This window comes from Nuphar pumila, chromosome 1, assembly GCF_984573655.1.
Source record: "Nuphar pumila chromosome 1, dmNupPumi1.hap1.1, whole genome shotgun sequence".
Lineage (NCBI taxonomy): Eukaryota > Viridiplantae > Streptophyta > Magnoliopsida > Nymphaeales > Nymphaeaceae > Nuphar > Nuphar pumila.
This window is the reverse complement of record NC_143249.1, coordinates 19,446,521-19,518,609: the sequence shown is the minus strand read 5'-3', so window position 1 is coordinate 19,518,609 and position 72,089 is coordinate 19,446,521. Positions and strand designations below refer to the sequence as shown.

At 38.3% G+C, this 72,089-nt stretch overlaps 4 protein-coding genes and 1 pseudogene across 6 annotated transcripts; 4 read left to right on the top strand and 1 right to left on the bottom strand.

The window, feature by feature from the left end:
* Positions 1–11,611: 11,611 nt before the first annotated feature.
* Positions 11,612–13,493, top strand: LOC149848239 (uncharacterized). Its single transcript, XM_090010790.1, has 3 exons — positions 11,612–11,725; positions 11,962–12,050; positions 13,185–13,493. The coding sequence occupies exons 1-3, from the start codon at positions 11,705–11,707 to the stop codon at positions 13,339–13,341; spliced, it is 267 nt and encodes an 88-aa protein (XP_089866916.1). The 5' UTR covers positions 11,612–11,704; the 3' UTR covers positions 13,342–13,493.
* Positions 13,494–22,835: 9,342 nt separating this feature from the next.
* Positions 22,836–31,496, bottom strand: LOC149848238 (deoxyribodipyrimidine photo-lyase-like; annotated as a pseudogene). The gene is made up of 9 exons (XR_016431436.1): positions 31,426–31,496; positions 28,684–28,830; positions 28,345–28,598; positions 27,499–27,668; positions 27,363–27,399; positions 27,000–27,058; positions 25,137–25,218; positions 24,890–24,961; positions 22,836–23,598 (listed from the first exon to the last, which is right to left on the bottom strand). The product of XR_016431436.1 is annotated as a deoxyribodipyrimidine photo-lyase-like (transcript).
* Positions 31,497–31,574: 78 nt separating this feature from the next.
* On the top strand, positions 31,575–45,008 carry LOC149848237 (PLC-like phosphodiesterases superfamily protein). 2 transcript variants are annotated; one of them, XM_089986166.1, is made up of 9 exons: positions 31,575–31,835; positions 34,368–34,837; positions 34,988–35,110; positions 39,105–39,242; positions 39,795–39,893; positions 41,798–42,101; positions 43,912–44,135; positions 44,276–44,362; positions 44,748–45,008. In XM_089986166.1, exons 2-9 carry the CDS (start codon positions 34,592–34,594, stop codon positions 44,901–44,903), a joined length of 1,377 nt encoding a protein of 458 aa, XP_089842292.1. In that variant the 5' UTR covers positions 31,575–31,835; positions 34,368–34,591; the 3' UTR covers positions 44,904–45,008. The 2 variants fall into 2 exon arrangements, with proteins under 2 accessions (XP_089842292.1, XP_089842241.1); XM_089986115.1 differs by lacking the exon at positions 31,575–31,835 and having other exon boundaries at positions 34,223–34,837.
* A 17,478-nt stretch (positions 45,009–62,486) lies between these two features.
* LOC149848236 (cytochrome P450 85A-like) lies at positions 62,487–64,369 on the top strand. The gene is made up of 4 exons (XM_090003769.1): positions 62,487–62,677; positions 63,418–63,739; positions 63,837–63,986; positions 64,091–64,369. The coding sequence occupies exons 1-4, from the start codon at positions 62,487–62,489 to the stop codon at positions 64,367–64,369; spliced, it is 942 nt and encodes a 313-aa protein (XP_089859895.1).
* On the top strand, positions 63,837–66,439 carry LOC149848235 (cytochrome P450 85A1-like). Its single transcript, XM_089986040.1, has 6 exons — positions 63,837–63,986; positions 64,091–64,969; positions 65,056–65,134; positions 65,289–65,395; positions 65,483–65,613; positions 66,126–66,439. Exons 2-6 carry the CDS (start codon positions 64,952–64,954, stop codon positions 66,211–66,213), a joined length of 423 nt encoding a protein of 140 aa, XP_089842166.1. The 5' UTR covers positions 63,837–63,986; positions 64,091–64,951; the 3' UTR covers positions 66,214–66,439.
* Positions 66,440–72,089: the final 5,650 nt, after the last annotated feature.

The following is a 72,089-nucleotide window of genomic DNA, read 5'->3' as shown; positions in this document are numbered from 1 at the left end:
CGACCCATTGACACCCAAAGTAAGATGTGCCAAAAAAAAAGAATAAGAAATTATAGTTTTTCAATGGGGGTTTTTTATTCAGGAGGATAGCAAACATTACCCCTTAATTAAAAGAGGTAACAACTTAACCAACTTGCAAGTTTGAAAACAAGTGGTGTTAATTTGCTGCCAATGACAAATTTGTGAAGCCACACCTTGCCAAAATCACCTAAACCATTCCACTAATTCCAATATCTCCCCTCTTGGTCCACACGGATCCGGTTTGGTCAAACTTCCGATCAGAATCCAATACTTTATTTTTGGATATGAATCATTAATATAAGATCCAGAAAGGTGTTCAGATCATACTTGAATTTACAAATTTGGATTATTTTCAGATTCAGGTCAGTGTCTTATATCAGATCCATGGTGCTTGCCTAGGCTGAGCTGTGATTCCCGAGAGAGAGAGAGAGAGAGAGAGAGAGAGAGAGAGAGAGAGGTTTGACCTGATTCGGATGGGCATAAGATTGACCCTGCTCAAACCATATCAGTTATTTTTAAATTAATAACAATTTTTATAAGATCGAAAACAATGAATTAAATAAAAAAAATTTAAAATCCAAAATTTTCACATCGGAGAATGTTCAAGATGAGAAAAAACTTTAGGCTTTAGATAGAGGGTAATCCAACGGTTACCAACTTGGCATGCATCCAACTAATTTAGTTAGGGATGTAAACAGCTAGGATTCAGGTCGAATATCTGACCAAATCTGAATCCATTTAGTCAGATTCAATAGCCAAAGTTGGATCTGATTAATAATCAGATCTAACCAGATCTAGACTCATTATTGAATTTTGCACTCGGAGTTCAACTCTGAATAAAATCTGAATCCAGCTAAGATCTGAATGCGAGACATGTATATGTCGGATTTTAAGGTAGTTGGATTCAGATTCGGTTATAGTTGATGCTCATTCAACTCCAAATCTTATTCTGGATCCGATTGTGGTAGATACCGTTAGGAGGTTGGACTCGGTAATGCTTAGATCCTACCCGGGTTTGACCTGTTTACATCCCTATCTTTAGTTTCTATACCACTAATTATGCAACTAATTAGGTAATTCAAACATGTAGGGGGACTTGGGCTCAACCCATGACATAATGGGTCAGGTTTGGCCCAGTAGCTAATGAGTTAAAGCCAACAACCTTGATCCAAACCTGGTTCATGGTGTGCCCGGTTGGCTTGGCCCATTGGGCCACTCGACCCATTGTCCACCTCTAGATATAAGTGATAAACTGTTGTTGAGTCTGCGCTACCTTATCACCATTGAGGACAAGTTGACATTTGCACAGCAAAGGTGCATTTGAATCCCTCGGATCTGATTGGTTTGGGACTATCCGTCTGAGATTCATTTTTGGTACACTAGATGCCTACTTAGATACCCCAAAGGGATTTGGCATAGTGGGATGGGACCTAGGCCGCTTCGAAGGTGGTCTAGGTTCAAATCTTATGGGCTTCACCTCTTGCACAAGCTGAAGCGTGGTGATTCCCCTGGGGCAAAGGCAGGGGTGGAGCCAGGAATCTGAACTAGGGTGGGCACAAACTCTATCACTAAGAAACTAGATGAACAACTTGCCATTTGGCATGGCTCGACTCAGAAATTGAGCTCATCGAGCCAAGCCATCATTTAGGTAAATTAGCCGAGCTAAAACATGGCAAGCTCGATTGGCTTGACTTGTACAGGTCATTTTACATAATATATATTTATATATTATATACATAAAATGCATTTATATATGTTTTGTACATGGATTAAACATATATTTATATGTATTATACATATATTTTATATATTATCAAGCTTTAAAACACACTTAAAAAATAAAAATTTTAAAATATATGCGTATAACCAGCCAAGCTCGAACAAGGGTGCCCCCTCCCTCACCCAAATGCCTTGATAGGCTCGCAAAGAGTAGGGGTATAGCCTTAACGAGCCAAGCTCATCTTGTTTACCAGCCCTAGCAAACCCTTCCATTGAGAGGATTGTTGGGTTGAGAGAGAGTCATCAGGTGGAAGAGGGGGCCACATAAAAGATCAGGGTGGGCACTGCCACCTGATCCTCCTTTCATTGGGTCAGGGTGGCCACTGCCCACCCTTAACCTGAACCCCTTATTGGGGAGACCCTGACCTCAATGTGGCAAGGGATATGCCCACAAAGTTTTATACTGTCAGGACAACAACCGTAAGTAAAGCTAGTGCAACTAGGTTTCTAATCTTGGAGGTGGTTTCTCGGTGTAAATATTAAAAAAGGGATGCTTATTTAGATTAATATTATTCTCTATGTTAACAATCCAATTTGGCTGCTGATCATGTTTGGGTCCACTCTAATCCAACTTGGATCGAGATCTGTCCCCGGTAACAATGGCCATGTTCTAACCCACTTACCTAGAGTCCCGGATCTGCATTTGGCCCGATGTGAAGCCTAACCAAGATTCAACCCATTCTTGGGGTTAAAAGTAGGGGGGTGTCAATGGGCCGGCTTTGACCCAGACCCAACCCATACCAAACTCTGTAGGGTTAGGGTTTGGTGATAAACAAGGAGGTCCAATTAGAATTGGAGTCCAACTCAAAGGGTCCAATTAATATATGGAGCCCGGTGTGGTTTGTGAAATTTCATACCAGACGCCTGACCCGAGTTCTGTCTAAGATTCTCAAATTTTTAATGTAAAAAAATAAAAATAAAATATTATTTTATCGGGTAGGATATGGGTCTGGTTTATGTAATCTTTATAAGATCCGGGTATGGTTTCTCTTATAGTGGATCCAATTGGACCCAAGCCCAAACCTGATACCAGCATTTCAAATAAGATATGGGTTTGATATCACCTGGGTCTTGTATCATCCTTAAATCATTGCCTAGTGGTCCGCTGGGGCTTGTTTGATGGTTTGTTTAGGATTAGACGACATGAAAAAAAAAGAAATCATTGTTGTATTCCTTTTGTAATAATTGTACCAAGTTGAACATTTGTTTGGACCGTACTCGGATCCTATGTTCCAAATGTCCGTTGTTTGGTGATGATGTGCAGACAACTGGAATAGACACCAGGATAGCAGATCAGGTCATGCTGAACACGAGCGTTTTTTCTCTTGCCGACATCATGGCCGTCTGTTTGCATTTTGGATGAATGCCACGTAGTTTTATTGACTTTTGAACTTTTTAAAATGCAAACCGGAAGACCACGATGTCAGCATGAGCAAAAACTCTCATGTTCAGCATGACCTGATCTGATCTGCTTCCAGCGGTTCAAGGCATTGTGGAGGGCTTCGATGACTGTCCTCATGACAAACACCACCAATTTTAGGCAGATGGTCCAAGAATTCACCGGCATCCCCGATGACTGCAAAGCCCTAAGATGCATAAGACCCTAAATCCTACTAATCAACACTAGAAAAATCAGGCGAAAAATATCTTCAATTTCCAAGGTGAATCTGACCTAAAGCATAATCATCATTTATAATGCCTAAAATAAAATAAACAAAACAAAATACCAGATTAAATGGGTTGTATAAGAATCTGATAAAATCTGACAGTGCGATACAAAAATCAACAATTTAAAAAGTTAAAAACCCTACCCAATGCCTAAAACTGTAGCTTTGAATAAACAAGAAATAGACCAAATGAAAGCTCAAGCAACTAAAAAGAAAAAAAAAAAAGGAAAACTGTACATTAATCAAGAATAAAAAAGAAAGCAATTCAAGGCTGAGAAATGGATCAGTACAGGGAGGAAAGCTAACCTTTCCTTTCAGAAAATCCCATTCTTGGAGGCAACAATCCGACCCTTTTTTCACCACCATCTTCTATTAACGGTGGTGGAGCTTTGAATGCAGGAGAAGGAGGAGGAAGATGATGGCCTCGCCTCCCCCCCTCCGCCAGCCATCGGGATCTCACCGGTCTCGCCTCTCCCTTCACTGGCCATCGCTGCACAGGGGAGAGAGAGAGAGAGACGCATCAATGGGCGCAACGTGACTGTCAAAGCATGTTTGATGGCTCATCCCATGCATCACACGAGACGAAAAAGACGTTTAGAACATCTTTTTTTAACAAACATTGGATGTGGTGGACGGCGTTCTGCGCATCCGCTGCATCCACCTCCTCTCCTGTTACAAAATGAACAGGAACAAAGGGAACCAAAAAAAAATTGTGTATCGATAGGCGCACCAAAAATAGTACCCTCTCCTCGTTTGCGCTGAAACGGGCGCCCCCTCTGTGAGCCCCGTTCTTCTCCTCCGGAGTCCTGCAGGAGGTCTCAGATGCGTTTTCCCTCTCTCGACTCTCTGCGAGACCTAGATTTCTCGGACCCTCCATCCACTCCTCTCGATCGTCCGGTTTCTCCGTAGCAGCTCCAGAGCTCATAAGCTCTCTTCTTTTTTCTTTTCTGTTTAATATGCAATTTTGGATGATTTATTTTTATTTTTTGTTCTTCATTTTTGTCAGAATTCCACGATCCGTTTGTTTGTCGTGTCAATTTTCACAATTTTTTAGTTCGATCTCGACCCATGCCCTAAATCTTCGTGACCTGGTCTGATCTTAATTTGCTTTCGCTCCATCATGAAACCCAAATCCCAATTTCTTCCTGTTTCGTTTTATGGTCGGACCCTAAATATGATTTTTGTATGATGTTTCGATGGGTAACGATCGTCGTGATTAAAGATTCCTTTTTCCCTTTTATTTCAAATTTATTTGTGAGAGTATGCCTCTTCTTTGTAAGTCTTTTTGATATCTGAATCACTATTTTTGTGGTTCATTTTTTTTCCTTTTTCTTAAGCTTGGAATGAACTAACTTGTTAGTATCCTTCTTGGATGCTAAAGGTTTTGTTGATTTTTTTGTGTTACAAGAAAAACGTTAATTAGCAACGGAAGTTTGCGATGGATTAGTTAGAGAAAACTATCTGTCGTTAAAATTTGAATTATTTATGAAATTGAAAAATTCTGTCTCAAGATCCGTCACAACTTAGCGACGGATCAGCGACAGAAATTTTTTGTTGCTACTCCGTCGCTAAGTAGCGACAGAATTGTTCTGTCGCTAATTTCTCTCGTAAAACCCTAATACAAGCCCCTTTCTGTTTCATCCCTCGTTCTTCGCCCGTCGCCTGTCGATCTCTCCCTTCGACTTAGTCCTTCTCTCACCTCTGCTCCCCTCTCTCTCTCTCGTTATTTTTTCGTCTGGCAACCCTCTTCCTACCTCACCCCTTCGGGGTTTCCTGACCCCCCCCCCCCTTGAGCTTTCAAGTAGTCGCAGGAGGGGACCCAGGTTATGACCTCCTATCTCGTTCCCTCTTCTGTTCTCTCTCTCGTTCCTCCCCTTCTGCGATTTTCAGCGAGCCGATGACCCCAGCCTGCTTTCCCCGCATCGACTCTGCCCACGACGATCGTCAGCGCCTCCCGCAGGTAACCCTCCCCCTTTCCCCTTTGCTATTTTCTCTTGAAATCAGGGTCGCCGAAGGTTCGACAGAGAGCCACCAACCTCTGTCGGCGCCTCCCCCTTCCCCCTATGGTTGCCGGAAGGCCAGCAGAGGCCTGACAGCCTCTGTCAGGCCCTCCCCACCCCTCTATAGTCGGCGAAGGCTGGCAGAGGCCTCGATCGCCTCTGCCAAGCCCTCCCCTTGCCATTGATCTCTTAGGCAGGACAGAGGGCTCTGTCCCTGTCCTCTTGTTTTCTTCAGCAGGATAGGGAGCTTCGACCCTGTCCTTTTGAATGCCGACAGGTGGCTTCGCACCCTGTCCTCTTGAATGCCGACAGGTGGCTTCGCACCCTGTCCTCTTGACTTCTCCAGCAGTGGGGCTCCGCCCCCTGTCCTCGTTATGATCGGCAGAGGGAGAAGCCTCCTGCTCTTTTGTTTTCCTTGGTAGGGGGTGGATCCGCCCCCCTATCCTCGATAATTTTGATAGGGGGCGAAGCCCCTTGCCCCTTGTCTGTTTTCCCGGCTGGGGGCATAACCCTCTGCTCTGCTACCCCCCTGCCTCATCATTGATTCCCGACAGGGGGCTCTACCCAGGGGGTCCCACCCCCTGCCTTCTGTGAATATTCCAGCATGGGGTTTCACTCCCAGCCTTGACCTTAATGTCTCGCTTTCAGCAGAGGGTTGTGTCTCCCTGTCCAGGCTCATTTCCGACATGGAGCATCATCACCCTTGTCATCGGGTAATAAACTTCATTTTAACACAGTGTCTCCTACAAATTCCGCAACAGATCCTGCTTGTACCCCATGACCCGAGTCATGCATCGCCTACACACGTAAGCTCTCGCAGCGACGCAACCTCTCGAGGTAGGGTCCAATCGCATGAGGACTTTGGATGAATTAAATAAAAAAATATAGATAAATTACTTGTTTCCGCATTTGCTTTATGGTAACTTTTGCATGCAGAGTTCCTTAATTATCATTATTTTGCTTCGTGCGGTTCTTCTGGTTGTAGTCGTAATTTATGGACTCAATTAGACCTGATATCGTGTACAAAGTATGAAATTCATCTGGATGTGTTATTTACAACTAAATATACCCGAATTTGTTACTCGAGAAAAAATGCAAAGACAAAAGCAATGTAAATCGGGTAAATACCCGTTGTGAGTAAGTGATGCAAGCGCATCAGAGATTATTTAATTTCTTGGATGCAACACTTTTTTATTCACACACTCACTTAGTTGTTGATATCTAGGTCTGCTTTGATGGAGTTTGGAGATCATGCTGAGCATGATTTTAATTTATGAAATTAGAAGTGTTCTTAATTTTGGAGTTCGGATTTCATGCTAGTCATGGGAGCAGTTAACAAAATATTAGAGTGTGTTTGCTGCAGGTACATATTTGATATTATTTTGATATGAATGATTTGAATATATTGCAATGTTTGATGTGATTGTATCCATGCTGCAGGTATATGGTTCGATAATATAATTATTTGTTAAGGCAGATGATTTGATTTGGAGTTGCGAAGAGAACTTTCCCGTCTCACTGATTCAGAATTACAAAAAGAACGTGAAAATAAGTTTGTGGCATGGTTGAAAGAGTTGGTAAAGACGATGACATGTATTCTTTCCATGTAAACAACAATATGTTACTTAATTGGCCGTATTTACAGTCATTGTTTATGCTTGTAGGTTCGTTATGGTGATGTTAATGACCAAGGAATATGTGATTTACAAAATGGTCCGATCAAAGTTGTGTAATGTTACAATGGATACATCGTAAATATATCCAAAGAAGAGAGAGAAAAAAACATATATTTGGGGCAAAAATATATATATATTCAGGGTAAATATCCAAATTGAGATCCATATTTGAGGCAAAAATCCATATTTGGGGCAACAATTCAATTCAAGATCCCTATTTGGGGCAAAAATCCTATTTGAGATCCATATTTGGGGCAAAAAACTCATTCGAGATCCATATTTGTGGCAAAAATTCAATTTCAAATCCATATTCAAGGCAAAAATTTATAATTTAGATATAATTTCGCAATTGGATCCATATTCGGGCAAAAAACCATAATAAACTTGCTAAAATATGTAAAATGGTGGACGAATCGGCTCATACGATTCAAAATGAAGTAATTCGACCCATTATCCATGATTGTCCAAGTTCTCTATACATCGTCGTCAAACAACAGACATTTGAAACATAACATTTGAGTAAGATTGAAACAAATGGTGGACTTGAAACAGTCGTTAGAACCAATGTTTTGTTCCATTATTTTTGTTCATATCGTCCAACCCTTGACAAGCCATCAAATATACCCTCAATGTTTTTTTCTTTTAATTGTTCTCCCATCTCCGAGGGAGGGTGGACCATAAATAACAATATATAATGGACGTGATGGACGGCGTTCTGCAGGTTGGACACATCCAATGTTTGCTGCAACCTGCAGTCTTTTTGACCTTTTTCATCCCATTTAGTGGTGCCCTAAGTCTCGCCCGCTCCACTTTCTGGTGCTCCCTGATGGGTTGGATCCTGTTCTGAGCCCCACACATCTTTGATTGGACATGAGCTTGCTCGGACCCGGTTGGTTATGGTGGGTTGGTCCAACAAGCGGGTCAGTTCAATTGTGACAGGGGAACTCAGCCGGACTGGAACAGGAGTCGGTTAGAGTCTGTGACCCAATATCTACTACATTTTTAATTTATTTACTAATTATTTACCTTGGCAAGCCAGAGAGCGACCCTCGTGTGGGATGACAGCAGTGTGACAAATATCACAAGATTTAGGAAAAAATCACGAGAAATTACCTGAATGTTTAATTTATACGATAAATTTTCTCAATATTTTCAAAACATATCATATTTTAAACATGATATTTACGTTTGTAATGACTACTTATCATGAAAAAATTGTATTTTATTTTTTAAATATTTTTTTTTTGTATTTTTCATAAAATATATATTTTTGGATTTTAAAATTGTTGATTATTGTTGATATTTTGCTGAAAATATGAGTTTTATAACATTTTTTTATTTCTTGTGAGTCTTTGGCTGCTGATATTTTGACCTTTTAAACATTTGTCACTCTCTCACTCCTCTTTACAATTAACCGGAGCTAGTGTTTCATATTCTTTTTTATTTTTTTAAATATTTGGTAAATCAAATCTTATAATTGGCATTTATATGGTTCGTTCTATAGTGGGAATCGGCATTCGGATCGGCTGGATTTCAACATGAGAGAAGATTGTTTGTGTTATCTAAAAATCGATGACATAAACACATTTTAATAATTTAAAAAACATAGTTTCTCCTTAAAAAATACAATTTAAAGTCAGATTCTTAGTAAGTTAACCATGTTGAACACGAGCATCAAATTGAGTAAAAAAAAACTTGTACCTATGAGTTTTTAGGTTGATCGCACATTTAAGTCTTAAACAGACCCAATGTTTGGTCGAGCTTTGACTTGATTCACATGCAACCTATCGAAACTAGGGTTGTCAACCGGTCCGGTTTGGTTTGGACCCAGGTGGAACCAGACCCAGGTCTGATTTTAGATGATGGTATACTGGGTCTGGACCTGGGTTCAATCAGACCCACCTTAAGAGAAACATACTTGGATCGTATAAAGATTACATGAACCAGACCCGAACCATGCTCGGTAAAATAATATATATACTGTCAAAACAGTGACTGAAGTGCAGCAAGCCAAGCCAGTGGTTATAAAAGAAAGAAAAAGAAAGTTATGTATTTCTGCTAAGGAATAATGTCCATCACACACAAAAACACATTAGATAAAGTAGTTCATCAGGATTGGTCTACGTCCACGATTGAAGGTTTTCTCTGTCTATTGCTCTCTACTTTTTAACCAAGAGGTTACATGGTTTTGGTGACCTTTCTTATCCTTATCATCATTAACAGTTCTATCTGTAACCAACTTTACATTTTTACCAACTGTAGGAGTTTTCTTCAAACTAATCTTTTCCTTTTTTGAAGTGTCATCCGAGTGTGGAATAGGGATGGCAGTGGGGACAAGGTCTCCACCCCCGCCCCGCCTCAAGATTTTATCCTCCACCCCGCCTCCATCCCTGGCGGGGATGGATTTTATCCTCCACCCCCGCCTTCATCCCCGTTTCATGTCCTCCATCCCTGGTTCAAACGGGGATGAGGCAGGGCGGGGCGGGGATATTGCGGGGAAAAGTGGTTGGGGGTGGGGTTGGGGCGGGGATCATAGCGGGGATGGGGAAAAGTGCACGTCCATCCCCGCCTCCACTCCCGGACGGGGATGGTTTTTAACCTTCGTCCCCGCCTCCATCCCCGTTTCATACCCTTCATCCCCGGTCCAAACGGGGCGAGGCAGGGCGGGCCCCCGCTTTCCTCCGGTCCACTGCCATCCCTAGTGTGGAACTTTATCGTGAATCTTCACTTCGAACGTGTTCTCTATTTGGTTGACCTGAGTAATTATCGCCACTTTGAGCGTGATCCTCATTTGGTACATGATCTTTATTTGGGCGACCTGATTGGGTCTGATGATATGGATCTGGTTGAATCTAATCCAGACCTGATCTGTCCCAAACACCTTCCTCAAGCTCAATGGCATGGGCAGGGATCCAGATCCGGTCTGTCCTTGACAATTTCAATTTAAATGCCTTAAGCAGACCCACCTAGCAAGGTCTGCATGTATGAGCCATAAACAAGACACACTTATCTTGAGGTTTGTTTCAGGAGAATGGCCGTGACATGGCAGTGGACCGAGGAGAAATGGGCCCCCCACCCCGCCTCATCGCGTTTGGACCGGGGATGGAGAACATGAAACGAGAATGAAAGCAGGGATGAAAGTTAAAATCAAAACCCGTGCGGGGATGGACTTATGCTTCTGTCTCGCCCTATTTGAACAGGAGATGGAGGACATGAAACAGGGATAGAGGTTAAAATCAAAACCCGTGCAGGAATGAAAGCAGGGATGGAGAGGAGAATTTTGAGACAGGGTGAGGGGGTTGGAGACCTTCTTCCCACCTCCACCTTGGTCCACTGCCATCCCTAGTGACATGGAGAGACGGAATCAACTTGGGTCACCTTCCACGTGACATCATAACTTGGAATAATACGAGTACCTTCGCGACACGAACATCTAATCCCATCCTTATCCATTGTGGGAGTCAGCCAATGCCATATTGGTTACCATTCTACCATATTTATGGGATATGACCGACACGCAAACCAACCACGAGGCACGTCAAATAATATTTTGAATAATATATTATTAAATATAATAAATTACTTTTGTGTTCTGGTTTTCAAAAAATTGTTTTCATACTCGTGTCGTGTCAATTTACGTCCGTATCCTTGTGAGTTGTAACTTGGTTTTACAGCCGTTTGTGTTTACTCGGGGCGATAAATTAGAAAGGTCGGCCTTAATGCAAATTTGATCCAGGCAAAAATATGGCACAATGGGTAAACAAAGCCGGCCCTACATTTTTAATTACTGTCTCTGGCCATTTTTAGGACTGTCAACGGGTCCGTTTTGGTTCGGACCCAGGTGAAACCAGACTTGAACTTAGATTTTTGTGTACAGGTCCAAACTTGAGTCTAATCGAGTTAACTATAAGAAAAATCATACCCGGTCCCGATAAAAACTATATGAACCCAACCTCGATCATACCCTATAAAATCATATTCTTTATCGTTTTTACATTACAAAAATATGGGTCTTAATTGAAACTAGAATTGGGTCCGAATCTGGTATAAAATTTCACAAACTATACTTGCGTCCATGTATTATAATCAGACCCTCTAGTCTGGACCCAAGTTTTAATCGGGTCTTCTTATTTATCATCGTACTCAGCCCCTATAGAGTTGGATTCGGGTAGGGGTCTCGGTAAACCTGCCCCTTTGACAACCCTGACCATTTTACAGTTTTATTACACCGTGCCAAGATATATATATATATATATATATATATATATATATATATATATATATATATATATATATATATATATATATATATATTCATATATAGAGTCAAACTAATTACTAATTTGTATATCAAAAACCATGGGAACAGAGCACCCGGTTTCTCTTCAGTTGACTGCTTAGCCCACCGGATTGACGCACATGAAGGTATACCTCTATAGCAAGTCACTTATAGAGAAAAGCTGGATAATTCTATTCCTACCTACACCTATAAATACATATACATGCACACCAGTGCTCCAACGGAAAAGCAGTTTACAATTGCTCAAGAAAATCAATCACCATGCGTTGGATCAGGCCTGAGGTATGGACTCTCTCTCTCTCTCTCTCTCTCTCTCTCATGCCAAGTGTGGGAAATGAGCCCAAGGTCACTTGGTTAAGATCCCATAAGCCTTTAAAAATAGGCCATGATACTTAGGCCAATGTGAGGGTTGAGCCCAAGGACCCAAATGGTTCATCATCATCATCCCCCCTTGGTCCTTAGCATATATGTGATGAGCGAGGTTGGTCATCTAAAAAGGAATGTTTGGGTTTCTGCAGGTGTACCCACTGGTGGGTGCCATGACCTTCGTCGTCAGTATCTGCGTGTTTTCGCTTACACGTAATGTCTTCATGAACCCCGATGTCAGGTTTGTCTCTCTCTCTCTCTCTCTCTCTCTCTCTCTCCTTTTCTCTTTATTCGGGTATAGTTTGTAAAATTTTATACCAGACCCAGGCCCAACTTGAGTTCTGACACAATTTTTCAATGTAAAAATGATTATAAAAATATTATTTTATCAGGTATGGTCCGGGTCTTGTTCAGGTAGTTCTTATCGGGCCCGGGTATGATTTCTCTTATAGTAGACTCGATTGACCTAGGCCCGGACTTGATACAATACCCGAAAATCAGGCCCAAGTCTGATTCTACCTGGCTCTGAACCAAACTTGACCCGTTGACATCCCAAGTATATATATCTTTAGTAGTGGGCAGAAGCATGGCTAAACACCTGCGCTACCAATTTTGTAGCCTACCGGGCTTTTGAAGGTGTTTTTCATATTATCCTTAAATCTGATCGTAAAGATGTCTTCTAAATGCTTGATTTGATTAGAATCGGCTCTTGGATCGTTTGATTCCGACGGGTGGATTTTTATAAGTTTTAAAAATCAATGGTGTAGGATTTTTATAAATTTTGAAAGATTAAAAAGTCATGTTTTTTGTTGAAAAAATGGTCCAAGTATCTTTTCCTAACAAATGGACCTTGACCAACAAATGTGCCGGGCCATATTTGTGAAAAACAGTCTCAAAACACTCATTTGCTTGGCGTCATTGTGAATAATTTGCATGGCTCGCCAAATTCATGAAGCATCACTGTAGGGATGCCCATGGATTGGGTATGCAAATCCAATTAATCAGATTCAGTAAATAAAATAGTATCCAACCAATGATCATATTGGATTTTGGTATACAGTTTTGTATCCTAATCTGAATTCAATGAATTATTTAACCCGATCAACTAATCAGATCCAAATTTGCTTTAATTACCTTTTCAATTCAACTCTGAATCCAAATCTGAATCTGATCAGATGCATTTCAACTGGATTCAGTAATGCCTAGATCCTAACAAAGTCCGACCCATGTACATCTACCTATTGTCACTAGCATAACAAAAGTCTCAGCACTCTTTATCATTCACAAAGGGAGAAAAAACTTATTTTCTTGATGAAATAGCATTTGATAATAAGATGGACTGCAGCAAATCACCATTATCATATGTTCTTTGCAGAATCAACAAGGAACACCGAGCCACTGCGGTTCTTGAGAACTATGAGGAAGGCGAGAGGTATGCCGAGCACGGCCTGCGTAAATTTCTCCGGACGAGGCCGCCCGAGGTTATGCCTGCTATAAACAGCTTCTTCTCTGATTCTGCCAAATCAAATTAGCTAATGTAAGCATACATGTGCATGTGTATGTACGTGTTTATGCATGCACACACGCATATTATGTTCTCTGATTCAAGTAATGTTTGGATTCAATGGATTTGATGCATGTATTGTGAAACAGTTCTACCAACTTCAAGTTTTGTTTCAATCCATTTTTTTTTTTATGAATTATTAGCCATAAAATTTGAGACCCAGCAGATGGATAATGATAAAAATTTCCGGGTTCTATTTCTTCTTCAAGTACACCAAGGTCCCGAACACAACAACACCAGCAATGTCTATTGTAAGAACCCAGAAAATGATTGCTTATAATCGTTTACGAAGCTAAAGGAATTGGCCAGAAACAGAGTTTCGGCGGCATTCAATGTCACAGAAACAGCAGATGGATGTAGCTCTCCTATGCATTACTTTTTCATGAGTTCTCTAGCATCAGAACTGTGACCTGCATCCTCAACTCATCGGTGCAATTTACAGTATCTCATGCATTCAAACTCCTGGTTAAGAACAGATCTTGGCATTATATAATCACAATCTGAAGGCATGCCAAGGGTGACTCAAGACAAACAAACTCACACCAGGTTGGTGTGTCTAGCCTGTATGGCTAATGTGCAGAGCCTAATCTTATTTGAGATCATAAGTTCAAACCTACTTAAGATTCAGTTCAAGCGGGGCGATTTGACATGGACCCATATGTCTGGTTGGGAAATGAGTTCCATGGTTAATGGACAATTGCCAATTTATCTGAAACCATTAGCTCAAACCAACTTAAGACTCCATGTCATTCGACCCAGCTCTGTTGCTTGGGCATTGAGCCACCCTGTTTCCAGGCGAAACCCAATGATATCCTGTTGGTTCTCACCAAGCATTCTTAAGACAGCACAGGTTGAAATTGCCAACAAGGCTCGAGTCACTTGAGTGGTGATTAATGCTAATCACAATTAACCAATTCAGTGGTTCCCTTAATGACCTGACTCCTGCATATTCCAACTCATGTAGCTAATTTTGAACAAAAATCATGATAAGAAAGGAATACCAGTCGCTAAAAGTAACACCTCATCTCCACAAGGTTGATCATCTAAATACTCAGTCACATCATACACCCAACATTGAGAGATGGATGATGTCAAAATGTCACCAAATGGGAAACAAATTGCATGGCCACAAATCTATTTTTCAATAATATATTCTGACAGTTAAAATTCATGGCCATTTACGCTTTAAAAAATAGCATCCAAGCCATCATCAATAAAAAGAACAGGAAAAACCAAAATTGAATACATCAACAGTGAAAAGAACAAGAGAGGGCAATAAAGGGAATAAAAGGACACGACATCCTCAAAGAACAAGATAACAACGAGGCAAGTAAAGAACAAAAAAACAGAAAAGTTCACCAGCGTGGTGATGAATCAGCAAGGACTCCAAAAAAGGATTGATACCAGTACTCCTTGCGAACCAAAACTGTCTTGAAGACTAGATTTAAAATTTTCAACAACTTGCACAAGTATATAATCCGATATTCTCATTCAGGGTGATTCAAGTTACAAAGTTGTGTGCAGTTTCATTGCTGAAAACAGCTAGGCTGGGTTCAAAAACTTGGCCCATAGGTAGCCAAATGTAGTCAGCCCCTAGTCACCAAGGTTGAGGTGGATCTATCTCAAAAATATATGATCATCATCCAAGTTCCAGTCAACAACGTTGAAAAGAAGATTTTACCCTGGAAATGGTGGGGATCAAGGTAAAGTTACGAGCAAAGAGAACAAACTCACAAACAATCACACGCAATTTGTGGTTCGGTCTACTGATCTGACCTACGTCTCTCTCAAGGCTTTCACTCCTTAGAGAGGGATCCATTTCATCATGTTTAAATAAAGGCTCAAGGCAGACTTTTTTTTGCCTATTTTTCAAGACCTTTACATTAATATTCGGACTCTTAATAGAGTCAGATTCATGGGATCGACCTCTGCTTGGGTTTCCATCTTTGTCATCATCTTTACATTTGGTGGTTATACAGTTGCCATTCTTGTTGATGAAGTTACATTTGGTAGATTGGCTAGATTGACTCTTTCCATGACAACGATCTCCATTAGGCTCACAGTTTCTATCTTTATCTTTAACAGCCTCCCGCAAGTTCAACGGGGCTAAGGTCACGTTGGGCTTGTTGCAGAGAAGTTGAACCCATCAGCAGATAATGGTTTAGTGAAGATGTCCACAACTTGATTTTTCCAGAAAATATACTTGACTTAGTTTACCTTTAGCAATTCTTTCATGTAGAAAGTGAATATCTATTTTATTTGCTTATGCTATGAAACATTGGATGGGCTGCAAGACATGACACACCAATGTGTTATCACACCACAGTGTGGGAGGACATGAGGGTCTAACTCCTAATTCTTGAAGAAGGTTTTGGATCCACATCATTTTTGTTGTGGCATTAGTTAAGGCCCTATATTCAGACCCAGTGCTTGATCTTGAGACTATGGCTTGCTTTTTGGAGCTTCATGAAACAAGTCTTTTTTCCACAATAACAAAATAGCCTCATGTAGAGTTTTGATCATTTGGACAACCTGCCAATCTGCATCGAAATAGGCAAAAATGATCATATCTTTTATTGCAGATAACTATGTCATAACCAAGGGTTCCTTTTAGGTAGCGAAGGATTCACTTTACTTCACCCTTAATGAGTATATGTAGGAGCATTCATAAATTGACACACTTTGTTTACTGCACACGAGATGTCAAATCGCATCATAGTGGAATACTATAGAGCTTCGACAATGCTCCTGTATAGAGAATGATCTTTAAAGATTGATCCAGCTTCTGCAAAGAGTGAGGGAAATGTGAACATGGGTGTTGAGACTGGTCTGACTCCCTGCAAAGATACTCGTTAAATCAAGTTTAAAATATACTTTTGTTGAGATAGAATCAATTGTGTTTTTTGACCGAGTGATTTCAATGCCCAAGAAATAATGAATTGGCCCTAGGTCCTTTAAAGCAAATTTTGTCCCCAGTTTTGAAAAAGTCTCTCTATATAATAAAATGAGCTTCTCGTAAAAATTATGTCATCGACATAACCAAGCATAAACACGGTTATTCCTTCATATTTGTATATGAATAGTGACACATTTGTTTTGGCACCAATGAATCCCAGAGAGGCCGGATATGAACTTAGTCTAGAGAACCAACCCCGTAGGGCTTGTTTTAGACCATAGAGTGCCCTTTGTAGCTTGCAAACATAATTTGGATATTTTGAATTTTGAATTTTGAATTTTGAAATCCTTGAGGCTGATCCATATGGACTTCTTCAGTGAGAAATCTATGAAGGAATGCATTTTGAATATCCAACTATTTGATGACCCAGCTATAACTGATAGACATAGTCAATATGATCCGAATTGTTATAGGTTTTACCACGAGACTAAAAGTCTCAAAATAATCCAATCCTTCCAGTTGACTATACCCCTTTGCTACTAAACGAGCTTTGTACCTTTCTAAACTTTCATATGCTTTGTGCTTGATTTTGTATATCTATTTGCATCCTACTATATGTTTGACATATTTTGTGTTTTTTCAATAATGCTTGGTATTCTTGCTCCTTAGCTTCATGCAATTTAGGACTTTGATTAGCTTCTTTGAAAGATATAGGTTCATAGTCATGAAGTAATTTGGAAAGGAGAGCTTCAGGAATAAGATAATGGGTGGATTAATATGTCTTGGGTTTAAGGGTTCCATCTTGGAACCTAGTTATCATGGGATAAGTCTGAATAGGAGGTGTAGGGTCATCTCTTGAGGTTTCAATTGGGGTTTCATCTATAGGGGAATCTTCATATGAATCATTATTGAGTGTAATATCTCTTGATTCAGTTTGCACATTATGATTCACTTGAGGTTCTTGATCTGGTTGCGGTTCGGGGATTCTAATGTAATTAGTGGACATAATAAGAACTGGAATTGATATGGGAACATATGAAGATCTTGAATTATATATTTTGTTCAGGATGAGAAGTGAGGCTATTTTTGAAAGGAAAATTGGACTCATCAAAGATAACATGCCATGAGATATAATTTTTTATGTTTTGTAGGTCTATACAATAATATCCATGATGACCCGGAGCATATCCAAGAAACACACACTTGATTGATTTGTAGTCGAGCTTGTGTTGCTTATAGGGTCTCAAACATGGATGGCAAGAACTACCAAAAACTTTAAAAAACTGATAGTTTGCCTTGGTTTTATGAAGATTTTTTATAGGAGTTTTGAATCTCAATATTTTGGACAGGGTTCGATTAATCAAATACATTGCAGTCGAAAATGCATATGATCAAAACTTGGATGAAACTTTGGAATGAGCCATCATATACAAACCCGAATCAACAATTTATCCACTATGCGGACCCATTATGCCCATGTGTATGAGGACAATAAATTTTGTGGCTGATTCCACAATCTGTAAGATATTTAGATATGCCTTGAAATTCTCCTCCCCGATCATAGTGCAGATATTTTATTTTAAAACCCGTAACATTTTTAACATGGGTTTTGAAAATTTTAAAGGCCCGAATCACATTAGATTTATTTTCCAAAAAATTGATCCACAGATATTTGAAATAAACATCAATAAAAATAACATAGTATTTAAAACCGTATGAACTCAAAAGAGAGGCTGGGCCTCAAACATTTGAATAAATCACTTCTAGAGGTCGGTAGACAACACCAAATTTTCCTTGGTGGCATGCTTCATATACATTAGTTAAATAAAAATTTTATATGGAATGTCAAAGAAATTTAAAACATGTTTAACTATCTTTATAGCAGGATGAACTAATCTATGATGCCAAATATTAATAGCAACATGTTCTCCACTTAGGGCTTCTTTCTTCTCGATTGATACTTATTCAACTGGTAAAGTCCATCATGACTTGTTCTTTGTGGAAGAATCTTTTTTGTATGATGGTTCTTTACACCAAAAGTTAGCATGAAAATAGAAAAACACATCATTAACCTGAGTAAACTTTTGAAATGACATCAAATTTTAGTCATCTTAGGCACATGTAAAATGTCTTTCATGAGTAATTGATTGAAAAAGAGAGAGAGAGCCAATATGGTCAATATGCAAACTTGTTCCATCTCTGATCTTGACGTTGTTTGGACCTGGATATTCTGAATGGGATGACAGGTTATTGATGTCATTTGTAATATGATGAGTAGCATCAATACCAATTATCATCAAAGAATTGCTGCCCTTGGCCATTCCTTAGGTTACGTAAGCACGAGGAAAACTCAGTTTTGGTTGAAGAAGGTTTGTATACTATTAATAGCATGTCTTATCAAGGTGACCAGGCTTGTCACATTTCTGGCATATGGGTCATGGTTGGTTATTTTGATTGAAGTTTCCACCATTATATGATCTCCCATGCCCATGAAATCGTCCTTGAACCCCCCCCCCCCCCCCCCCCCCCCCCACACACACACACACACACACCACGATCACATCTTTCTCCATTGTTGAAATGTCAAATTTGATTGAAATTGGATTTGTCAGCCATATTTCCTGCAAGATTGATATTATCAGTTCCGTTTTCTTGAGATTCAGAGAATTGTGCCTCTTGAATTAGAAGCATGCCATGTTCATTTAACAAGATTGGATCCGCCCAGCCCGACTCTCAATCGAGGTTTTGAATGCTAAATCCTCATTTGATAATCCCTTCAATATCTGCATAATCATATCATCTTCACCAACGGATTTTGAAGCTATAACGAGTTGATGAGCAATAGATTTTATTTTTTGAAAATACTCATCAATGGATCTGGACCCTTTTTTTATGTCTTGCATCACTATGGATCTAGAGTGTGCAACAAAAGATAATTTTAGAGCATTCCAAACTTAAAAGGATGACAATAAACCAATTATTTGACTGTGAGCTTGTTCAACCAATGAAGATAAAATCCAACTTAGTAGGGTCTGATCACGTCTAAGCCAATCTATATAATCTGGGTTAATTTCCACTAACCTTCTTTAATCTTTGATGGGGTTGGCTTGCTCCCATCAACAAATCCCATAAAATCTAATGAGATCAATATGGGTATAAATTGTGATTCCTAGATTAAATAATTTTTGGCTTTAAGCTTGATTGATAATAGATGGTGCAGTGTATTTGGAAGCTACAACATGGGTCAAAAAGATCTTATACTGGTAAGACCTGAACCAAAGGTGTTGCCTGATGATCTAGAGTCAGCCATTGCTGTTGGAGAGAAGATCTGGAGCCAAAAACTGGTATGCTTGGAGATGACAAAGGATATGAAAAACGAGATTTATATCTCGAACCAAGCTCGCCTGAGAGACATATGAGATTGCACGGATCATAAGCTCGAATAATATTTTTTCAATGGCTCTGATACCATAAAAAAATGAGCAGAGAACAAATTTACAAACAATCACACAATTTTAAGTGGTTCGATCTACTGATCTGACCTATGCCCACGAATTCACTCTCAAGGTTTTTCACTCCTTGAGAGAGGGATCCATTTCATCATGTTTAAATACAGGCTAAGCCAAACATTTTTTTGCCTATTTTTCAGGACCTTTACATTAATATTCGGACTCTTAATAGAGTCTGATTCATGGAATTGGTTGGGTTTCCATCTTTATCATCTTTACATTTGGTGGTTATACAGTTGCCATCTGGTAGATTTGATAGATTGACTCTTTCCAATGATAACGATCTCCATTAGGCTCACGGTTTCTATCTTTATCTTTAACCGTTACCTATATCCAAAATAGGCATTCAACTTCACCACCCAACCTTTCCCATCACTCAATTGATTCAAATCAACACTCAAATTAAATAACCTCTGGTTTTAGCATACTCCAAATAAATACAGACAACTTAAACATCTTATTTTCACATTTTTCAAATAAACAAAAACGGCATATAAAAAACTTGCATGCCCTCAACATTCCAAGAACTAACACTCTCTTGTTACATAGCCATGTTGAGTACATACAGATTCTACAAGATAAATCAAGTCTACGTATTACATCCATGAATCATCTTTATGATTGTGTCTAGTGACTCAATGACCGTGCCCTGCACCTGACTGCCCTCCATCTCCTGGGCACAACCTACTTAGCTGTGGGGCCCAACAGAAGATGGAGGACAGATCAGGTGTAGTGGCACACTAAAGTGTGCAATGTGATTGCACTTGATCCGCTGTCCTTTTGTGCCTACCACAATAAAAAAAGCAAAAGAAATCGTGGACCTCAAATAGAGGCCCACACCTCATGAGTATTAGCAAGCCTCTTTGCAAGGGAGGTGTAAGCCTCACCACCTAGCAAAGAGGCTTAAACCTCAGGGCACTAGGTGATGTGGGGTGTTAAAGGTGTACATCTTGTTTGCAAAATTTTTGCCAAACATTTGTTGTAGAAGATATGAGATTCCCACTTGCTAATTGTGCAACTTTCCTTTTCCGGTGAGAAGGGATCAACCTCACCAAAAATGTCAACCTCCTCGATCTTGGTTTTGGCATGCAAGTCAATGTACTTGGTACACGAATATTATAAAAAAGATGAGCATGATGGTATAGAGACATCACAAAAACTCAAAAAGATCTAAATGACACAAGTAGGCAATACGTTAGACAAATTCACACTTAAATAAATAAAATAAGCAAAAAAATAAATATAAATGCAAGAATCGAGTCTTGCCTTGGGCTTAGGTAGCCCTTTCTATGATGATGATAACAAACACGATGACAAACAGATAAAACTTCGACTAGGCAGAGGTTTCACGTGAAACTAGGGTTTAGATTTAGGTTTATGGGTCCAAGGCTCCAGTAGGTATAAGTATAGATGCACTAGGTTGAGGTAAATTTAGTAGAATATGAGTGCTAAATGACTTAAATGTAGGGAGTTATGAGCCAAAGAAACCAGATTCATGTGCCATGCAAGAACCTAAATTTGACATGGCACAATCTTATGGGCCAAGGAATTAGCTTAGGGGCTAAGTTAGGGTTTTGGAAGGTCTAAGGGTGATTTTTTGAGTGTTTAGTATGTTTCTGGGTTCAAAATGTGTTCCAATTGTAAACTGTGCCCAAAATGATAGTTTTTTAATCCAAATGATACCTAGTTCATGAGAGCGACAACTTAGTCATTTGGATCTGGGTCTGCCCAGATCCAAATGACTAAAGCAACAAACTTAGCCCTTTAAGCGACAACCTAGATTGGATCCAATCCAGATCCATTATTGCAAGAGTGACAATTGGATCTAGATTTGACCCAGATCCAATCACTAAAATGACAACTAAAAATAGATCCAATCCAATCCAAATCCAAAATACCAAAATGAAAATTCAGCTAGAATGACAACCTGGTTTAGATATGATCCAGATCTAAACAAGAGAAGTGGCAATTTAACTAGATCCAACCTAGATCCAGTTAGTTCAAAGCACAATGTAGTTCAAGATCCATACTAGGAATGACAACTTGGGTCTATATCCAAATCCTTGGAACAAAGGACAATTGAGATGTAACAATAATTTGGACTGGATCTGGATCTAAAACTAGATCCAAATGGGGTAAAAACTTTTGTTTTGGCCATAACTTGGAGCCTGGTGTTCGTTTGAGGTAATTTTTGGTGCGTTGGAAAGCTCATGATCTCCTCTTCAATTCTTCTTTTGAATGGAAAGCTTGAAAACATCATTTTTAAGCAAAAAATATATTTAAAATGGATCCAATAGTTTTGGACAAGAAACATCAGTGTTTTGAAAAAAACAAGCACTTGGACAAAATCCATAGGATTATGATTGGTCAAAATTGGGCCTTAATAAATGCCCTTAAAAACCATGATTTCACTTTCAATTGTGTTGATCTTTTATTTCTCTTTCTCAGGGTTCAATAATTTCACAAGGACTGTACCTAAAGAAAACAACAATACAATAAAAAGGTTGAGTTAAAAAAGGAAATTTTAATAGTAAAACAAAGAGGAAATTATCATAAAAGGAGCTGCAACTTATCTTTATTAAAGGCAAACAAAGGCAAAACCCTTATGCATTAACAACCAAAATAATTTGTTGTGCAATAATTGCTCTCTTGTTAATTCATTATTGAATGCTCATGAGATGCATGCAAAAATACACAAGAAAATGGCAAAGCAGTTGGAAGAGCACCGGAACCCATATCTGCAACTTGTTTGTATATTGATGCCCAAAGTATTATGCTCAAGCATCAGTATAGGCAAGAAAAGACAAATATAAGCCAACCAACCACACAAACTAAGGTTTCCACTAGCAATATACCTTGGCAAGCAGTTTCTGTTTGAAGGCTGCTCCAGGAAACACAAACAGGCAAGCATGGTAACCATCATACTAGAATGTGTTCTGCTGCCAAAAGAATGAAAAATTTAAAGTATTCCAACACTTTTTTATATGAAGGTGTCTGTGCATAGACCATTCAAAACTCAAGGTTAATCCCAAACTGAATTACTGCACAAATATGCAATATACATGTTGCACATAGAACATACCCTTATCTCGGCAATAAAATTCAATCGTTACAGATGGATTTAGCATGTTGACAGCCATCTGCTGAATGATACTGGATCCATACATGAAAAGAAAAAGATAAACATAAGCCGGTTACAACACACACACACACGAATGACAGCGTATGTTACTGCCATGCTATTTGAACAACAAACTATATATGTAAACAGATGACATTGTTTACTTGCAGTGATATGAAGAGGGATCAATGTCCAGATTATCACTGAAAATATCAATCGCCTATTGAGCCAAAATAACAAAACAATTGCTTACTATGGCTTCATTTCCAAACTGTAAATATCAATGGGAAAAAATCAAATATTGTTTCCAAACACAGCCAAAAACATGTCACATGGGTGCATTGCATCTAGACATGTAGTCGTGGTGGAAAAGGAAATAGTGGGACATCTTAGCAGCGGCCAGCGCATTGGACTGTACAACTCAGTGGTAGCCAACAAGTCTATACCAAGATTCACCACATCAAGCCTGACCAGACAACCCACGATGGTAGCTGAAGACTTGGAAATCAGAAGAGAAGAGTTGGCCTGTGTTTATGTTTATCGGCCTGTTGGAAGTTTGAAACCTATGGTTGCTTCTTTTGTCTGATTTCTTCAACAAGTCTTCACATAGGAAATGTAACCATCAACATCAAACTTTCTTTTGCAGCCGGCATAGTTCATGTAATGTATTTTCCCCCAAAACGGTTGTTCTTGCCATCCCTGTTACGGCACATTCAAATCATCAACACAATGTTGAATAGATGAGCAAATATGACAAGTGCACAAGGAAGATGACAGAACGATCAAGAAGAATTAAAGAAAAAAGAAGAGTAATGAATAGAAACATCTTTACAATGGTAGCCATTGCAGCATGCAACAAGATAAATGTGCAGATGCAGGGGGTAGCATAAGACTGCTCGACTGGGTAGAGTCACAAATCCACACCCAGGCTCAAATCCCAATAAGGTTCTTCCCCAGTTTGGCTATCAAAAACAAAAGGAAGAAAAAAAAAGGTGTGGATGCAAATGTTCATTCAGGTCACAAGCATGGCCATGGTAGCGGTACATCAAGGACAAAAAGTTAATAGGGCACATATAATTAAAGAACACCATTGACATCAACCTAATAATGTTAAATTTCACAACTAAACAACTGTAGTGATTGATCCATTACCAACAAAGTTCCTTCCATTTGATTAACTTGGATTATAGCTCAGAGAAGCTTATAGAGCTATTCTTTCTGCACCTGGTTAGTTGTTTTGGCTACCTTGTACTACAAATCCTGGTCTCCTTTCCTGCTTGATGCCTGCCCTTGTATGAAGTATATGCGTTAACGTTCTTTTATTGCATCTTAGGTTGCAACATTTTTTCTAATCAGTTTGGTTCTGTTACAGGTGTAGATGAGCTACACCAATCTGAGTGTTGGGTTGCTCAGGCAGCCTGGATGGTGACAATGCATGCTTAAGCTCAACTCATGCTCGTTGGAGCATGTTGAAGTGCAGCTGCTGCAGTTACCGCTGAGCTTGAAAGTTTAAGTTAAAAAACAAAGCTTTGACAACAATCATACGTATAAAAACAGAAAAAAGAGAAGGTACAACTTCAATCTGTCTTTTGTCGGTAATCTGCAAGAGCCTTGTGTATCAGATAGAATTAACTAATAAAACTGAGCTTGGAGTTGCTCAAGGTCAGTATATTTGCATAACATGTTCAAAATGCACACTTGTACTCAACCCTATTTCTCCATCTTACATGCGGCAGTAAGAGGACCATCTTTGAGCTGCTTGTCATGTTGACAAGCTCTCATTTTTCTTGACCATGTAGCTGAGTCACACCTAGTTTGATGATTTTTAGTGCTCAGATAATTCTCTTAGGAGGAAACTTAGGAAGACTGGTGATTGACTGAGAACATCTAGAATTATGTTACATAGTGAGGACTTGAGAAACATAACATTTTAAGGATAGCTTGAAGTGATAATTTTATTTCTAATGGAGAAAAGGAGAGAAAGAAGTACCTGGTCATGAATGCTACAGATTGACCACATGCAATCAACATAGCCATTTGGATCTCTTCCATCTATTTTATACTGCAATTGATCATTGTGTATTATATCACGATAACATGTCTATAAAGTATAAACAAATAACAAAACAAATATATATTATGAACTCTCATGAGCTTAAACAAGATGCGTTCAAGTCTTAGAATGCCCCGACAGAAGAAACAATGTTCAACTATCATTACAGAATCATTCTATTAACCTTGTCATTTACATGTATTGCTATTGAAAGGGTTTCTTCTGGTCCGGATGTCCATTCAAGGATTTTCTTTGCCCAGTACATTCTGGAAATTGTACAAGTAATTTGATTAAGCAACCAAAAAGAGTATGTATACTTTAAAATTGAAAAGTAAGGTTTTCTCATTAGTAACAACTCCAAAATATGTTAGAAAGACTATGAGAAAAGAACAAATAAAAAATCGAATGCAATCCATATGAAACGGAATCATGTAAATGAATTTTGGTCAAATTTGAGAACAAACATGCATCTTCAGGTTTATGGCCACATGAAATTTGCCAAGATTGCTAAGACTGAAAGTAGCAGCAACATCTTTTTTCAAGTTTTTCTGTCTAAGCCTTTCACAGTACCTTGATGTCTTTTTCTTCAAGGAGCTCCTAAACTCTTGAGACTTTTCATATGATTATACATTTTAACCAATCATAGATAAATTCTACACGATATCAATTGCAGTTTCTATGCATTGAACAAATCAAATTTACTTTAGTTTTCTCTATTCTCAAGGAGGCACTTACATTGTAGATGCAACATTTAAAAGCTAATGCAGGAAAAGAAAAAAATAAGAATGCAATAGGGTGTGGGATACAAGGTCCTTGTGAAAAATGCTGGAAGCAGGGAATAGAAATAATTAAACACTGGTTGGATACAGAAGGCAAGTGGGGAAACAACATCAAAGTAAAAAGGGAACAACATGGGGATACATTAGGTGAATTGAATGGGAAGTTCTGGAATAAGAGCCATTTCAGAGAAAGAATAGCAAAAAGAATGACTAGGGAAAGAAAAAAAAGACCGAGGAGATAAAAACTATTTGGAGAAAGCAAAGCAATAGAAACAACCACGGAAAGAGAAAAGACCAAGGGAGAAAAGGAAGAGATGAAAGACATCCAAAAACCAGCAGTATTAGAGAAGAGCATCCTCAGGGCTGAAGAGATTTTGGAATCCTTTCAGCAATATGGTTTCTATTGGAATATAACTACACCATGTGCTCATATAACACTTAGGAAAATATTTAGAGTGAGACCAATAATCCCCAATGCAGCAACTGATCATGAAAAGTTCATCTAATCACAATACTCTACAGTTCTTTGTTATTTTCCATCTTTAGCAATCCATCCCACCAAGATTAAGAATCAAAACAAGTTTTGCTTGCTCTTTCTTACATTTTGTCCACATGATAAACTCAAGTGGAACCTTATCATACTCAGCAATGTAAACCATCAATCTATGATATGAGCATGACTCCTTTGAAGGCCATATTGTTGGAGGAATTGAGTTTGATATTTACATTAGGAATCATGATTTGAAGGCATGATAAATAAAATGAAGGATCAATTTTTGAGTTGTCTTGGCCTTAACCCTAGGCCATGCAATACACATTTCTCAATGAACATAAGCCTAATCCAAATGTCTACGACATCTAACAGAACATTCTTAGCAGCATTAATATCATGAATGAGACAAACTGTAAAGCAGCAAATTGTTAGTAATGCGTAAGCAAGTTAACAAAAGAACACTCACTGACAAGTGATGGAAATAGCTTGTTAGGTGGTATTATTAAAGGAAATGACTGCTTTATATTTGCAAAAATACAGACACACACATGGTTTTGGAACATAATCAGAGATTCATAGCAGTTGCAGGACCATGTGAGGAAATTGTCATTTCAATGCAGAGAAGCTTAGTGTTTGTTGAATGTTGGGCATGATCAACCAAATCTGACAAAATTTGTAGGACATTAATTAGGAATCGCAAAGTTATATGACATGGGACCAAAACATCAGAACGCTGCACCATCTTTAGTGAAGAAGCCATAGAAAATTTACTTACCACATAAAACCGTGCATCTTTCCGTGGTGCACCATTTCCAACTGTGCCGCATTCCAGAGCTATAGAACACAAATTAAATGAAGAAATAAATGAAAGATAAATGAAGATCAACCAGTTGCTTGGAAAAACAAAAGAAATTGCTTAGGGAGTGCTACATCTGTGCAGAGCAAAATCAATAACGAACATTTGTAACATAGAAATGAATATAAAAAGAACTAACAAGTTACCCAAACACAAAAATGAAAACCCCTCTTGAAGAAAAGCAATGTTTAAGTTTTGAAAGTGAGAATAAAACTGTATGCACTGTGCATATTTGGCATGTACTCTCATCCTTTGTAATCATCCAAAGAATGAGTAGCTTACTGGGTCCGCTGTTTTAGCTTTTTCTAGTTGCTCCACCCTGCAAGTTCCATTCCCTTTTAGCAATTAAATATGATAGTACAAACTGAAACAAGCAAGGTGCATTTTAAGCAACCTTCAAACAAAAAACTTTACTCACGTGTAAACATGCTCCCTTTTGTCAACAGCATGGTCCTTTAAGGTCTTCTGAGCGCATTCCCATGCACCATGTAACGAGTCGTAGCACGGCTGATAGAAGCAAAAATTATCTTATAGTTCCCTCCGGACAACCATCTCTTCTAGGAATGTATCAACTGAGTGTATAAGGTACTCGGATAGAAAACAAAAATCACTTGTATTGAGCATAAAAGAATCAAACCAAGGACTAGAAACAAGAGGTGAAGAAAACATACATATAAAAACATGTGCATAAATTAAAGTTCAAGCATGTCAAATTAGCTGTTTGAAAGCACAAGCAAAGTGGCTACATAGTGTCATATGTAAGAACAATAGAAAGCAAGTTTCTATGCACATGAAGGACATTGTTACACACTACATTTCAAAGAGGACTGCATGAAATATAAGGACAAATTAAAACCACAATGACCAGAACTAGATGTGAGGAGCCCTCATAGGAAAATTTAGTGTGAGCTCTAGGTCCTCTTGTTCAATATTTTTCATGTGTTTGCTTCCTAAATATATCTAGTAGATGTTCTTGGGGCACAACACTTTTGTGCAAATCAATGGGAATTTGATAAAACTTACTGAATGTAGGATTCTTTTCACACTGAAACTATCCAACCTACACAATAATTTGCGATCACGAAACATTTGGAATCAGAATAGCTGCAACAATGCAGCAGGAACCAATGTGGGACAACTGCAAATTAATGAAAATGCTCGGTAGACAAGCAACGACTACAAAGACCGTGGAAGCAATCAGTAGAACAAAACTCCTGCACGGATCGAAAGGGAACATCAGTGAAGACGAAGTCGTCCTCCAAACCTGTGGTGGATGCATCTTCCGAATCTTGTTCGCCTCCAACGCGCAACGCTGCGCAGAAATCTGCCCAAAATGCAAGGGGAGAGTCCCGAAAGCCCTTTCAAAGGATTGTTCTGAATCTTGTTTCAAAGGATTGTTCCGATCCGTCGAATAGTTCTTCAATCTAGTAGTCAGGAATCCGTTTTTGCTGCCCATCAGCACTTGCAGTGCCGCATGTTCCCCTGGCTCACACCATTGGATCTCAGGAACCTCCGCACCTCTCATGAGCCCAAATCAACATCAAGGCGCACTCGCAACATAAAATCATCGAAATGAACCTTTTTTTAAGGTGGGGAGGGATACAATCCGACCTAAGGACATCCGCCATAAGGTTGTCCCAGTCTATTTCAGCAGGAAAATTCATGTGCCCATCTGCAAGTTTGCGGGTTCAGTGCAGGGAATTCGATGAGGTACTCGGGGAGACGCTTGTGGAACTTGGTTCTGAACGTCCTGGAACCAAGAGGAAGGATGGAAGTCTGCTACTGTTACTAAAAGAAGTGCTAAGCGTCTTCCTCCGCCATCGACAACCATCAACAAAAATCAGTTTAATGTGCTTGCGGAGGAGGGAGAACAACATCCTAGCATTCAGAGATCTGAGCATCCCCAAGAGGCGCATATTTTCCCTGTTAAGGAGGCTCTAGCACTACGAGATCTACTGATCAATCTCTGACCATCATCGATGGACCCCTTGAGCCAAACGTCAGGGTGGTTGGCAATCATCCAGTGTCGTGCGAGCATGAAGCTTCTGATCACTTAGAACGTGAGGTACACATCACATGCTGCTCAAGCACAAACCTGCAGTGGTATTTCTAGTCGACACCTTTGCTACGATCAGCAGGTATTGAAAAATTAAAATGTCGTATGAGTTGTTGGCTAGCCTCGTGCGAGAACATGGTTGTTGTCGGGTGTTATTACTGCTTACCAACCTCTCTTCTGTGCATTTCTAGTCATTGCACATTTACTGCATTTGGAGTATACATGGATACTCAACGTGCAACTCGACGAATTAAATTTCCCTTGTTGCTCACGAACATGCTTACTGTATCTGATCCATATATTCTTCTCGGAGATTTTAATTTCATGAAATCATCAGCAGACAAGACAGGTCAGCCTCCTTCTCTATACTCCTGTCGTGATTTTGTGAATTTTATTAGCTGTGGGGGATTGATTAAGGTGCAAGATCACCAACGTAAAAACACTTGAACGAACAACCAATTGGGATACGAAAATATCCAATTGACTGGTGCTTCATCTCTCAAAAGTAGGCCTGGTAAACGGCCTAAATAAAAAAGTTAATTTTTTAAAGGGTTCACAATGAGTAGGGATGGCAGTGGATCGGGGGACATCGCCCCGGCCCCACCCCGCTTGAACCGGGGATGAAGGGCATGAAACGGGGATGAAGGTTAAAATCTATCCCAATATGGGGATGGACTTACGCTTTCCCCCACCCTGCCCCGTCCCCATCTTAATTCCCGCCTTGCCCCACCCCGTCCCATCCCCAATCTTTCAAAGAATGACTATAGACCAAGGGAAAACGGGCCCCGCCTCACCCTCGTTTGGACAGGGGATGGAGAACATAAAAATGTGATGGAGGCAGGGGTGGAGGTGGAGGTTAAAATCCATCCCCGGCCGGGATGAAGGTTCGGATTTTGAAACGGGGCGGGGGTGGAGACTTTGTCCCCCGCCCCGGCCCACTGCCATCCCTAACAATGAGAATGTAAATGCTGACCAGCAATATACAAGAATGCCCAACTACCCACTTTGAGCTGACATGTATTTTTGATGTTTATACTGCAATCAATTCTACATAAGCTATCTAAATGAGCTTATATGAGCCAAGCCTAGACAAACGAGTCCGGATAGGGTGCAATATGATTGCACAAAAATTGTGCATTAAGCACCCGATCAACCTCCATCAGGTCTTCTTGGGCTTCACACCTGACAGGCCCTGTCCCCAAGATGGAGGGTGATCAGGTGCTTAATGCACAAATATTTGTGCAATCATATTGCACTTGATCTTTTCACGAGACAAACACCCCTTGTTTGTGCTCGGCTACTCATGTTTGGCTGGCCATCCAATCAAACCGAGTTTGGGATGAGTCGAATCGAACCCAACTACGAGTTTCTTGGTTTGTTTACCAGCCCTACTAAAAAATGGTTGCATACTTTTGGTTCACTCTTCTTTGCATTTGTTGGGCCGGTCCATATCAGATCATAATGGGATGCTTTTTGCTATCAAACCTGTTTTTTTTTTCCACAGGTTTATAAGCCATTTAGATCCTTTAATTTTTGGCTTGATCAATGCATGTGATGAGTGTTGTGTTATTGTCTGTTGGGCGGTTCGATGCACCAGCTGTCACATGGAGAGATGCTTATCCAAACTGGCAGAAGTTCGTCTGGAATAGGAGAGGTCTTGGGTTGGTTGAGGCCCAGTGAACAAGATTCATGTCGAGTTGCATGGCCGGATCCATGATGATGTTGTTGTTGAGGATGGGTTGGAGGAGGCTTTTTGATCAGGAAAGGAAGATGAGAGAAGACTTTGCATGAGTACTGAGGAGTCATTTTGGAGGCAGAAGGCTCGCGTTAGTTGGCAAAAGAATGCTATTCATCAGAGGACCACCCTCTTCATGATTTTGATGATATCCAGACGACATGTACGGATTTCTCTCGGGATCCTTATTTTTCACTATAGGTATCAGTCCTGAATCGTTGGGCTGCCGATTAAGCTGTATCGGATCGTTCTGTATCCGGCTTAAAAATAATAAAAACTATTTCTTGTCAATCATAACGTCACACATGTTAAAACCATTAAAACAATTTAAAAATAATATTTTTTGGTTTTTTACATTTATTAAAAATTAGCTGAATCAACCCTGAATCGAAATTCTGGTGGTGGCAGGGATGACAGCGGACCAGGAGAAAACGGATCCCCATTCCGTCTCGTTTGGATAAGGAAGACATGAAACGGGGATAGAAGTGGAGATGGAGATTAAAATCAAAACCCATGTGGGTATGGAGGTGAGGATGGACTTACCCTTTTTTCACCCCCGCACTGTCTCTGTCTCTGTCTCTGTCTCAATCCCAACCTTGCCTTGCCTTGCCCTGCCCTGTCCCATCTTTCTTTAGAGATGGCAGTGGAGGGCAAACGGGCTCTGCCTAGCCTCAACCCGTTTAGACCAGGGATGGAAGACATGAAAGGAGGATGAATGTAGGGATGATAGAGGGCAGAATTTTGAGATGGGGGCGGAGGTGGAGACCTTATCCACTGTCATCCCTAGCATGCTTCCTTATCTAGCAGAGGGTCCTATCCTATATGGTCTCTTTCGAGGAGAACATGAGCATCTTTCAACCTAATTACGACGCAAGAAGTGCGTAGAGTAGTGTTTAGTACTCCTGGTGACAGTGGTTGCTGGTGCCGTCCTCTCTCCCTCTAAAAAAACAACAGAAGGTGAAAAGTAAGTTTACCTGTCGGGTTTTGCCCTCTTCTTCAACCTCTCATTCTCTCTGCAACTCCCTCTCTCTTTTCTTTTTTTGAGAAACGATGGGGGGGGGGCGCTTATGAGGTTCTTAAATAGAACCTCACAACTGTTGGAGCCTCCCACGCTCCCACTTTTTCTTTTCTTTCAAAATCGTGAGAAGGGGACTCTTCACGATTTTCTCCCTCTCGCTGGTGATGATGAGGAACCGTTTCCTCATGTTTATCTCTCCTTCTTCTTTTTTTTTTTACAGTTTACTGCAATTCAGTGCAGGTTTTACAAAAGTAGATTTACCCAAAGCCTAAGATCAGGCTCTGAGAGTCCTTGGTTAATTTCTCTCGGAACTGGATTTTCACTCTTATGTTATGTGTTTCGTCTTCATCCTTTTCTGTCATGTTCAACAGCTCACCAGGAGATTGATTCTATAATTCTCAAGGCTTGCGTCACAGAGACCCTATCTCTCCATACCTTTTCCTTATTATGAAATGTCTTGTATATGCCCAAGGCACAGGGGATCTATTGTTCCCGAAGTTTCCTAGATGACATGAGTATACCTTTTTTGTTCTTTAAGATCGGTGACATTCTCTCGAGTAGGACAACTAACTCTTCTATTCAATGCCTCTTAAATCGGTGGATCATTCTAAGTCCCTCTTCATTCCTTTCAATCTTGATGAAGAAGCAATGCATGAGTTGAATGCTAACCTTTTTGAGGGGTGCTCGGCGACGTTTTGACGATGCTCTGGCCTCCAGCGACGGTCGGTGAAGCGGTGCCTGCGATGATACAAAAGGGTCATTTAATGCCCTTTATCTTGGTTGTTGGATGGATCTCATTTGGATCCAACGGCCAGGAAAATTATGTTCCATCATGCTGGTTTGATCATGCACCGATCTCTCTCTCTCTCTCTCTCTCTCTCTCTCTCTCTCTCTATATATATATATATATATATATATATATATATATATAGTAAATAAGTGGAGGAAAAAAACTCCTTCAGCACCAACCACACATTGACTGGCCTGTGGCTGATAAAACCTTTTCAAGTAACATCCAGTGAAGCCTTTATGGGCAGCTCGTCAGGATTAATATAAGCAAAAATCATTAATGCTTACATAAAATAAACAATCTGTTTTTTTTTTTTTACATTGATAGGCAAAAGTACAAAGTTATGTTAACTAATATTTTGGGATATTGTTGAAAGTGACATGCATCTTGAAAAGATAATCCGAATTCTCAAAAAAAAAAAAAACGATTGCATTTGTTTTTTTCATGCTCCTTAATAAAAGATTTGAAAATTTTACATTTTACCTATTAACTCATTATTTTAGCTTAACCTACACTAATCTTCTTTTGATGAGTAGACAGACAAGTTGAGGTAGGTTTGCTCCCTCCTTGCATTTCGAACTCAAAAATTAATGTGCCTTTTTTTCAAGTAAAAACATAAAATTGCCTCAAAGCAGTGGCGGAGTCAGGGGTGGGCATGGGTGGGCGGTCGCCCACCCCAGAATTAGAAACCGAGTCGAAATATGATACAACTCGAGTCTTTTTCTTCATTCCGCACGATTTGGTGGTTGCATTCTTTCCTTGCGAATGCTTGTCGAAGAAGATCAGAGCAAGGTGGTGCAGGAGTGGAGATCAAGCCTCCCTGCAATACAGAGTACCCTATGGCACCCAGACGGTGGACATGGGATGGAGCCAGCCGAGGGAGTTGCTCCGCCTCATGCTGTGGCGAGGACCGTCCCCTCCGAGAGGGAGCTGAGGAGGCACTTCAGTTGGAAGACCTTCGGCTTGCTGCTGGATCACCACCGAAAAGAAGGTGGCTCAACTACCGAAACAGGCTTTCGATCTCGATCTATGATCTTCATCACCACGGAGGCTTCGAGTCATTGCACCACCGATAGAGGTCGATCATCACCACCCGAAGTCTGCCCACCCAACGAAAAACTTCTGGCTCCGCCACTGCCTCAAAGAGTTTGGCGTAGTGGGATGGCGCCGAAGCTGCTAGGAAGACAACATAGGTTCAAATCTTATGAGCGTCACCTTTACACAAGCTGAAGCATGGCGACTCATTGAGGGCAAAAAAATAAGCTCGCAGAGTTTTAAGCTGTTAGGCTAGTGACCTTTTATTATGGCAGGCAGAGCCAGTGGGGCGTGTCACAATTCTGTGAATTTGGGAGGCACACACAGCTGTAAATAGGTCCGTGTGGGCCCAACCATTAGGTTCAGATTCTTGCATGATTACTGCTATTTTCAATCACACAAGTTTTTCCTCAAAAACATAAATATCATATTTATGTTTTTATCGGCTATTTATCGTGAAAAAAAATGGTGTGGTTTGTATTTTTTAATAAATTTTTATTTATATTTCCTTATAAAATAATATTTTTTATTGCCAAGATTTTGTCAAAAAATGCAAGAATTTAAAAAAAAAAGTCAATTTCTCGCAAGTTGTTAGCTGCCGATATTTTGCCGTTTTAAACTTTTGTCACTACCAAATTGAACCATTTTGTCAGGCCAGTTGGAAGGGCCAAACAAATCTGAATAAAATGAGGAGGCAATTTACCATTTGGGAGCAGGTGTTTGTTGGGCATCGTGATAATTTCAAAGGAGTTGGTAAGCTTTTTTCTATTACTTCAAAAAAAAGCTAGAGGCGTAGCTGCGGGAAAAAAAAATTTATATGTGAAGGAAATATTTCACGAAGGATGTGCATAATGATGATAAGTTCTCTCCGGTCTCTATGTGTGCTAACAAACCTGGATTACTCAGTCAAAGACTCAAGAAAGAAACCCTCTCCACGTTGGTGGCCGTCCTTTCGGATCTCAGAGTTGGAGGTAGAAAACTGAGAATTTGCCTAAGTTTTCCCACCACAAGATCAAGACCATATCTTCAAGAAAGAAAACCCCATCATTTTCTTGTGATGGGTTTTCCGAAAACTATCACTCTGTTCTTCATTTTGGTTCTTGCGACGCATGGAAGCTGCAAGGTCTCTCTCTCTCTCTCTCTCTCTCTCTCCATTTTCATAATCTGGTTTTCAACCTTCTTCCTATTTCTTTCTTTCTCTCTCTCTTTCTGCACTTTTCATAATTTAGTCTTAACTTGGACTGTATCATTAATGATTGATCATTGCTTTTAGCTTCTTGATTCGTGTTCAAGCGATGCTGACTGCGGAGCCGGATTGTATTGTGGATCTTGCTCACAAGGATTTTCCGGATTCAGATGTATCAGAGATGCAATCACGGACCCCTTCAAGCTCCTGGTGAGGTTATCTTTTTCCTTGATTTTCATTATTTTTTCATTTATATATTTTGGTTCGATTTAATTGAAAACTGGGTGCCATGAAAATGAGAAAGCAGAACATGAACGAGATTAATGAAATCCCACGGAGGCGTTTGGAAGCACCCATTTATCCGGAAAAAGTTGGATAATTTGGCATTATATTTAATAGTCGCAATCATGGTGACAAAAATTAAAAACCGCAAAATATAGCAGCCGAAAACTCGCGAGAATTTGAAAATGTTTTGAAAATCTCTCATTTTCAGCAAAATCTTGGTAATAAAAAATAAATTAAAATTATAAAATTGATTTTTACAAGGAAATATAAATAAAAACTATTAAAAAAATAAAAAACACACATTTTTCATGATAAATATCCAATAAAAACATAAATATAGAGTTTAAATTGTGAAATTTTATGTTTTTGACAAAAACTCTCATGAGAAATTATCGTTTTTAGCTTCCGGGTAATTTCTCAAGACATTTTTTGTTAGATTTGTCATAAATCTAGCAAGATTTGCCACTGTGCAATGCTCCATGAGAAAGTACGGCTCTTCTTCTATTGGCTGGAAATGAATATCATTTAAATAACAGCTTCCGAATCTTGCCTGTAAGGGCACTTAAGAATGGTAGAGTTCAATCTTTTTTTTACTGTTTTTTTTTTGTTGTACTTACCGGTGGGCAGAGGAACCTCAAGAGTTTTACCAAACAGAGGCTAGCCAATGTATAGCAGGTGATTAGTGATGGTAGTGGACCAGGGCGAGAGACAAGGACTCCACCCCCGCCCCATCTCAAAATCCTGCCATCCATCCCCACACAGATTTTTTATTTTAACCTCTATCCTTGTTTCATGTCCTCCATCCCCGCTCCAAATGGGGCGAGGTGGCGTGGGCCAAGGCGGCGATCGGGACAGGGATTGGGAAAGTGTAAGTCCATCCCCGCCTCCATCACTGCACGGGTTTTGATTTTAACCTTCATCTCTGCCTCCATCCCCGTTTCATGTCCTTCATCCCCAGTCCAAGTGGGGGCGAGGCGGGGTGGGGCCCTGTTTCCCTCTCGTCCACTGCCATACCGACCGGTGATGGGATTTTTTCCTTAGATTATCAAAAAAAAAAAAAAAAGAGAGGTCTTAATAAAATCTCTTCTTTTTGTTAATGCAAGTACTACTCCACACATAATCTAGGGGTGTCAACCGGTCGGACCCTGATAAAATGAGTGGATCTAAATCAGGATCCGATTAAGTGATGCAGGTACTGGATCTGGATTCGAGGCATACCAGTTTTTTTATAAAAAAACCGTACCTGGAACTGATAAGAATTAAATAAACCAGACTTGGTTCATACCCAGTAAAATAATATTTTTTAAGTTTTTTTTTACATTACAAAATAGCATATCTTAATGAAAACTCGGTCGGAGCTAGGTTTGCTATAAAATTTCACAAACCATACCCGACCCATTTAAGACCTCATGAGTCTGACTGGGATAGTTAATCGGACCCCCCTTCTTTGTAACCAAACCCTGACCCTATAGGATTCGGTACGGGTCATGATCGGGTCATACCTGATCCGTTGACACCGGACCCTTATCACACAAACTTTAAAGCGATTCACCAGTTCCACCAAAAACTCTCATTTGTGGTATAACAGATCATAGTGTCAAACGAGAAACTGCTATTTTTTTTTTTTTATGACGAAGGGGAAACCCTTACTGAGAACCGGATCACTTAATGGCCTCGCCTCCCTGTGAGGTGAAACTCAGACCACCCAGCCTTCCGTACCCCAAGCCCTGAGTGAGAAACTGCTATTAGAAGAGGTTGTTTCACAACCTATGCCATTTGTCTAAAAAAATGCACCAAATCAAAATAACTCGGGGGCATACCTCAAATGAAAGGTTTTTGTGCCTATTTAAATTTTCTATATTTTCAAACAAAGTTCTTTATTTTTTCTGAATATATGCTCAATGCAATTGGTTTTTACTTTGTATTTGTGCTTAAGTAATGACCTTTATCTTTTCAATAATGAAAATTTGCTGTTTTTTTATTGTTTTTTAGATTATTTATTTAGCACAATTGCCCAAGAATAAAAAACAGCAATTTTGTCAATGGCTATCATTATTATTTGCCCAAGATGAATCTCAACGCACCAGGATGGGATCTTTGGAAGACAACCTACATGTAATCCTCCATATTAGGTTACTTTTCAGAGGGCGCCGGTATCAGCTGGATAAGGGACCATGTATTGGGTCAGGATTTGCACTCAATGACTGTCTAAAATGTTCCCTTATTGTACCCGCATCTTCTCAATCAGACCTTATAAATATACTTATCATAGTTTATTTGATAGGAATCATGTTTTGAACTTCAAAATAAGATTTTTCTAAGTCAAAATTTTGGTATATTGTGAGCCATTGACTTTTTAATATCATAAAAAAATCTGCATGTATATCATATATAATCACATGATCCAAAACTTGTTTTGGACTAAATAATGATCGTAGATCATATATGAAGGGTTTGATCAATAAAAAATGCTCAATTTTTTTGAAAATTTGAAGCTTTTATTAGGTGGGAGTAGGTGCTTCGAGACCACCCTTATCATTACTAATATATATATATTAGAAATCATGGTTGTAGGTCGTATCTTCTCAATTAAACCATATGGATGCACTCGACATAATTTATTTGATAGAAACCATCCTTTGGACCATGTTTTTTGACATAAAAATAGAATTTTTTAAGTCATGAAATTTTGATACATTTTGAGCCGTTGATTTTTAAAGGTCTTAAAAAACATACATGTATACTATAATCACATGATCCAAAACTTGTTTTCTACCAAATAATTCTTATAGATCATATCTATAAGGTCTGACCAACAAAAAAATCTTTAAAATTTTGAAAATCTAAAGCTTTTGTTAGGTGGGAGTAGGTACTCCAGGAGAGCGCACACACACCAGTGTGACAAATATCGTGAGATTTATGAAAATCTTGCGATAATATCATGAGAAATTGCCTGAAAGTTTAAAAGGGCAATTTCTCGCAAGATTTACAAAATATCGCAAGATTTATGAAAAAACATAAATACCGTGATTTAAACATTTTAAACGGTGATTTATCGTGAAAAAAATCATGTATTTTTATTTTTAAACAATTTTTATTACTTTTTTCTTATAAAAAAATATTTTTAAAAATTTTTAACTAATCTTTTTATTTGCCGAGATTTTGCCAAAAAATGCGAGATTTATGGATTTTTTTCAATTTCTCACGAGTTTTTGGAAAACAAGAAATTGCCGATAAAAACGTTTGTCAATATGACACACACACACACGTGTGTGTGTGTGTGTGTATTGGCTACTCTTTGGTCCAAATAAAAGTGTTTTTTTGGAGAAACTTAAGTTGAAACTCATAAAGTGAAGAAGTCATTTTGAGCAAATCTGATCTCATGGATATATATATATATATATATATATATATATATATATATATATATTCAACATTGTCAAAATAGTAGGAATTGACCTTTGTATCATATTTTTTTAATGCAAAAATGTGATGTTTGAGAGTTGACAATTTGACGCCATTGATTTTTCATCCCCCAACAAGTCTAACATACACATTGGAAAAACATGATCGCAGCGCCTCTTTCTACTAAACAAAATACGTAGGTCACATCTGAAGGGTTAGATGTGCAAAATAATAGAAAACATTTAGAGTTTTTTTTACTAGAGAGTTTCAAAAAATAGTTTGGTTACAACGGATTAAAAAAAACATCTGAAGGGTAGAGCATGCATTTAATTACTTTTAAAATGGCAAATACTCTGCTTTTGCTCATTTAGGTGCTTAATGCACAAATATTTGTGCAATCATATTGCACCTGATCTAGCCGCACTGGCTCTGCCTGCCATACTTACGATCTTGGCAGCATAAAACTCTGTGAACTTAATCCTTGCTAATTTTGGTGTGTTTATTTTTTATGCAGAATAATTCATTGCCATTGAATAAATATGCATACCTCACCACGCACAACTCTTATGCTATAGACGGTGAACCTTCTCGCACTGGATCCCAACGTCTCACGTTTGCGAACCAGGAAGACAGTGTCACTCAACAACTAAATGTACTCTCTCTTTCTCTCTCATGCTGGATCTGGATCAAGATTCTTGGGCCAAGTAAGATCCTAGCTTGCCTTGGTCAGAAAGTAGGGATGTAAATGGTTCGGGTTCAGGTCAACATCCGTCTAAATCCGAGTCTATTCGGTCGAATTCAGTAAGCAAAACCCATATCTGCATCAGATTTTGTTGCAGCAATCTCACATCCGAGTCCAAAAATAAAGTCCAACAAGATCAGCCGATTGTATGTATATGCTGGATCTTTAGAGTATATGCTCGAATTGGATCCAGGCTCGGTATAGACTCTATGAATTGAGTCTGAATCCAACTCTGAGTCCAATTTATCTTGCATCGGATAAGATCATGAGTCCGATGGACCTGTTTACATCCTAATCGGATACACTTTTCTTTACAGATTTTGACTAGATGGTGATTCATGTTCAGTCGGATATACAACATAAATCCGAACCATTGACATCCCTATTTGGTGTCCAACAAACCTTGGAATGATCATGCTCCCCAGCATCTCATTAGTGCTTAATTTTTAACTTATTCTACAGAATGGGGTTCGGGCTTTGATGCTTGACACGTATGACTTCGCGGGAGATGTATGGCTGTGCCATTCCTTTGGAGGAAACTGCCAAAATTATACAGCATTTGTAAGTTCTCTTGCTTCTTTTGGGGTGATAAAACTTGTTTGGATATTCCTTGAAGTTGGAGTTCTTAGGCCATGGAACTAGGAAGTTAGGTAGATGAATTAGGGCGGCATGTTGGAAAGAGAATTCCATATATTGTGCAATCCAGACACCAGTCATAAGTTGGGTCAGCATTCCAATTCCAGATAATCCAAACATGGAACATGGACATGCCGTTCTTAAAAAAGCTAATCCAAGAAAATAAGTAGGCATATCTGACCCTCCAAATGTGATCTATATGTTTAGGTCAGTAGAAATCGGTGCTTGGATCATGTTATTCTACCGTGCATGTAAAATTTTGCAGGGGTTTAAAAACCAACAGTATACAATGTATCAAAAGTTCAACCCTTATATTTTTAAATAAAAAAATATAACTAAAAAGTTGATTCCTAATATTTTGACATTGATGAACCCATCCATGGGGTTAGATTTGTTCAAAACAACCTTTCACTATGAGTTCCAACTAGGGGATCCCTTAACCATATGGTCGTCATGCCTGATGGCATTGAAAAACCCTGAGAAGACCCTCCTTGCATGGGTGCACAACACCCTGATATCGAATTCATGATATCCTTCAATTTGAAGGACTTAAACCGATTCACCTAGCCAGGTGTGTGGAGCCCATGCATGTTGGCAAATTATATGTACTTTATTTGATTATCAATTCTTGAAGCAATAAGTAATTTGGAATCTTGATGTTATTTAGAACAGTGACGTAAATAAAGAGAAAGAGAAAGAGAAAGAAGGGTAGGAGGACTTCGAAGTTTTTTTCTTACCTAATGCATGCACACTCAAATCAAGAAAATTAAGTTTTATGGTTAATGGCTTAATGCCAACATGAAAAAGAAGACTTTCCTAGAAAAAAGAGCATGAAAAAGAAAACTTTCCTGAAAAACAAAAAATGTAAAAGAAAACTTTCTCAAAAGCAAGACCACTGTTCTTTTTTTTTTTTACTGTAGACGTTATGGGCAACTGATATTCTTTTTCTTATTGTATACTTCACCAAAACCCTTTCTTGAAACTCACCCTACAAATAGGTTGAGAGGTGCAGATAATAGTGATCAGCAGGTAGGCTACGTAAGGATTTGTGTGTAGGTGACCTCACCCGGGGTTTACCTCGCAAGGGATGGGCCCATTAAGTGACTGGTTCTTGGGGAGGTTCGTCGTCATCAAAAAGAAAAAAACAAATCATGACAACAGGTAGGCACAATAATGGTGTTTGGTAGACAAAAGTTGAAACTAAAGCACTGGAGGATCTAAGCAGTGACATAGACATGATGGCGACTATTAATAATGCCTAAGGATTTCGCTACGTACGTGGTCATGTGGGGATTATTGGAAAGAGTAGTTAATAGACTTTTTGCAAGAATTCCACATAATTATGCAGGTGTGAAAGCAGAAAATCGTTTGAATTTTTTCTCCCAAAATGAAAGCAGAAAATCGTTTGAATTTTTTCTCCCAAAATGAAAGCAGAGTTTTGATGAGAGCTAGAATCTTGTATTGTCTCATTTGTGGAAATTAATTAAGGTCCTGTCAATCAAGTAATTCATAATACAAAATACTAAATTGCATGAAAATGCCTTTAAAAATATTTGGCAAATAATCAGTGTGCCCTAATGACTCCATCTTTCCATCTAAATATTGTGATCTGAAGCAGGTCATGGTATTAAAACTGAAGGAATCGCTTGACAATTTAAAACCTTATTGTGCCATATTAGTTTATGCAATAACATCAATTTTCACCTAGTCATAAGCACATGAATTATCATTGAATTGTACCTACTCTTGTGCTTTATTATTATTAGTTATTAACATAGATCAGTGATTATTGTTCATCTGATGATCAAAATTGTCGTTCTCGATGATAGGAACCGGCAATCGATACACTAAAAGAGATTGCAGGATTCATGTCTGCAAATCCATCCGAGATCATCACTCTGATCTTGGAGGACTATGTTCACACCCCCAATGCACTGACCAAGGTCTTCAATGACTCGGGACTGAGCAAGTTCTGGTTCCCGGTCTCAAAGATGCCGAAGAATGGTCAAGATTGGCCGCTGGTTAAGGACATGGTCGCCAGCAATGAGCGACTCTTGGTCTTCACTTCCATTGCTTCCAAGGAACAGAGTGAAGGAATTGCCTATGAATGGAACTACATTGTTGAAAACCAATGTAAGATTTGTTTCTTTTACACGAATTCACTATTCTTTTGGATCAGGGTTTGATGATAAACAAGGAGGTCCGATTAGAATCCAGGTCAGATTCAAAGGATCCGACTAATATAAGGAGCTGGGTATGGTTTATGAAATTTCATACTAGACTCCTGCCCGACCTGAGTTCCGACGAGCATCAGGTGCCATCACATAGCACACTTTGAGTGTACCTCTGCACCTGGCTGCCCTCCATCTGCTCTTCAGCGCCACAAACTGTCAGCCAAAGATGAGGGCAGCCAGGTGCAGCACACTTTTGAGTGTGCCATGTGATGACACCTGATCCTGGCTCAGTTCCCACTAAGATTCACAACTTTTCAATGTAAAGAGTATATAAAATTATTATTTTACTGGGTATGGTCTGGGTCAGGTTCATGTAATCCTTATATGGTCCGGGTATGGTTTCTCTTATGGTAGGTTCAATTGGACTTGAGTCCAAACCCGGTACCAACATCTCAAATCAAATCTGGGGTTGGTGCCACATGGGCCCGAACCAAACCCAACCCATTTATATACACCCCTAGCTCCAAGATCTACGGTTGAAAGCTAGCCACATGATCTTTCTGGTCATATGAAACATGAGGCTAGATTTGTAAGTTAGGACTGTCTAGTGTGCGGTGCTGGATCCAGCACCATATACTTTCATGAGCTGCATGAGCCTTATGCTTGTGTACCTTATAAGGTATAGAGTAAATACATCTGTTCAGACTTCAGATTGTGATGCAAATGGATTGGATCCCTCAACCAGATCCAACCCTTTTCTATTCTCAGGAACCAATGGTCCTTCTCTTGATCCAGGTCATATCCATTACATATATGGTTGGGTCTTGTTGGATCCTGATCTGGAGTCTGGCAGATGTAATCTAATTGGATCTGTTCTGGATTCAAGCCTAAACCGACCCAGTTTGTCTCCTCATAAAGAAAAAATGGATGCCAAAAAGTTAATCTGTTTTACCATATTCGATACCACAAATTTTCATTTGAGTACGGATATGGATCTTTATGGTGAGAGTTAAATTAGATCCAGGTCTAGATCTGGTTGGTTCAATCGTGACTTGACTCATTTGCTTACCTATTCTGATCCATAGTCCAGTTCCACAATGCGGTCTACATAATAATCCTTTTTGTTTCGAAGAGAGCAACACATAATAATCAGATTAAATCCATAACTTGGTCATTTTGAGAGTATGAAATGCCTATCATCTGGTGACAAACAGTTTTTTTTTTCCAGTAAATATCGGCAGCCAAAATCTCTTAAAATTTTGAAACTTTTTTTATAAATCTCGCATTTTGGAAAAAAATAAATAAAAAAAATAAAAAACCAATTTTAATTAAATTTCACAAAGGAAGATTTTAAAATCAAAAAATTAATCACTGGCATTTTTATTGAAAAAATATCAGCCAGTCAATTTCTCTCATTTTTTGCATTTTTTGAAAAAAAGGCCTATATATATTTGTCATGCTGCTTTCATCAAGATAATCATGCATTAATTAAGATCTCTACATTGGACTTTGTAGCTTATGGAACTGTGTAGATACATATGAATGCTTTATAAGTGTATCACTACCAGGCGTTGTTTCTATGCCTTTCAATGAGACAAATGACAGAGAAGGCAAGCTAGTAGAGTGAGTTTGGGGTTCATGTGAAATTTGACCAAGTTCATAAACTTTCAAGCTTTCATTACTAGCCAGGAACGATTTTCATGAACTTGTGCACCTTTCTTTTGATGTCCAACAAATCACTTTTAAGTGTAAATGCTGTTATTTTGTAGATGGTGATGCAGGAATGAATGTTACGATCTGCGCCAACCGAGCTGAGTCTGCCCCACTGAACGATAAGAACAAATCTCTGGTGCTTGTGAACCGCTTTCCGTCGATGCCGGTGAAGGGAACATCTTGTGTGGATAATTCCGGCAATCTCATCGACCAGATCAAAACATGTTATACATCAGCCGGCAATCGATGGGCCAATTTCTTAGCGGTTGATTTCTACAAGGTTTGAGCTTGCAAATTCATTAGCATGTGCATGTATAGGAGTTGCATGTCACTTATTCAAATTTTTTCTTTATGTTTGAGTTATTTTTCAATAACTTTAAATTCTATTTTGGTGTTTTTTTTTTCTTATTGAATGGGCAGAGGAGTGAGGGCGGAGGTGCCTTTGAAGCAGTTGATACTCTCAACGGGAAACTCTTGTGTGGAAGTAATGATGTTAACTCATGCACGGTATGTTATTCTTCAAAAAAAAAAAAGCAAAAAAAAAAAACTCATGCACGGTAAGTCTTTTGTCACTTGTGACTCTGTCTGTGAGGTCCGAAGGTCTTAAGACCAAGAATTCAAAAAGCCGTTAAAATCCCATAATTATCATGAAAACCTCACATATTTCTAGTAAAAAAAGAAAAATAAATGAAAAAAGAGTTCTCTTGAAAACGTGTAGCCTTCGGGTTGGTCTGAGCAAAACGACTCAAGCTTGAACATGGCAAGCTGCTCATTCATCTTGTTTTACACACTTGGGAAAACAGATCTGGCTCGGGTTAGAATCCAGCCCGACCCGAGTGCAACACTTTGGATGCTCTGGTTTCGCTTACAAGCTTTCTCATTGAAATGGCAGGGTGTCAAAGTGATCACTGGTTCACCGGAGACCAAGCCACCGGGTCCGATCAATGTCTCCAATAGGTCATCCACTCTGGGTTCGGGTGCTCTGACACTGTGGTGGAAGGGACTGCTAATTGCACTCGTGTTTGCTTATATCAACCTCACATTATAGTTTTGTAATGCTAAAGGCAAGAGAGGAAGTCTGAATGGCATCCTATTTTGTTCCTTGAGTACCAAATTCTCTTTCCATAATACAAAGCATCTCATGGCTACTGTGACATACTCCATGCAAGGCCTTTTATTTTCCTTTTTTTCTCTTTCTCTCTCAAGTCAAGTTGAAGGGTAGCTCCATGGATTTTTATTTTTTTGATAATCCAAAGTCTTCGGTTGGTAAAACCCTTAAGCCCTCCGCCCTGCCCACCGGAGTACACTTAGCTTTGACCTTACAGCAAGGAATGTCACCTGTGGGTTTTTAAGTTTGATGTCCCTTCAACTTGGTGACATTCACAAGTTGCCCCCATCCAGGATCCCTTATGGATGAGTGAAGATGAGTTGTGGGCCTACCTCCATGGAATTGAAGCTTGAGAACTAAATGACATGTGAGGAGGTCACATGATCAGACTGAGTACCTTGTAAGGTACCTGGTCCAATCACTGGATCCCATGCATATAGCCAGTGGGGGATATGTCAAATAGGTTCCACTCATCTCCAAAGTCGTCCCTATCCTCATACTACTCATTCATTTAGTGAAGATTGATATTTAAAATCACTGAAATCCTACTTCTATTTAGGATTTTTTGGTGATTCAAAAATCAAAGGTTAACAAAACACAACTTTGTGGTTAAAAAAAGTCACATTTTTCATAAAAAAAAATGTGATCGAAAGGTCAATTCTTATTAAATAATCGATCCTACTGAATCCATCTATAAGGTCATGTTTGATGAACAACTTTTCCTTGAATCTTGTGAAAGTTGGTCACAGGATTCCACTTTCTCGACTGTGATTGTTCACTCCACCTGTGACAAAAGCAATCAAGAAAACATGCCCTAAATGTCATTCTTCCAAACAACCACCATTGCAACAGTTTGACCAAATTTAAACCCAAAACCTCAACAAACATCTCCCATAGAGGCTTAGAAAATTGGTTACGTGATTGTATGCTTTTAATCGCATGCATATATAAACATCTGAGGGAAGTTCAAAGGTGAGTACTATTAAACAAAATGAGTTAAGCTGTGAAAGAGAACAAAGATAAGATGAACAAAAAAATGAATGAGAGAAATCTAGAAGATCTTGTTTGATTTTTATTGTCACCCACGAGAATCATGCCAGACCTCTTGATTGTTCTTTTTGTCACCCATGAAAAACATGGCAGCCCTCTTGACTGTTCTTTTTGTCACCCATGAAATTCATGCTAGCCCTCCATTTAGTCTTTATCTTCTTCCCTTTTTATCTGCAACAATATATGTGGGCGCTTTTCACTGTGGATGTAGGTCTAATTCTGTATTGAATCATGTATATCTGTGTATATTTTACGGTATCAGAGAGGTATTGCAGTGAAGTTTCATCATCCGTTGTAGTTCTGGGATCATGGGGTCTCGAATCCAACTGGGTGCTTGTCTTCAGTGTATCCATACCATACTTCTACTAACGTGTCTAACTTTGTGTTTATAAATTTGAATCATTCAAACTTCTTATTGTGGAAGACAAATGCTAGCCCTTGTTGAAAGTAAGGATGGCAGTGGACAGGGGCAGGGGTCAAGGTCTTCACCCCTGCACTGTCTTAAAATTTTGCCCTCCGTCCCTGCCTTTATCCCCGCACGGGTTTTGATTTTAACCTCCACCCCCTTTCCAAACAGTGGGGGAGGTTATATGCCAATCTCAAACCTTGTTTTAGCAATGATTCAGTTATGGTTGGTAACTGAGAAAGGCTTTCTATTTCACATATTGATGCTAAAATTGAGTATAAACTGAATTTCATAACCTTAAAAAATGTCTTATATGGACATAAGATGAGAGAAGATTTATTGTTTGTAAGTTAGCTAACTTTAGATTTTTTATATATTTTTGAGTTTACGTCATTGAGTTGTGTATTAAAGGATAAAAAAAGGAAGACGATAGTAGCTAATGCAGTAGAAGAGACCTTTATGTATTCGATCAAAGGACCTGTAAGGCTATATGGCAATAAGGTGACTCTTGGGGGTTATTCCAACCGTCACTATGTTTAAAATGCAAAGAGACATATCTCTTGGGGCTGAAAGGATTTCTCTCAAAAATGTGTTCCAAACTTTAACTCTTTACAAGTTTATAAATGCAGTAAAATGGTATGGAAACATACGGTTAAAGAAAGCATTCAAATTGTAAGAGAGTTGAGAGTGTGGACCTCCCTAGCAATTTTAAGCGTAACAGCATGTTCTTCACCCCACAGTAATTTTGCATTCGAGCATTCTAGCCCTTATATTGGTATCAGAGCCAGGTTCGACAGATCCCTAACGGTGCCGAAAGCAACCTATGCATGGGGATGTATTGATACAAGAATCGAACATCGATGATGCCAGACCGGAACACCCCTTTCACATCCAGGACTCATTGCCCAAAAAGAGAAACATAAAAAAAAATTGAAAAGAGCAAAAAGGTCAGTTTTATTTTCTATTTTAGACAAATTGGTGAACCAAGGGTTCCTGATTTGCGAAAACTCAAAAAAAAAAAGGAAAAAAGGAAGAGGACTCAACCCTCTTCGGTTTCATTTTTTTTCTTTTGAGTAGAGAAGAAGAAATCACCACCACCGGTGGTGATCGAACACCAGTGGTGGCACGGTCTTCCTCTCCCTCTCACACTGTGCATCAGTCAGCAAGATTTTTTCTAGCTAGGATCACCCAGTTTCACAGTAGGGGTCGTATTGCAGAAAAAAAAAGAAGAGGAAGAGGGCTCGGTTGTTGCCCTCTTTGCTCCTTTTTTTCTGACAAAAATGGCATCGGCCTTCTCACTAGAGAACGACTGCAGCGGCAGAGGGTGGGGATTGAGTCGTTGAGACTAGAAAAATCACTTCTTGCAGCGGCGAAGGAGTCGGGACGAAAAAAAAAAACAGAAAAGGGAGAAAAGGGGCTTTTACCTTTGTCAGTGCTTGGGTGTCGCCAGACAGACCGAAGGAGGAAGCCAAACCTCCTCATCCTTGTCTATGCTATCAGCCACTACAAGAGGTGGTCGTTGACTCGCCAAAAATCTCCCTCTGTCGTCGACGCTTCTCCAGGCAAAGGGTAGCTCATTTCAACCCTCAGGCAGTGGTAGAAGCACCGGGCTACCACCCGTTGCCAAAAAAAGCACCAGGCTGCCACCCATTGTCGAAAAACCTCTTGTCGCACAATTGTCATTCTCCTCTCTCAAAAAAAATGAAAAGGAAACCCTAATCAGGTTTCCCTTTTTCATTTTTTACTTATACATGTTTACTTAAAAAAAACAATATATAAATTTCAATTTGGAAAATTGATTTTTTTTTTAAAATTCTGAAATAAGGTCTCATTAACAGGTGGTTAATTCGGGTTTTTTTGAAAAACAGAAAAATAGTACACTAAATTTTTTGAAATTACAAAAAACTGGTTCTTTTCTTTTTTGTTAAACTCAAGAAATTTCAAACATATATATATAGCTTGTTGTATAATTACATAAAGGCTATTGATATTTTCTAAAATTACAGAAAGAGAGTTAATCTTTTTTTTTAACTAAAAAAAAATTAGTTTGAAGTTTCTGTTTTAGTTTTTATGTAGAAAGGCATCTGCTTTTTTTAAAATTGCAGAAAGGGGGTTTATCATTTCTAATAATCACAAAAATTTCAGAAAGTGTAATAACCTCAATTTTTGTAATTTATTTATTTAAATTTATTTGAAAATAACGAGTACTTTTCTAAATTTGGGCCTCGGATCCGTTACCGGATCCAGAAAAGGATGCGTAAATAACCCGCCATGGGGTATTAAAACTATACTTATAATAGTTAAATAAATAATTAATAGTATAAAAAAAAAAGAAAAGAAAAGAAAAGAAAAACTGAGTATTTAATGTTGGATCCGTGTTTGGATCCAAATGGATCCAACATATGGATCTAAGATCCATAAAATGGTCTTTATATCCATATTCATAATAAAACTAATAATATAATAATAAGAAGAATATATAAATAAAATTTAAATTTTTATTTATTTAATTATCCGAGGATCCACAGTTGGATCCATTCGGATCCAACTGATGGATCCATATAGTTGGGGGTCGGGTTACGGGCCTCGGGTCCGGACCCGAGCCGCGCCCCTGTAAGTTTTTAAAAGGCAAGGGGCAACCCGATAAGGGTTGCCCGATAAACCCTAACAAAGCAGGAAAGAGGGGGGGGGGTTACACAAGCGTAACCGAAACCCCACCCATCTCGACAAGAAGGGGGGGTTCAGCGATAAATGGGAGGTGGAAGAGGGGGGTCTCACCCTTTCCCCTCATCTCCCTCGTTTCTCCCTTCCCTCATCTCTCTCTCCCTTGATCTCTCTCTCCCTCTATCGCTCTCTCTGTCGAGTTGGGTGAGAGGAGGTCGCCGACGAGCTGCGGCAGCCCACGTCCACCATTGCCGACCTCCAGCGATCTCCCCGTCACGGCAACAACAAGGAGCAGCCCAGCTGACCGTGCCTCCAACCTCCGACCGCCGGAAAGATCACCGGAAAACCAGCGAACAAGGTACGGGCTCTCTCTTTTGAAATCGGGTGAGAAAGGGGGTATAAACTGGATGTTATGTAAATTTTTTGTTGGGAAATCTCATTTTTGATATTCTGTGAGTTTTTCACATGCTCCTTGAGAAGGAGTTATTTTCAGCAAGCAAGGGAAGTTTCAGCTCGAATGGGTTAGGGTTGCAGGATGGCTTTTTGAAACCATTAAGAATCGGGTTACCGGGTGTAAAACTGATTTTTAAATTAGATCGGTGATTTAATATAAGTTGGGTATCACTTGTCTTGTTGGGAGTTCATGATTAGGTTATGAATACATTGATTTTTCTTGTTGTATGATGTCCAAATTTGTGGATTTACCCTGATTCCAATTTAAAGCTATTTAGATTTTTTTTAGCATGTCTCAATGTACTTGTATGGGTTCACGATTTGAGGTGTTTCAACATACTAAAACCTTATTTGATTGTTCACCTGTTAGTTTGAATCCCTTGTTGCATAATGGACTTAGGGTATGTATGAGTAAGGTCTGCCAAGAATGTGATGTAATAATATGTACGTATGGTAGGATCCTGTTATTGTCAGGATATACTGATTTTATTTTTCTTTTTAATTGCATGTATCTCGGTACCAAGCTCTTTACCCAGAATAGTGATATGTGGTTTTGGTAATGGAGCGATTGTTGTCATAAGCTCTCTACTCTAGCAAGTTACCGTGACTATTTCATCTAGATATGCAGGTTTATCATACTTAATGAGCATCCGTGGGATTTAAATTATGCTTTCTTGTTAATACATTCATTCTATTGTTTAAGATGCATATAGATTTATTTATCATCTTCATATAAGGGGTTCTATTATAACCATGAGTGGTCCAGTAGGTGTTATTTAACACAAGCATGTAATTAAATTGATTCTGAACTTCTGGTTATAGATATATATATTGACGCAGAGTTTTGAGGGGATTTATTTTTCTAATTGTGCACAAGCATACCTCATGTTCTGAAATTTTTCTTTGGTAATTCTGTGGGTATGCTGCGGGTGCCTGGCAGACCCAGCTGAGCTAGACTCGGCTGGGCAGGCCTCGGCCCCACACGGCCTAGCCTATTGGCTGGTTCGAGGCAGTGGGCAGGCCCCTGCCAGTCCTGGCCCTGTTCATCTAGGCCTCGACAGGCTGGACCGGCCTGTCGAGCCTGCTGAACTGAGTAGAGTGGGCATCGGCTGGAAAACACCTAGTTTTCGGTGGGTCTGGCAGTACTTGCCAAGTGCTGGCAGATTCCACCTGAGAAAAAAAAAGTGATGTTAGTTCAAAGATACGTGTGGTGTGTTGTTCTTTTGAATTCTAGTTTCCTGTTAAGAGGGTGCATTTGAGTACATATTAAGGAATAGGATTGTTACTTGACAGAATATGTTGAAGGTAACATTGGTGTACTTATACATTTAACTTATGAATAGGTCACGTGTGTTATCACTTGAAGACTCATATACTTGACTAAAATGTGTAGTGTATAAGGGTGAGCATAAGGTATGAATATGTGAGTAAAGCGTGTATATGATAGTAATACTTGCATTAACTGAAATTTATGAGTTTTGCATGATTGTTCACATGTTATAATTGGAATGATGCATTTGTCAGGAATTGTGCAATGAATGAAAATATGTCTTGCATGTTGGTGTGAGAACTCATGCTCATGTATTTAAATATTATTGATTTTGTCACGGATGAATGTGCAATGAAAAGTGTGTGAAAAGAAGGCATGAGTGACATACTCTTTATGATTTTGCTTATGAATGCAGTGATGATCAAATTGGATCATCAGGGGCTGGGTGAGCCTCGAGAACCAGCCGTTCTCTGTTTTAGTTATCTAGATTGCATTGCAACAAATCAAATGTGATATTATTTTACTGCACTGTTCTATGTTGTCACGGGTTGTGGTCCCGTGAAAAGCTTAGCATGCTGATGTGCAAGCTTATATTATTAATTCTGCATGTAAATTTGCAAATGTAAAAGAAATGGATTAATAACCAAATAAAAGAAAATAAAGAACAGTGCAATTCACTTTCTCCTTGATGTCCCTGCTTTAGCGTGAAAATCTTGGATATTGCGGTTTAGGGGAAACCATGAGGATACAAAAAAACTCCGTGTGCGTTTTGTTGCCCCTGAACCCGATATTGAGGTTCTTCTCCTGGCCACGGTTTTAGGGAGAATCCGCCACTTTACCCGGAAGTGGTGTGTTAGTCACAGCTGTGAGTTTATTTTGGTATACCAAGAAAGTGGCACCAGTGGATGTTGTTTTCCATGGTGTCCCCGACTTTGGATGCTGTTTTCCAAGGTTCCGATGGATGGTGTTGTTTCCTGATATCGGTCGAGGGCTATGTTTGGAACCCGGTAATAAAATACAAATTGTGTGTGAAGCTACCCCGGGAACCCTACTTGACCTCGGGGATTGTACCCGTTTGGTGTATCTGCGGGCAATGATAAATTAAAAAGAGGAACTTAAGGATTGTGTGTATTTAATAGGACATGCATAAGGAAAGAGGAAACCTTAAATGGAAGATAATAAATGGTTCATGCATTGCACATAAATCATGCATATTCTTGCTATGCATTAGTTCATGCATGTTTACTTGTTCACTTGGTTGTTATGTTGATCATTGTATGATGTTGAGCTCTTTTGCATTTAATTGCCTTATTGATTAAGTTGTGATCAATGTTACATATTTCGTGTTCTCTCCTGTTAAATGTTTAATTATGCATGAATGATTAATTGACTTAGGAATTGAGTATAATCGTATTCCTCAAAATATTACATGGATCTTATTTATGCTCTTTTTCTTATTTGATTCATTAGGGAAACCTGTACGCAGAATTCTTCGGATTTCTGACCCTCTTATTTTATTGGGTTTTCCCAGGCACAGGTGATCAGTGAAGTCGACTCGCTTCTGAGGGATACGAGAGTCACATTTGTTTCAGACGGCTTCACTTACGGACAGAGTGACTCTACTGTTATTTTTTTTAGTTTTTCTGATTTCCTGCAATTTGATATTTTACTGTTGACATGAAACATATTACTCTTATTGATTCATTAATAAAAGAATTTAGTGGATTGGTTATGATTGATAAATGTAAGTTGGTTTGTGGTGTGTGGTTATCCAACTGAAATTGGAACTGTAGGGACCCCAGGTCTCTGGGAGGTTTTCCGCAACTCTTAGAAGAAAAAAAATCGCATTTTCAAAGGGGATGAGTTGGGGTCGTTACAGAAAGTGTTTTATTTTATTGAATTTTTGTAGAACATAGGATCTAATCTTTTTTTATATTACAGAAAGAGTTTAAAAACTTTTTGTTTAACTTGAAAAGTTGCATAAAGAGGTTGATATATTTTTGCTTACATAAAACCTCTTTTTTTGTTTTCTGAAATTGCAGAAAAGTGATCCTAAGTTTTTGACAACCACCTAGTGTTTGTTTTTGTTAAAAGTATTTAGAATTTAGCATTTTCATGCATATTCTTGTACTTTAAGTATCTCATTACATGTTAAATTTGTTTAGAAGGATCAAAACTAGTTATATTTACAAATATTAGTTGGAATAAGCTTTATTAATTTTAATATTTGTTTATAGTTAGGAATATGGCAAATCGAATAGTCATGGTTGAATTATCCAAAATTGAAAAACTCAATGGGATAAATTTTGAAATGTGAAGAAAGAAGATGGAATATCTATTAACACATGACAAGATTCTATATTAATTGAGTAATGTAAAATCTTCACTAACTGATAAATCGAGTGAAGAAGAGAAGAAATCTCATAATAAGTTTATCGAAGACGATCAACTTACTCGAGCAACTCTTCTAACATTTATGCAAGATTATCTTATTCGAGTATTTGAAGACTTTGGCACTGCAAAGAGAATGATGAAAGAAGTTAGAAAGAAGTATGATATAACTTCAGAAACCTACATTCAACTTCTTCTTGAGCAATACAACTCATGCAGGATAAAAAAGTCAGACAACGTAGTCAATCATGTAAATCGAATGCTGGTAATGGCTAAGGACTTAGCCATATCTGAAAATGATACTTCTGAGCAAATGCATATCTCCATCATACTAAACAACCTTCTTCTAACTTGGAAGATGGTGTCAATTGCTACGAGATGAAACCAGAAAATTCTTACTCTAACTGAGCTCATTCTACAATTAGCCCTTGAGCAAGAGCACATGTCAAAAGACAAGAAAGGAGAAGTCATAAATACCCAAGAATCCTTTCTGTCAACCTCTCACAAGTTCAAGCCTAAAGGCACATTCTTAAAAAAAAAAAAGAAGAATAAATTCAACAACGAGCGTCCAATGCAAACCAAGAACTCCAAGACTGCGGCCAGGAGAGCATGTTTTTCTTGCAAAAAATTTGGGAATTTCAAGAATAAATGCTCAAATAGAATAAAAAAATAGAATCTAGGAAAGCAAGTAAATAGAGAACGAGAAATAGTTTGCATTGTGTCTGAATTATTGATCGCAGATGGTGATCTCCCAGGATAGTGGATTGATTCAGGGGCGACGAGACATGTCTTTAAGTCAAAGGAAGGACTCGTGGAGTTGAAGGAGCTAAAGCCTGAAGATTACAAGGTGTATGTGAGAAATAACACCTATAGTGATGTGGTCGGGCTAAGGACCTACAAGCTCCAAGTAGAAGAGATCAGTCTCCTACTAACAAATGTACTTTATGTATCTTTCATGAAAAAAAATCTTTTAGTAGTAAGAGATTTTGCTAAAAAGGGCTTCAAAATCCTTTTTCAGGGTGACAAAGTCACTATTGAGAAAGATGAAAAAGTGAAGCTCAGGGGTTGCTATGATGTCGACCATGGTCTCTTCTGTTTAAATATAACTCTTTATACAAATAATGCAATGAATATTCCTGGTTATATTAATTGTGTGTTTAATGTTGATGCATATTTATGACATTTAAAGTTAAGACATGTAAATGTCAATAAAATAAAAGGAATAATTTGCATGAAATTATTATCTTCTCTTAAAAATGTAGAATTTAAAAGATATAAACCATGCATATCAGGTAAAATGACTAGAAAATCTTTTCCTAAGAGAAGTACATCATATGACTTACTAGGTTTAGTACACAAAGATATATGTGGACCCTTAACAGTAAAAACACATGAAAAGAAATTATATTTCAGCATATTTATAGATGACTACTCAAATTATGGATACATATACCTAATCTCTAAGAAATCTAAAGCTCTAGAAAAGTTTAAAGCATATAAACATGAAGTTGAAAGATTACTAAAAAGAAAAAACTAAATTATTAGATCTGATAGAGAAGGTGAATATAACTCTGATGAGTTTAAGACCTTTTGCAATGATAAAAATATAACTCCTCATATAATTATGCCTTATACAACACAATAGAATGGTGTAACATGACGAAGAAATAAAATCTTAATAGATATGACACGGTCTATGTTGGCACATGCAAATCTTTTCAATTTTTTTTGAGAAAAGCAATTTGCACCGCCATGTAAATCTTAAACAGGGTTCCTTCTAAGGCTGTAGAGCTTACACCCCATGAATTATAGACTGGTAGGAAGCTAGATTTGAGTCATTTGTGAAAGTGAGGATCACCTACTTATGTATTGATTCATAGTAAAATAAAAGACAAATTAGATAGCAAAACTATCAAATGCATCTTCATTGGATAACCAAAAGAATCAAAGGGTTATCGTCTATATAATCTTGAAAAGGGATTTATAGAAAGTAGAGAGGTAGAATTCTTGAAAACAAAATAAAGTAATTTTGATTCTGAAGATAATGGTGTCTTTCTAGATATCATAAATGATCCTAGGGTACCAAATCAAAAGTTAGAGCATAACAATCCAGGTGTAAATAATGAGCAAAACTCATAACCAGTAATTGGACAGAAAAGAACAAGAACTCCTCCATCCTATTTGAATTATTATTATACATTCTTGAGTGAGGAATTATGTTATTTCATGGATTTGGATAAAACTATTGACAACTTGAGTTTTGAAGATACAATTGCTTCCGATAAGTCTGAACTATAAAAGGAAACAATGAAAAATGAGTTGGACTTTATAAAAAAGAATGAAGTTTGAAAATTAACCATTTTGCCTAATGGATATAGGGTAATTGGTAGTAAGTGGGTTCTCAAGAAAAAACTCATAGCAGATGGATCTTTTGATAAATTCAAGGCAAGATTAATAGCAAAAAGTTATTCTCAACAAGAAGGGATTGATTATGAAGAAACTTACTTTCTTGTAGCCAAACTGACATTTATTGGTATCATTTTGGCATTGGTAGCTTATTTTAATCTTGACCTATATCAAATAGATGCAAAAACAACCTTCTTAAATGGTGAACTAAATGAAATTGTTTTCATGCAGCAATAAGACAGTTTTGAAATTGAAGGTCAAGAGGCTAAAGTATACAAGTTGAACAAATTTTTGTATGAACTTATGCAATCACCAAGATGGTAGTATTTGACTTTTTATAATTCTATAACTAAATTAGGTTTTAAGGCAAATAGTGTGGACCATTGTGTATATACCAAGAATAGTGAGAGTAAGTTTACTGTGTTATCCCTTTATGTTTAAGTTTACTGTATTATCCCTTTATGCTGATGACATATTAATTACAGAAAATAGCATAACCATGATAAATATGACTAAATCATGGTCAAGCTCTTGATTTGAAATGAAAGATATGGGTGAAGCTTTATATAGCTTTAGAATTAAGATATAGAGAGATAGAAAATCAATATTGCTATGTCTAAGTCAAGAAAAATATCTTGACCACATTCTAAAGAAATTTAAAATTGAAAGTACCATAAGGGTACTCCTGTAGTAAAAGGCCTAAAACTTAGTAAGAATGATTGTCCAAAAGATGGACAAGAAAAGTTGAATATTTCCTATGCTCAGGCAGTCGGGAGTCTTATGTATGCAATGCTTTGTACTATACCTGATTTAAGTTTTGCTATAAGTCTAGTAAGTAAATATCAAAGTAATCCTAGGCTCTCTTACTGGGACGCATTAAAGAGAATTTTTTGATATCTAAGAGGAACTAAGAAACTCAAGCTATGCTACCAGTCAGATAGTTTAAAGTTTGTAGGTTATTCAGATGTTGACTTTGCTGGTGATAGAGATGAAACAAAGTTCACATCTGGTTATATATTTATGTTAGGAGGTGGGGCAATTGCATGGTCATGCAAGAAATAAGGGTGTGTGGCACAACATACCTAAGAAGCTAAGTATATTGCCTGTAATATGACAACCACATTTTTACTGTCTAAGTAGTGAGTGAGTAAAGATCACTCAAAAAGTGTGTATGCAAGGTTCCAATTGAGAACAAGCATATAAACACAAGATATCCCTTATGGTCAAGTAGAAGATGTAAGGCTATATGGCCATAAGGTGATTGTTGGGGTCTATTTCAACCGTCACTATGTTTAAAATGCAAAGAGACATGTCTCTTGGGGCTGAAGGGATTTCTCTCAGGAATGTGTCCCAAACTTGAACTCTTTACAAGTTTATAAATGCAGTGAAATGATATGGAAACATATAGTTACAGAAAAATATTCAAATTGTAAGAGAGTTGAGAGTGTGGACCTCCCTGACAATTTTGAGTGTAAAAGTGTGTTCTTCACCCCACATCAATTCTGCATTCGAGCATTCTAATCCTTACAGGACCAACTGCTTTATTTTTAAGTCGGTTTAAAAAGTTTTCTTATAATAAGTAGCATGCAAGATTAGGTCACCCATAAGTCCGCATAATTAGTTTTCTTTATCGAAAAAATCTTGATGATGTTGAGGTGCTGCCAGGATGCTAAGAATAAGGCCTGAAAGAAGGGGCAGAACCAGAATAGGTGTGGTGTGATGTGTGATGACCCTTTCTTTAAGATTCATTCTCATTTATGGGGGGCAGCCCCAACATTATCTATAGAGAAATTTAGATTCTATGTTTTTTCATAGATGATCACACAAGCTTCACTTGGATATACTCATTGAAATGGACATTTGATTTCCTTTATACTTGCAAGCACTTTCATAAGTTTGTTGAATGTCAATTCAATAGGAAAATCAGATTTTTTTTTATTTGATGGACGAGAATATGACAATGGAAAATTTTAAAATATCTTAATAATTTGGGTGTGAAACATCAGACTTCATATCCGCATACCCCATAACAAAATGGGGTGTCAGAACGAAAACATAAGAACATCAGTGAACTCGGGTTGACGATGATGTTCCATGCCAATGTTTCATAGGTTTTGAGTTGAAGCCTTCTTCACAACTGTGTTTCTCATTAATAGACTACCACCATCATACCTTTAACATGGAATCTCCTTATTTCAAACTTTGTGAAAAACATCATGAATATTTGAGTTTATGAATTTTTGAATGTAGGTATTTTCCGGATTATATCAAACAAATTTGACCAAAAAACTTTGTCATGTGTTTTTCTTGGGTATAGAATGAAACATAAATTATATAGGTGCATGTATCCACCTACAAGAAATTGTGTTCGAAGAAAATACCCTACCTTTAGCTAATCATGCTTCTTTGTATCAAAATGATCGAGCAGAGGGAGAGTCATCGACTTATTTTGATTGAAAAAACTGGAATTTTACAAAAATGTCATGAAAATTTTTATGTAGAAAGTGTATCTAACGAGAATGTAGGAAATGAAGCTAGTTTTTATCAAGATGCTCATATTTTTTCTGCAGATGATCAGAGATTAGAAAGTGTTAATGATCGGCAGTCACAACAAGAACACACTGAGAGGCACAACAACAACATGAAGAATCTAATTCAGAAAGTCGCAGTTCAAAACACCAATCGGAGCGATAACATGAGAATTTAGGTGATAGTAATCAGAAAATCTCAAATTCTGGTGCGTCTAAAGAAGAAGAAAATTTCATAAATAACGACAGTGTTGATAATGAAAACCAAGCTCAAAATGACCAGCATGATGCTCCCAATGAGTTGCCACCTAATCAAAATGAATCAAATCAACAAATGGGGCAATCTATTGTGACTTGAATCATGCTTGGGATTTTTAAACCAAATCCCAAATATGCATTATTACATGAGCATTATTATGAAATTCCAAAAGAGAAAGTCTATGAAAAATGCTCTTGCATACCCGGGATAAAAAAAATGGCTATGAATAAAGAAATAGAAGCTCTTAGTATCAACAAAACCTTAGAACTTGTACCTAAAAATTAAAAAATGAATATCGTAGGTTGCAAATTGGTCTATAAGGCCAAACTGAAACTAGATGGAACTTTGAAAAGATTGAAAACACAAATAGTAGTGAGTGGCTTTAATTAAGTCGGGGGAATTGATTTCTTTGAAACTTTTTCTCCTATTATTCGCCCAAAAAGTAAAGGTTGTTCTTGCAGTGGCTATTATTAAGAATTGGGAAAAAAAATTACACATTAAAAATGGTTTTTTTTATGGATTTTTAAAGGAATTTGTAAATTAAAAAATTTTCCTGGCAAAATTTGCAAATTAAAGGAGGCTATATGCGGGCTTAGACAAGCCACCCGAGCTTGGTTTGACCTGCTCAGTTCTTTTCTCCTTAATTACGGTTTTTTCTATAGCACAATTAATTGATCCCTCTTTGTTTAGTATGCCAAAACAAAAGAGGGGTTGATTATTTTGCTCATTTATGTCGATGATATCATTCTTACATAGAGCAATTTTGAGAAAAACAAAGTTTTATTTCTAAGTTGAACGAAGAATTTGCCTTTGAAAGAGGTAGGTTATTTACATCATTTCCTTGAAAGAGAAGTTCATAAGACAAGGGAAGGGTTGCACACTTTGAATGAGCCGTTGCACCTGACTGCCCTCCATCTCTGGGTACTTCCCCTCAACTGTGGGGCCCAACAGAAGATGTGGAAGGCAGATCAGATGCAGCAGCACACTAAAGTGTGCAACGTGATTGCACTTATCTGCGATCATGGTACCACTTTTAAGTTCACCATTTTTGGCATGGCTTGAATTGTGACAATGGTGTAAGGGAACAGTTAAAAAATAGAGTAATATTGTACCTAGACTTACATTTCCTACATCTGAAAGTTGTGGACACACGTGTGTCAGCAGAGTTTGATCTTGGGACTTCATTCCAAAACCCTCACAACCACCCAGCAGGTGGGCCCCATTATACCTTGACTTAGCCCACATCTGAAAGTTGTGGACACACTCGTGTGCCAGCGGAGTTTGATCTGGCGCCTTCATTCCACCACCCTCAAAACCACCCTGCTGGCCACACGGGCGACCCCTATGATAAAAAAAAAACCTATTACTCTGTTTTTCTATTATAAAAAATAGTGATCATTTTTTAAATACCACTTCTGCATAATAGGAAAAACCATCTTACTCGCAAGTTCATTGTATTTAAAACCCCAGGCAAGTCTTGCACAATACGAAGTAAACTCAGTTTTGGACACGTGGTAAGGGACGTCCACGGAGAGATCGAATTCGTGACGTCCCTTCTGCTTGATGAACTTTCACAAATTATCCTTGCCAAATGAGCAGAGCTCTTGTGAGCTTGAAAGAATTTTTGAATAAAAGATTGAGGTAATCCTCAAAACCAAAAGGGGTATACAACAACAACAACAACTACGCCTTCATCCCAAAACAATTGGGGTCAGCGATATGAACCAAAAGAGAAAATCATTTTGGGTCTTCCACATGAATCCTTTTCCTCCAATCATTTCTATCCAATGCCATGTCCTTGGTGAGGTTCAAAGCATTCATATCCTTTCCTATCATCTCCATCCAAGTCTTCCTAGGCCTACCCCGACCTCTTTTAACTAATATATTTTCCCATTTCTCCAACCTTTTAACTGGAGCATCATTAGGCCTTCGCCGAATATGTCCAAACCACCGTAAACGATTCTCTCGCATCTTATTTTCATTGGGTGCAACACCTACCTTCTTACGTATCTCCTCGTTCTGAATCTTATCTTTTATTGTATTTCCACACATCCATCTAAGCATCTGCATCTCAGCTACACTCATTTTTTGAATACGATGTCTCTTGGCAGCCCAACATTCCGTACCATATAGTAAAGCGGGTCTAATAGTCGTCCTATAAAACTTTCCCTTCAACCGCAATGGCATTCTACGATCGCACAACACTCCAGTTGCACTTTTCCATTTCATCCACCCAACCTTTATCCTATGATTTACATCTCCATCAATTTCTCTATACTTTTGAATGATGGATCCCAAATATTTGAAATAAGCATTCACCGGTATTTCTTGCTCACCAAGCTTAACTACACTCCCATCACTACTTCGTTGCTTACTAAATCGACATTCCATATATTCAGTTTTACTCTTACTCAACTTAAAACCTCTAGCTTCCAATGTATGTCTCCATAATTCTAACTTAGCATTAACCCCAGCTCTAGACTCATCAATCAAAACAATATCATCAGCAAACAACATACACCACGGTACATTTTCTAGAATTGATCTCGTAAGCTCATCCATCACTATTGCAAATAGGAAAGGGCTTAAAGCAGATCCTTGATGTAACCCAACCGTTATCGGAAAATTGGTTGTCACCCCTCCACAAGTGCGGACATTGGTTATTACTCCTTCATACATATATTTAATTATACTAATGTACTTGAGAGAAACACCTTTCTTCACCATTGTCCACCAGAGAACGTCCCTAGGTACTCTATCGTATGCCTTCTCTAAATCAATAAAAACCATATGCAAATCTTTGTTCCTCTCTCTATATCTTTCAATAAGTTGTCTAAGAAGATGTATAGCTTCCATAGTTGATCTTTCAGGCATAAAACCAAATTGATTCTCCGATATCATGACAACCTTCCTCAACCTAGACTCAATCACCCTCTCCCAAAGTTTCATAGTATGACTCATGAGTTTTATACCACGATAGTATCTAACTTTTCAAGTAAAGGACTCTATCGTTTGGACTTAAGGATTGCCCCATCACAATTCATAAAAGTGGTGCTCTGAAATTAGAACGGAAAGCTCATGTAGAGTTGTGGACGCTTCAAAAACTCTAACTGCGTTCTGAAATTATTCACATGTAGAGTTGTAGACACTTCAAAAACTTTGCTCTCAATCTTTTGAGAGAGAGAGAGTCATTAGTGGATTGTCCACTAATTAAAATGAAAAAAAAAAAGATCTTGGCATGTGACTGAAGGATTGCCCCATCACAATTCATAAAAGTGGTCAAACCCATGACAATCACCAACAAAAGAAAAAGAGGCAAAAATTAATCCATGGGTTTCTCTCCACCTCCCAAAATTCTAATGATCCACAAAATTAGTAAAATGATAAACATTCAGAGAAAGCCCACTCATTCATTCCACATATTTTTCTGTCGGAATATGTTTTGAATTGAATGCTTAGATCACATCTTCATTTTACCATTTTTAGATGTTAATTAGACTTTAATAATTACAACACTATTACAATTGAATGCATCAAATCATGTGTATATGTTTATTTTATAGCTCCTCTCGGGTATATCGTTATCCATTTTTTCAGTAGTTGATGCCGTTCATGTAAGACGTGAATGGTCTCAAAAATTCTTGTTGAGCCCATCAAGGTGGCGACCATTCTAGAGGATGAGTTTTGGATACAGTTCATTTTGTTGATGGAAGGCATCCAAGGCGCCTTGGACAAACTGTCCTAAACCCTTGGACTGACCTGCTGTCCAGCTTTATCCATGGTGCGTGTCAATTTTCACCAATTTTTTTGTTTTTTTATAGGCCTGTGTGTCTGCGTTTAAACAGTATCTATTATTTGGAATATAGTTTTCATGCAAGTTCAGTAAGTGTGGGAGCAGGGTACCGAGTCAGTACCCATTGGTAGCCCACTAGATCCCCCGAAAAGGGAATCAAATAAATAAATAAAACAATCAAGTCAAACAGTGAAGGTGTATAGTATATTTCTTGTCCAAGTCTCTATATCAGAACCAAAGGAGTCTCATCATGTGCTTCTATGTTTGAGAGAGAGTGTGTGTGTGAGAGAGACAGAGAGAGAGATGGTTGCTTTGCCGGTGATTTTGGGAGTCGTTACAGTGTTTATCTGTTTCTACATGACTCTACTGAAATGGAATGAGATAAGATGTATCAGCAAAAAATTGCCCCCTGGTACCATGGGATGGCCTATCTTTGGAGAGACCACTGAGTTCCTGAAATATGGACCTGACTTCATGCAAAAACAGAGAGCAAGGTTTTTTTTTTTTTCCTTTCACCATCTTCATCTTCTTTTTCTGCTTCATTGTGGGTTTTTTTATCATGGCCACTCAAAAAAGGTGGGAGACTTTCGGTGCATGTATTTAAAAAGTAAAGTATGCGCAAAAGATTTAAATGTGTGTGTTTTGGTTGAGTTGCTTGGTTTTGGTTTGGTGGTACAAATTGTTTTCTCAATGCCACTTTTCTGCTTCTGCTTCATGCATGCTGCGTAGTTGCAGCCTTTTGCTAGAGCCATCGACCACAATCTTTTTGTTGTTATTGGAAATCTTTTTATACTTTCCCGGTGGTCTCTCTACACGCTTTTCTGCTAATGAGAAGGTGTTTCATTGATGACTGCTCTCTCTCTCTCTCGTTTAATTTCAAAATTTTCAGCCTTTTCCAAGATTTAGCATCACCCATCTATTTATTCAATATTTTGCTATTCTTTTGCCAGTTGTCCTCCTGACTCTAAGCTAAAAATTTCTTAATTTGTTTCTCTTTGTTGATAGCTTCATCAACCCTTGGACAGAATCGTTGTTTTTTGTTTTCTTTTAGTATCTCATTCAACCCCCCTTAAGTTCGAATATATAAAAAAACAGATACCCCTTTTTAATTCCAGAAGCGATTTTATGATTGAAATCCATTAGCAACCTCCTCTATTCATTTGTGTTTCCCATTCTTATTTTTTCCTTTTCTTTTCTTCATTGATCCTAATTATTTTTCTTGAATATTTTGTAGGTATGGTAATGTGTTCAAGTCCCATATATTGGGCTGTCCTACAGTGATTTCCATGGATCCAGACCTCAACAGATTTATTCTCATGAATGAGAAACAAGGCCTTGTTCCTGGATATCCAAAATCCATGCTTAATGTCTTAGGAAAATGGAACATTGCAGGAGTCACTGGCTCTCTCCATAAGACCATGAGAGGTGCAATTTTTTCCCTCACCAACACCAACATGATCAGAGATATCCTTCTAAAAGACATTGACAGTTTCATGAGATCCCATCTCCATAATTGGGGTGGCAACATACTTGATATTCAAGAGCAAACCAAAGAGGCCAGTATACGAAGTTTCCATAAGCTCTGAAACCATATAGTGTGTCTGTTGATCATCAATCTTTGGTCTGACTTTGAGTTCCCTGTTTCTTGCGCAGATGGCACTTCTTTTATCACTGAAACAAGTTGTCAGTATTGTGCCCGGTCCGGTAGCAGATGCGTTCTGTCCAGAGTTCCGTAAACTGGTCAAGGGGACTCTGTCAGTGCCAATCAATCTACCGGGTACCAACTATCATTGCGGATTACAGGTGTGATCCCATTCTGCAAATTCGCTAGTTTTTGCTGTAAGTTTAGTTTTTTGCCCAGCTGAACTAGGTTATGTTCTGTTTGGTTTTTTGTTTTACTCCAATAGGCAAGGAAGAAGATTCTTAAATTGTTGGGGAAGATCATGGAAGAAAGAAAGGCTTCTCAAGCTACTTATGATGACATTCTTGGCACTGTACTAAGTAAAGATGCTGAGGAAACCAAGTTCATGCTTACTGATGATCAGATTCTTGATTTGTTGATATCAATCATCTATGCTGGTTATGAAACTGTTTCCACCACTGCCATGATGACTGTCAAGTTTCTCCATGATAACCCAAAAGCACTTTTCCAACTTAAGGTGAGGAAGCAACCTAGTTTGGTTTAAACTCTTCTTTTTTTAACTTTCAACTTTGGTATGGTTTGAGCCAATGTTGTATCCATGTTTTTCTATTTATGATTTTTTCTAATGAAAAAGCACGATATTTTCTTTTAACAGCTATCGAGAGTTTTAGAAAATGTCTATAAAGACTTGAGGTAAAAGACCTTGCTAATATTAGATTAGTTAATGGAAAATAAATTCTTCATAAAAAGAGAGGCTGGTAAAGTATTACTTAATTTAAGTCTCTTCTTATCCATTCAGTTACATTTTACTTCTTTTTTCGATTCACTCTTTTGAATGAGTAAATAGTTATTTGATCAAGAAAAGCAGTCAGGATCTTTGGACATTGCTAATTGTCATCTTAGAAAATTGGTATTAGTGATAATGATGTTGCTGATTATTGTGAATCATTCTGTTTATTGACTGCAGATAACCTCATATAGTCCATTAAAATATATATAAGCTAATTTTTATACTGTTCTTTTCCTACTACTATTCATCATTGTTTTATACTTGAAGGAAGAGCATTTAGCAATTAAAAGAACAAAAGTGCCAGAGGAGCCACTAACCTGGGATCACTACAAGTCCATGACATTTACAAGAGCTGTGAGTTTTCAATTCATTTACTTGCTCCCAGTCACTAAATCAACTTTTAATTGTGAAAACTAAATTGACTTTTGTTTTATTGGTAGGTGATTTATGAGACACTAAGACTTGCTACAGTTGTGAATGGGGTGCTAAGGAAGACAACCGTGGATATGGAATTGAAAGGTTGGATTTCTAGGACCTATTGGTTTTCCTTTTGACATGGTACAATGTAACTTTCTTTACGAGGTGGAGAAGTGTTAACCCATTGTACTTTTTTGAGTGTTAAAGTTGAAGTTGCCATTTTTGTGTGAAATCTATATGCACTTGTATTTTGCAGGATTTACTGTCCCAAAGGGGTGGAAGATATTTGTTTACATGAGAGAGACCAACTTGGACTCCAACTTTTACCCTGATCCATTAACCTTCAATCCATGGAGATGGCAGGTTTGTGAATAGGAAGGACATTGATTGTTATATATTTTTCAAAGAATGGGACCAACATAATTCCCATCTACACTCTTTAAATTACAGGAAAAGGAAAAGAACTTGGAGACTAGTACATATTTCATGATGTTTGGAGGAGGAACCAGGTTATGCCCAGGAAAGGAGTTAGGAACAGTAGAAATTGCTGCATTCCTTCATTATTTTGTTACTAGATACAGGTGAGCCCTCAAAATTTTCATTTCCTTTTAACAGTCAATAGCGTATGCTTTTCAAAACAGTAGCTTGGTTGCAATAATGTGAAAACCTACATAATCAATAAGGCCTACATTTCACATAACATATTCACCACACTAAATGCTGAGGCCTGCTGTATATCTGGAGTTATGGATCATCATATTTTGAGCGTATATCCAGTGATCTGACCGAGTACCTTTTAAAGGTACTCAACCAGCCAGGAAACAACACATGTCCTCCCATTGCATTAAAGTGTCTTTTACAAAAATTACAGCACATACCTGTGATTTTTTTCATTTCATTTCATTTTTCTGTCAATGATTTTTTAATGAAAATTATTTGAATAGTTCAGTAAATTTTAGGGAAAAAGTTCATTGTATTTAGCACCTTAAAAATTTCATTGAATTTAGTAAATGTCTGTCGCATTTTGCATGCCAGGCTACTGTCTTAGGTATGATCTTAATTGAGTTGCTTACCTTTTTGTTGTTTAATATAGGTGGAAAGAAGTTGGGGGAGACATGATTTTGAAGTTTCCTAGAGTTGATGCACCTAATGGTCTGAGATTCTCAGTATCTAGGGGCTGAAAAGTTACCTACATGACGACCCATGTACCCTCTTCTATGCACTATAGTTTTTATTTTCATTTTCTTCTTGATATTGCTATAAAAAATATGAAGGCAATTAGAGAGAAAAAACACCCCTGTTAGTTGAGTTTATGAGTAGGAACCACACATGCAGAAAAAAAATTAAGAGGAAAGTGTATCATTGCACATCCCAGCTTATGTCAAATGCATGTCTTTTTTGGATAAACTCTCTCTCCTCTTGCCCACCAGGGATACACCCAGTAGGTTTCATATGGAATTTGTGATGTTCACGAGTTGTTCCTACCAGATGATTGGAGCCCCATGGACATCTTCATAATTTGTAGTATTTTCTACATTGTAAACAGGTTCGATTCGGGTAGGGTATAATGGATGCAAGATAATTGGATTCAGACCAGGATGAACCTGAACCCTATTAATGTTCAGACCTACATTTACATATAATCAGGTCTGATCTTTCAGACTTTGAGCTGAACTCAGACTCAGATGTGAGAATGCTAAAACTTAATCCAAGTTTGACTAGCATTTGGATAGGACTTTCAATCTGACCAAGTCTAAACCAACTGGATTCAGTTGGATATTTGACCCGAATTCAAACCATTTATATACCTGTGCGCTGTTTCGAAATGGATAATTTGAAAATTGGTGTATTTTGTCATTCAAATAATATAAATGAATCCTAATTATTAGGTTTGTGTTCACTCACTTTTTATAAGGCTTTATTTTGGGATTTTATGCCAAAAAAGTTTTATGTTTTATTGCTTTTGAGGTGCTATTCAAATGAGATTCAGTTTCTAAATTCAACAAAACATACCCAAAGACTGGTTTAAAGTGTATAAAGAACTAGAAGGAAAACCATAACCGAGAATCGGGCCACTTAATGGGCCCACCTCCTTGCAAGGTAGCACCAAACTTTTTTAACATCCTTATTTCTCTTTCTTCTCTCTGCTGCTGCCCTACCATTTTGGAATTTGGATTCTATTTTTAGGTTGGGCTGTGAGTTTTCTAGTAGATGTTGTAGGATTCTCATTAGATCGCGACTCAACTAGTATCCTACCCATTCTAGGATATGCAACGGATTTTGAACCCAGGCTGGGCCCAGTAAAATGCAGGGATCGACATCAGGACGGCCGGACGCCGGCCCACTATGGCCCGACAGGCCCAACCCGGTCGCCGATCCGCCGAAAATCCAACCCATGACTTGTCAAGTTCGGGGGTAGACCAGGATTTGTCGGGATCAGTTGGGGTTATGCCCTTTGAAACTTAATGTTATGAGGTCTGGCTGGGTACCTAGCTACATGGAAGTGCCCTTTTACCCAGAGAGCAGATCAAATGATCTGTGAAATCACTTTCTTATCTTCACCCTCCATTGCTTCATCTCACAAAGACCTCATGGTCCCTGTGAACGGTGAGGATGTCAAATCATTTTTTTAAAAGTGATTTGTCTGATCACTTGATCTGCTCTCCCCAAACAAGGCTCATTTCAGGTTAGGTACCAAACCCAATGTCCACCACTAATAAAATGGACCATGGTCATTGCGCCCACTTACATGAGGTCTATATCTCGCTCCCACTTTCACATGCAAATTTCTAAGTAACCAACAACAAAGGTAGCGTCTAGCCCATACAAGTGGTCCTTCTATGAGGTTGTGAGGTCCACGCAAACATGAATACTTAAGACTAGGTAGGGTCCATGCATTGATCCAATTGTTCTGTTACTATAGTCAACAACAAGTCTAGATCCAGAGCCACTAGCATCTAATCAGTTGAGGCCATTTCAAGTTGAAACCAAGACAAAGTTGGTCCCATATTTTTTTTATATATTACATGAAAAAAACGTACCCAAAATTAAATACCTGGTCCTGCTGGTTTTGGCTTGCCGTACCTATGATCACCATCCCGGTGGCATAAGAGCCCATGGGCACCCCTTTCGACCACACAGAGATTTGAACTTGGAATTGGGGGAGACCTTCCTATCCACAAGCGTAGCTCCTTTTGGGTATTAGACAACCAGATCTGAGTCGCACTAGTCACGTGGTCCGGTCCAAAGAAGGCCTAATACTGCAAGTTCCTATAGAAGTCAGCATCCATAAGGAAGTTGTTGAAAAATGACACTAAGTGGGTCATGCGACTAAGCTTTAAACCATGTGCACTCGGAGACACGCATTATATGTGTTATATTTCAAGTGATAATTACTCCACTTAATATCAAGTTTTTGATGCAATGGGTATTCATGCAATTACGTTCTCAGGATACAATCGAGCTTTCACCTTTACGCAAAAATCGAACCACACCCTGCACTGGATTAAACTGATAATTTTAACATAAACCACCTTGAATAAACCACCTTGAATAATCTCTTGATAGGGTTGGGTCGACCTAGGCTCAACTATAGGCTACACCCTAGGCTTGATGTAAGCAGAGAACCTAGGCTTAGCTTAGTTAAGGATGAACCCTAGGCTTAGCTAAGAAAGGGATCCTAGGCTTGACTTAAGAAAAGCCTTACTAAGTTAAGGTCAAAAGCAATAGGAAAAAGAGAGAGAGATTAAGCAGCCTAGGCCTTAAAAAAACTAAAGAAAAAAAGCAGTGAGGAGAAGAGAGTTTGATTGGTGAGACGAGGAGAAGGTTGGGGTTTATATAGGCTCCAGCCCCCATAAAAGTTCACAAAAAGTCTTCAATGAGCTTAAACGGCCAACCATTATGGAGGATGGCCAAACGATCAACCATAATAGTGTATATGGTTGGCCCAAAAAAGGCATCGAAAAAAGATGAAAAGAGCATATGTTGGATCCAAAATGACCCTAGCAAAGTTAAGATCGTCAAAGGCTAAGTCAAGGTCAATGAACAATAGAGTTAGTTTTAGACTTGGGGATTAAATATGTCTCAACTATTAAAAAGATTGGTTAAAGACCAAACAAAACGGGATAGAACCCAGTTGGGTCAAACCAAATTTGAATTTGAATCCAAATCAAATTTCAACGTTCATCCAAGATTCAAAATTCAAGGTTCAAAATCCAAAATTTAAAGTTTAATTGACAAGCCTAATTTTTAAGTTCCTTGCGACCCTTTCTACATAAGGCCAAGAAAAGTTTTCACAACCTTTAATGTGGGATTAAGCACCTAGAAACTTAGGTAAATATAAGAAAATGCATAAAAAAAAACCTGGGATAGTTTTAAAATTAAACCCCAACTAAAGCTACTATTTCAAGGAGATTTGATGAGAAGCTTACCAATCAACAAGGCCGGAGGAAAGGATGCAATGTTTCATGTGTCAAGTCAAGAAAGAATTCCAAATCCGTTATCATGTAATAATGAGTTGTTGCATGCTGAAAGGCTTGCTAAAGTGGATAGAAGTACCATAAAGTAACTTAATTATTAAAGGAAATTTTTCATTTAGGGGCTAACCTTTTTTCCTCTAATTTCAGATAGGCCACACGTAAATATGAGCCAAACTTTTCCTGAAAATTGTCAATCGAAAATCCATCATATTATAAAAACGCGAGTCCTTGTCTCTTGAAAACTGAAAAATACTTATCCTCATAAAAATGCAAACAGTGTTAACTTTTAATGATGAAGCTCATTATTGTAATTTGACTTAGACAATAATATATGCAGGTCCTTGTTTGACAGTTTTCAGGAAAAATGCAGCCCATATTTTGGGAGAAAAAGGTTGGCCCATAGACAGAATTTTTCCTTATATAAACTTTATATCTCCTCTCATCAAAAGTGAGAGATAGAGGGTTGAGTTCTTCCATGGGTAAGTAGGTTCTTCCAAGAACCGAACTACCTATATTGTGTCTTGCTTGTATGTGTTGCTTCTTGAGATCTCTGAATGGTTTGAATTGATTGCTGCATATGCTCTTTTAGTTAGTACACTACCAGAGTCTCTGTAATCATCCACAACATGTGGCCATGGTGCCGATATGGGAATTTGAGTTTGGAATCCTTCAAGTTTTGGGCCAAGTCAGACTCTTTTCACCCCAAAAACTAGTTTAAGGTCAATTGAGATTGCTGCTTACAAAATATGGCCAGAGTGTAGAATGGCTCGGGTTTGGTTCGGACCAGGTGGAACCAGACTTGACCCTGATTTTTGGGTATGGTATTGGGTCCGGACCGGGGTCTAATTCAGACCTGATAAAAAAACTACATGAACCAGACTTGTGCCATAGGTGGTAAAATACTATTTGTATCATTTTTACATGAAAAATTTATGGGTCTTAATCGGCGGGTCGGGCCCGGGTCTGGTATAAAATTTCACAAACTATACCCAGATCCATGTATTAATCTGACCTTCAAGTTCGGACCTGGGTCTTAATGGGGTTTTCTTATTTATCACCATACCCAGAGCCTATAGGATTTGGTACCGGTCCGGTTGGCACCCTGTGACCTTGAATGATTAATAATTGTGTGTAGAAACTAGAAAGTGTAAACATCATCCTAGCCAAATTAGGTCCACAGTCGTAAGAAAGTTGGAAATTCGTTGGAAAACAATAAAGTACTTCCATAGTGATTAAAATGACAGTAAGTTCCAAAGTGGGCATCAGGTAGATCTGATAGCCTAATCAAGAATATTGAGTGATACTGATAGTCTAATCAATCATATTTGGTGGTCTAGTTGTTGATAACTAGCATTAAAGTGATGGTTGGCAACTGTGTCCAAGATCGTGAACTCCAAACTTTTCTATTTGAAACACTGTGAGTTCATGAACTTGGACCCGTTTTATCATATGACTAGCTTGACTTTGTGCAAATCAACGGAAATGGCCTCTGAGTTCACACCAAAAGTTGAGGACTTTATGAACTGACCCCATTAGTACTGCTACCTCAGCATCAGATTAACTACCGCCAGTACATAATATAAATACTTTAGCTTGTATGCTATTAGATATTATTATGGGAGAAAATTAACATGGTTTCTTATGGAAATTCCAATTTGTGATATGGCATAAGTTAAAGGCGCGCGCACACACACACAGATATATATATATATATATATATATATAGGCACACACACACACACACACACACTAAGACTAAGGGCAGCTCTTCCCAAAATATTGATGCCGTTGTGGCTTTTTATAATTATCATTTCCGATATTGTTGCAGAAATCTGTTGTAACATGTTAAATATGGCCCCGTCATGCTCATGGCAGGTGTCAATGAGGATAACAACTTATTTGGGTAGTTAGTATTAGGCTTACTCGGCCTTTTAAGGGAATATATTCATGTGTAGTTTAATATTGTATAATCAATATGACTGATTTCAATGTTTAGTTTTTTTAGGATTATATCAATTACCTATTCAGAGATACAATTGTACACTAATATAAAGGATATTGAGGTTCTATATAGCGGGCAGTATTATACTTGCAACAATTGTTTTAGAAATGCGTATTTTAAGCATATTTCTTAAATGCAGGCTGAAAGAAGAAGTAATTTTAGAGGTTTTTGAAGTAGAATCGAATTCTCTTGTACGCCAAAGTTACTTGCTGGTGGGTTGTAGTAAGCGAGTGGGCAATGGGGGCAAGGTAGAAGATGGGGGGGTTGGTGATGATGAGCAGTAAGGTAGAGAATGTATTTGGGCTGATATCGGTTGTTCCCATGATGAATAGGACGACTTTCATGGGTAAATGTTCTGATTGATCATGTGGCCACAGGGCCTTTTTTGTTGATGACCAAACTTGTCAATCTGGATAATTGTAAGACATGTAATTGAATGTTGTTCTTGGGTTTTGCTACACGAATCTACAAGATCTTTCCTTGATCAAATCAAGGTGAAAAGTTTGCCCTAATACTACTTTGATGTAAATTGGGAGAGCCCAATTTACGAGAAAACTATCAACTTACAATCATCTCT

Coding starts and splice junctions, on each gene's coding strand:
- LOC149848235 (XM_089986040.1), top strand. Junction 65,135..65,288: donor CGTGGATATGGAATTGAAAG/GTTGGATTTCTA, acceptor TGTATTTTGCAG/GATTTACTGTCCCAAAGGGG. Junction 65,614..66,125: donor TATTTTGTTACTAGATACAG/GTGAGCCCTCAA, acceptor TGTTTAATATAG/GTGGAAAGAAGTTGGGGGAG.
- LOC149848239 (XM_090010790.1), top strand. CDS start 11,705: ATGCGTTGGATCAGGCCTGAG. Junction 11,726..11,961: donor TGCGTTGGATCAGGCCTGAG/GTATGGACTCTC, acceptor GGGTTTCTGCAG/GTGTACCCACTGGTGGGTGC. Junction 12,051..13,184: donor TTCATGAACCCCGATGTCAG/GTTTGTCTCTCT, acceptor TGTTCTTTGCAG/AATCAACAAGGAACACCGAG.
- LOC149848236 (XM_090003769.1), top strand. CDS start 62,487: ATGGTTGCTTTGCCGGTGATTTTGGGAGTCGTTACAGTGTTTATCTGT. Junction 63,740..63,836: donor TTCAAGAGCAAACCAAAGAG/GCCAGTATACGA, acceptor TTTCTTGCGCAG/ATGGCACTTCTTTTATCACT. Junction 63,987..64,090: donor ACTATCATTGCGGATTACAG/GTGTGATCCCAT, acceptor TTACTCCAATAG/GCAAGGAAGAAGATTCTTAA.
- LOC149848237 (XM_089986166.1), top strand. CDS start 34,592: ATGTGTGCTAACAAACCTGGATTACTCAGTCAAAGACTCAAGAAAGAA. Junction 44,136..44,275: donor TAGCGGTTGATTTCTACAAG/GTTTGAGCTTGC, acceptor TTGAATGGGCAG/AGGAGTGAGGGCGGAGGTGC. Junction 44,363..44,747: donor ATGATGTTAACTCATGCACG/GTATGTTATTCT, acceptor TTGAAATGGCAG/GGTGTCAAAGTGATCACTGG.